General features: G+C 42.6%; 2 protein-coding genes across 4 annotated transcripts; one reads left to right on the top strand and one right to left on the bottom strand.

Moving 5' to 3' along the window:
- Positions 1 to 16,733: 16,733 nt before the first annotated feature.
- Positions 16,734 to 32,248, bottom strand: wdr3 (WD repeat domain 3). 2 transcript variants are annotated; one of them, XM_021579374.2, is made up of 24 exons: positions 32,168 to 32,248; positions 31,165 to 31,366; positions 30,675 to 30,884; positions 30,420 to 30,538; positions 29,189 to 29,267; positions 28,940 to 29,035; positions 28,702 to 28,800; positions 27,857 to 27,958; positions 27,627 to 27,724; positions 27,335 to 27,436; positions 27,022 to 27,252; positions 26,735 to 26,828; positions 26,531 to 26,632; positions 26,276 to 26,358; positions 25,905 to 26,100; positions 25,636 to 25,736; positions 19,136 to 19,247; positions 18,763 to 18,897; positions 18,594 to 18,644; positions 18,433 to 18,501; positions 18,171 to 18,314; positions 17,879 to 18,051; positions 17,165 to 17,258; positions 16,734 to 17,076 (listed from the first exon to the last, which is right to left on the bottom strand). In XM_021579374.2, the coding sequence occupies exons 2-24, from the start codon at positions 31,336 to 31,338 to the stop codon at positions 16,921 to 16,923; spliced, it is 2,820 nt and encodes a 939-aa protein (XP_021435049.2). In that variant the 5' UTR covers positions 31,339 to 31,366; positions 32,168 to 32,248; the 3' UTR covers positions 16,734 to 16,920. The 2 variants fall into 2 exon arrangements, with proteins under 2 accessions (XP_021435049.2, XP_036814914.1); XM_036959019.1 differs by lacking the exon at positions 32,168 to 32,248 and adding an exon at positions 31,816 to 31,957.
- A 1,670-nt stretch (positions 32,249 to 33,918) lies between these two features.
- Positions 33,919 to 71,428, top strand: LOC110501663 (ganglioside-induced differentiation-associated protein 2). 2 transcript variants are annotated; one of them, XM_021579372.2, is made up of 14 exons: positions 33,920 to 34,158; positions 35,445 to 35,648; positions 41,950 to 42,089; positions 42,479 to 42,632; positions 43,272 to 43,360; positions 43,764 to 43,840; positions 44,438 to 44,597; positions 46,776 to 46,926; positions 47,056 to 47,132; positions 47,495 to 47,571; positions 47,702 to 47,841; positions 50,621 to 50,675; positions 51,506 to 51,649; positions 70,803 to 71,428. In XM_021579372.2, the coding sequence occupies exons 2-14, from the start codon at positions 35,482 to 35,484 to the stop codon at positions 70,806 to 70,808; spliced, it is 1,437 nt and encodes a 478-aa protein (XP_021435047.2). In that variant the 5' UTR covers positions 33,920 to 34,158; positions 35,445 to 35,481; the 3' UTR covers positions 70,809 to 71,428. The 2 variants fall into 2 exon arrangements, with proteins under 2 accessions (XP_036814912.1, XP_021435047.2); XM_036959017.1 differs by lacking the exon at positions 70,803 to 71,428 and having other exon boundaries at positions 33,919 to 34,158; positions 51,506 to 52,082.
- The last annotated feature ends 661 nt before the right edge of the window (positions 71,429 to 72,089 follow it).

Here is a 72,089-nt window from a genome sequence, read left to right as displayed (position 1 = left end):
TGTGTCCTTTGTCCTGATCTTGTCCACATTCTGATTGTGCCCACGTATTTAGACAGCTGTAGACAAATAAAATATGCATTGTAATCTGACTGTGATCAGATATTATAAGTGTAATCAGACAAGAACAGGACAATATCATGATGAAGGATGCATGTTAGAACAAGGTATAAACAGGGCTATAGACACATTAGTAATGAGGACATCAGGTCACAGCACATTGTTTCACTAGATGAATCGGTATACGTGCGTCATGTCGGAGGGGTTAACTTTGATCTGCTGGAGGCATGTCCAATTAAAATGGCGAGAGCTCTGACTGTCAACAGCCAGGTGTCGTGCGTTAAGTGGAATTTAGCACATGACCGCGATGAAATTATACGCTCGTCTTACAAGGTATGAGACACCAGTCATTCAGCTAAATTCTGGACAAACTGTTTTGTCAGAGGAATACACTCCCATGAGTCTGTGCGTCCAGTATACGAATTTAAAAAGTTAATGGACCAGACAGCCTCACCATATTCAACAATAACAATCCTTATTTTCTTGCCTTTATTTACCGGGGCCCGGGGGTCTCTATTTACTTTGAATGTGTATTTATAAGGGTGTGTGTATGTGTGTGAGGGACCTGTTCTGCACAGGGGTTAAACTGTCCCAGCTGGTCCTACATGTCTGTCATCAGAGCTATTACAATCCCCCTGCAGGGGGAGGGGGAGAGACATGGGCCAGTGACCTTGAAACCAGTGCTGAACATTATCCCCCCCACACACACACATATATATATATATATATATATATATATATATATATATATATATATATATATATATATATATATATATATATATATATATATATATATATATATATACCAATATACCTCTCTCAGACTTAGTTTCTATGTGTCTATATAAATGTGTTCATTTGCTACATGCAGGCTGATTGGCTACGAAGTTTGGCTGATTGTCAGACAGCCAGGAACATATTTTTCACACAGCCTGGCCATTTCAGCCAAAGTAGCATTAGCACCCTGCCCTACATTACATTAAGAAACTCAGTGTGTTGCCGTGGAAATCTTTAACGGAGGACAAAGTGCTAATGCTACAATGGGACTCTAATGAGCGAGCGTCAGTGTTAATTTCTCTGTTCGACAAAGGGCCTCTGTGATCCGTCAGTGTGTCAGCGGTTAGCAGCTAAGGCCTGTGTGCTGTAGCAGGTGTGTCCTCCACACTTCCTCCGTGCTGAGACACACGCCATGTGTCAGCTCAAAGACAGCATGGGGGTCCGTGGCTGTGGAGGGGGCCGGGGGAGGACGGGGGGGTCAGCGGGCGGGAGGGGTCCTGCTGGGGGTTATTTGGATCATGCACAGAGTGGTCAGCCTGAACGACAGCTCATTTACATCTCCCTGCGTAACTCTGTAGCCGTGACATCAAAAGCTCCTTATTTTCCCACCAGGCCCCTCTCTGGGCTGAGGCCTGATGATGATTGTTACCTGTCAAGGGTTTGGCTGAGAAACCCAGTGGAAAGAAGAAGAGAGAAGAGAGAGGGATAGTGAGACAATAAAAGAGAAGATGCAACAGTGCGAAGGCTCAGAGAAGAGTGAGGAGAACAGGATAAGAAAAGAGAGAAGAAGGCTGGCTGACTGGGTGACTGGGAGGCTGGGTGAAAGTGAGTGTTTGAGGGGCTTTGTGTGCTCAGGAGAGTGTTGGGGAGTGTTGAGTTTCTCAGAGTGTTGCTGTGAGGCTAATGACTCAGCAGCCATCGTCTCATCAGAATTGATAAAGATAGAAGAGATTTAAACATTTGTTACATGTTACTAGTCATTTGTTACACGTCATTCACAATCTGTTACATGTTATTTCAATTATGAATTCCAAGTAAGCCCTGCCCATGCAGAGATGCTAATCGCCAGGACGGGACGGTAAACCTTTCCAACGCAGAGAACAGTAAGAACTGATCCAGCAGGGTACTCAAGATCTCTGGAGGAAACTTTGCCAGGGTCAAGTTCTGCTACCTCTGTTTCTCAAATTAGAGCCTCCAGTTGGTTTGGAACACCCCTAAAATATCTCTCTCAATCCACTTCCTCAATACACTTCCTGTAAAGGGCAGGAACCATTTGTTACTTAGGATGTATTTATTCTCACCAACAGCGCTGTTAGAGATCCACTGTCATAGGTACTATAAGGCTATTTTGGAGAATCAGGGTGTCACATTGTGATGTCATCATTCCTTCTTGCCAAAGGAAGGGTGATTTCACATTGTGATGTCATCATTCCTTCTTGCCAAAGGAAGGGTGATTTCACATTGTGATGTCATCATTCCTTCTTGCCAAAGGAAGGGTGATTTCACATTGTGATCTGGGCCTAGATTAGTTGGCATTCTGGTGTTGGGGCTCTGGATGGTTTAGCTTAGCGGTGGCTGCTGGGTTTTAAAAGTGGCTCAGTTGGGGATCCGGAGAGGAACACACCTCACCCAGTCTGGTGGCTTCTGGGTAGTAAAAAACGGCACAGGAATGATCCCATTTGTGACTTTTCATTGAGCCCGGTGCAGGGATCCAGCACGACCCCAGTTAGCCAGCCTCTGATCAGGGTCCTGCCATGAGCCCAGCGATGACTACCACATCATTAAAGTGACCCAAAACACCAACTGAAACAGAAACACAGCCGCAGTGAACCCCCTGAGGCCTACGCATGCCACTTCACCCTTCTTTAAAGACCAACGGTCAAATCAAATGAAAGTTTACAGAAATACATATATTCCAGCATTGTGGTTCTGGGTGTGAAAACATTGTGCTGTTGTAACACACAAGTTGCGGTAAGAAAATTGATTAAAATGTATGTTAAATGATTTGGCTCATTTTCACACTGCTATCGGATAGCCGAGTGTGATCTGTACCATATTACGGCTGGCATGGATTGGAGATTAGTCCGCAGCTGTCTCAGTGAACCTTATCGTGCCGAGAACTCCCGGTTTCCCGGAGAACAGGATAACCTTTTCGTCCCTTGAGGGCGAGCGGCTGGGACCACCTGACACCGGATCGCCTTCCTGGAATTTGGGGAACGGCGGTGTCCGTTCATAGAGCCCACCCCACGAGGGACGTGGCATCCCTGAATTGTGTTTATTTGTTGGCACCCTGTCGTGAAAACCTTCCCATCAACTGCATATTAATCTTGTCAGCGAATTTCCAAGGCTTTTTTTCTCCCCTCTCTTCAAAACCACTCCACCACACCACGACCTCTTGATTAATTTATGACCCTCTCCTCACTTCTCCAGTCCTCCCTGTCCTCCTCCCTCTCTCACTCTCCCCTCTTCTCTCCTCCATGTTCCTCTCTCCTGCCCTACTTATTTCTCAGTGTTCCTTTGCCCTCGTTACACACAAACACACACACACCTTACATACACACACATAAACACGTAGTAGCCCTGTCCTTTGCTGACACATCGGCCTGGCAGGCTGGTCAGGGCACACCAACATAAATTTATGGGCTCAGGACTGGGCACCTAGGGGACTGCCCTTTCACCCTCAGAGGAATGAAGGGATGAAGAGAAGCAGAGAGAGGAGGAAGAGTCATGGCAGAAGGTAGTCTCCTTGAACCTTTTTACCTCAGTGTACCTCTCTTGGCCTGCCGACACAGCAGTAGCGACAGGCTCTTGTAAAGTGGTGTGTATAAACAAGACAAGGCCTTCGATGCGCATTCCTATGCTTTTCCCTCACTTTTCTCTGAATTATCAGGTGCTTAATATGTGTGTTTTATAGGCTTGGGCCAAACATGTGTGCTGGGATTCGGGTTGCTGGGGTCTGGGAGTTTAGAGGCCCTGAGGGACCTATCCACACCATGAGACCACAGCACAGGCAGCACTGTGGGTCCCCCAGCACCACACACACACAAGCACGCACACACATTTGGCACACATAGCAACTGCAAAATACTACACACACTACACTGGGAGATTGGACTCACGTTGAGGATCTGAGCAACCAAGAATAATACTGCAGACAGTAGTCAACAACATATCATGACATCACTGAGCTTATTTACTTGGGTGGGGAGATCAGCATTTCTGTCTAAATTTGGAAGGCTGTTGAGTTCCAAGCCACGTTGACAGGTTGACAACTAATGGAAAATGTCTCTGAAACAAAATGTCTGACACTGAGGCTTGTGACTGTGGGTGACAAAAACAAGTCCAAAAAGACACACGGGCAAGTAATTAGTCAAAGCTGAAATTACTGACTATTCAGCTCCTCACGTCAACTGAAATGCAGAAACTCACACCTGGTGACAAGATCAGGAGTCAGAGGGTTGTCTGCCACTCAAAACCCAAAGGTCAGCCAAAGGCCACCCGTGGTCACCCCGTCACCACTCTCCCCCTGTCCTCCCACCCTCACCTCGTCTGCACTCTCCCCCTGTCCTCCCACCCTCACCTCGTCACCACTCTCCCCCTTTCCTCCCACCCTCACCTCGTCACCACTCTCCCCCTGTCCTCCCACCCTCACCTCGTCTGCACTCTCCCCCTGTCCTCCCACCCTCACCTCGTCACCACTCTCCCCCTGTCCTCCCACCCTCATCTCGTCTGCACTCTCCCCCTGTCCTCCCACCCTCACCTCGTCTGCACTCTCCCCCTGTCCTCCCACCCTCACCTCGTCTCCATTCTCCCCTGTCCTACCACCCTCACCTCATCTCCACTCTCCCCCTGTCCTCCCACCCTCACCTCGTCTCCACTCTCCCCCTGTCCTCCCACCCTCACCTCGTCTGCACTCTCCCCCTGTCCTCCCACCCTCACCTCGTCACCACTCTCCCCTTGTCCTCCCACCCTCACCTCGTCTCCATTCTCCCCTGTCCTACCACCCTCACCTCATCTCCACTCTCCCCCAGTCCTCCCACCCTCACCTTGTCTGCACTCTCCCCCTGTCCTCCCACCCTCACCTCGTCTCCACTCTCCCCCTGTCCTCCCACCCTCACCTCGTCACCACTCTCCCCCTGTCCTCCCACCCTCACCTCGTCACCACTCTCCCCCTGTCCTCCCACCCTCACCTCGTCTCCATTCTCCCCTGTCCTACCACCCTCACCTCCTCTCCACTCTCCCCCTGTCCTCCCACCCTCATCTCGTCTCCACTCTCCCCCTGTCCTCCCACCCTCACCTCGTCTGCACTCTCCCCCTGTCCTCCCACCCTCACCTCGTCACCACTCTCCCCCTGTCCTCCCACCCTCACCTCGTCTCCATTCTCCCCTGTCCTACCACCCTCACCTCATCTCCACTCTCCCCCAGTCCTCCCACCCTCACCTTGTCTGCACTCTCCCCCTGTCCTCCCACCCTCACCTCGTCTCCACTCTCCCCCTGTCCTCCCACCCTCACCTCGTCACCACTCTCCCCCTGTCCTCCCACCCTCACCTCGTCACCACTCTCCCCCTGTCCTCCCACCCTCACCTCGTCACCACTCTCCCCCTGTCCTCCCACCCTCACCTTGTCTGCACTCTCCCCAGTCCTACCACCCTCACCTCGATTACCCCTCCATATATCCTACCACCTTCACCTCGTTTCCCCCTCCATATATCCTACCACCCTCACCTCGTTTCCACCTCCATATATCCTACCACCCTTACACCATCTCCATTCTCCCCCTGTCCTCCCACTCTGGCAACTATGGCTCCAGCCTGCCAGCCTTCCAGATTTACCGCCACGCTGAAACATGGCGAAAGGGATCTGGCACTTTCAGAGTACACCATGCGAGAGACGGCTGCAAAGGCAGACGAGTGTCAGGGCGGAGAGTTCAGAGGGCAAAAATAACAGAGACAATGATCGCGGTTATAAATTCTGGCGCAGACGCATCAAGCTGTCCACGCGCTCCTTAGGTAGGGTGTCAGGCCATTGGAAGTGAAAACATTAACCCCATCCTGACTAAAAAGGTCATAACTCACAGCCCAGCTCTGACATGAGTTACTGTCGCTCATTACGGCTGGACAACCTGTCTTTTACTCCCTCTCTCTTTCTATCTCTCTCTATGTCTCTCTCCCTACTATCATTGATGTGATGGTGGGTGGATGTATCCATTGCTAGAGTCTCTGGAGTGTTAAAAGATACTCTTACCCCCTAAAAAATGTGAATGCCCCAAGTGTGCAGCGAGAGGAACCGAAAGCAGCGGTGGTGTCACCCACACTTCATTTTTACAATTCGAACACAACGCTCTCATATGATATGGGCTGTTATTCGCCTCGGGTGTAATTTATATTCTACTCAGGCAGTGTGTGAGGCAGCTTCAGAATGAGGCCCCCCCACTGCTTAGTGGCACTCTGCCCAGGCCAGACCTCTCTGCCCTCACTTCACCAACACTCTGAAAACCTCACCAGAGAGAGGGAGAGAGAGAGAGAGCAGTCCTTAACACCCCAGACCAACTCTATTCAAGACCTGTCTTATCTACGATCACCTCATTTCCAACCTTTGATTTAACCTTTGCTAAATAGAAGGGAAACTCATTTATTTGTAAAGAAATATATACAAAAAGGATAGAAGGGACAAACATAGCATTCAAAGGGGTGGTTATGTGTTAATAATTCTTCTTAACTACTTGGCTAAACCCAGATGAAATACGAAGAGCTTAAATCAACATAGACTTTGAATGGACTATAACAGTAGTAGTGCATGATAAATGAAGGATTTATTTCGTTTTACAGATTTTTTTGTCACAGTAATTTGGGTTTGAAATAAAAAGTGCTGCCAAAGCGGTGTAATCGAAGCGTGGGAGTCACTGTGTGCTTTAGATAGATTTATGGCCCTGCCGCAAGTTAGCCAGATAAAATGTTACTTGAGAGCAGCTGAAAATGTTAGTAAAATGAACAGAGGAATAGAGAGGAGAAGAAGGGAAAAGCCTAAAGAAAGCTTAGAGACCAGGATAACACATATCTAATGATCTCACACATGGCACTTATCTTCCGAACAGCTGAAAACACCATTTTTTGCTCCACCATCGATAAAACATCCAAAGGGAGAGTACTTTCAAAGAGATTTAATCTGTTTTCCTTCCTTCCCTCCCCTCCATCCATCCCTCCATCCCTCTACAGCTAGCACCAACCTCTGGAGATCAGGCCTGACTCTGTTTAGCCGGCTGGTGCTAAAAAGGTTATCTGCAATGTATGAAGGTGCTAAGCAGAGATCTGTCAGTGTGAGCACGCCTGGGGGCTAGTCAGGGATGGAGTGCGAGGTTAGAGAGGAGGGGAGGGAGAGAGGGAGGGAGGGAGTGAACCGCTTAATGGTTTTATTGAATTAATCACGAGTGAGAGATCAGCCATGGCCAGAGGCAACCACAAGGCCCTAGCTGTATAGCTGGAGCTACACGGCGGGGCGGACGGCAGGGCGGTGATCCCAGCCCATTGGAATGCCTGCTCAGAGCCATGAAAGAATAGACGACTTCAATTGGGTTATTGGTCTGTGGAGAGACTAGTGCAGCAGAGAAAGGAGAGGTCTTTTAACTTAATTAAACACTAATATGAAGCAGTCAGTGACTCTCCCTCTTTGTTCTGGGGGGGGCTTTGGAAAGAGGGGGGCTGAAATCTCGACCTTTGTGAATCGTTGGTGTCCAGCATGAGGTGAGGTGGGGGGGGGGGATTAGACGAGGATTAGACTGCGTGTTTTGGTGGTGTGTGTGTGCTTGTGTGTGTGCGTGTGCCCAAGCTGGTGTAGGCTGCCTGGTCCGGTCAGAGGTCTGACCACTGACACCAGGATTACCCTGAGCTCAGAGCCCAAACCTTCCTGCTGACAGATGACTGGGTCCAACACACACACAGGGGACACACACTTTGCACCCTCATCTGACCTCTGGATACGAGTGTGTCTGTGTGCTTGTGTGCATTATGTGTGTGTTTGTTTGGATCAGTGATCGTAGTGAGCGGGCAATAATCCAACAGGCTGGCAGCCAGTCTAACCTTACAGGAGGATAAATATTAGCTACTCAACTCTGAAATATGGAAAGAGTGAATATACTAGCTTTATTGTCCCTGCAATCTGCCTACATTTACCTATACCTGACAGTAGAGCTGCTAGAGAGTCTGAATCTACCCATTGTATAACATAGCAAAGATGTAAAACAACTAGATTCCAATGGTTTGGAATAGCTCATGAAAATATCTGTTAACTTTGCCCCATATTAAACTAATGCATCGGCATTCCCAGATAATTACTATATTGTATTTATCAGTTTCACGGTGGTAATAAAAGACTAAAGAGCATGTTTGTTTCTGGTTGACTGACAGTTGGACCCTGTTTCTGGGTGGTCTGGGGGGTGGGGGATCTTTGACAGGCCATCCTTACCCTCCTTTCAGGCATTTATTTTATTTTCCTCTCTCTTTTAAAAAAAAAGAGCTTTAAAGGGAATAGCCGTGCCCACGTCAGGCTTCAATTTCTCATCCCTAAAGGCTATCCTGACATGTTAGACACAGATTCCACATGTTCCCCTTTAAATGAGCCACTCTTTCCCTTTAAAGATTCAACCCCTTCTCCCTCTTGGGCTATTTTGACACACTTTGACATGGTTCACTCTGCACTCATTACTCACAGGCATTTTTGGAATAGCTTCTGATTCCGTCGGATTATTCCATGTTTCCTCAACTTTGTAGCTGGTTTTGACACCTTGATTCAATGGTAGGTCAAACCGAGACATGCTCACTGGAATAGAGCATCCATGCCATCTCTCTCGCTACACTACAGGATGTTTGGGTAGTTAGACTTCCTCAATGTGTGTTAATTGTTTGTGTGTCGAGGGGTAGATCACCAATTATCTCTCCAGTCCTCATATGCTGCTGAAATGAACTGATATGGGTAGTTATCTTCTCCTAGTCCATACAATATGTTCAACACACCTGCAGTTAGGCCTTACAGTATATATATTTTTTTATTTAACTAGGCAAGTCAGTTAAGAACAAATCCTTATTTACAATGACGGCCTACCCTGGCCAAACCCTAACCAGGATGACGCTGGGCCAAATGTGCGCTGCCCTATGGGACTCCCAATCACGGCCGGTTGTGATACAGCCTGGAATCAAACCAGGGTCTGTAGTGACGCATCTAGCACTGAGATGTAGTGCCTTAGACCGATGCGCCACTCGGGACCAATTGGTCAAATTAAGGTAAGGGAAGAACTACGTTCATGTACTATAGAGAAACATTCCAGTATTCAGGCTGACTCAATCATGCAACTCAAAATGAAACTTTTGACCTACGAGGTAAGGACAGCAGGGTGCACAAAGCCCTACAGTGTGTTTGTGAGTGTGAGTCTGTACAGTGCAATATTTATGATGTGGGTACAGGTTTTTGGGATTCTTTGATGTAAACTCTATATAAACCTGCATGTCATCGTTGCTATGTGTTTGTGGTTTGGTCCTATACGTACTGGTTCCTGTGTTCCCGGATCGCTGCGTTTATAGATCTATGCAGCCAGGCTTTTCTGACACAGGAAATTGGCTGTCTGTCTGGGGGATTGTGGGCCCTCTGTCCAGCCTCCTATGAGATTCACTCCCAACGTGACGGTAGGAACAACTTCATCACAATGACAGACACACTGCACTCTACACTCCCCAGGAAAACATCCCACAAATTAGTTTCAGCCTTTTTAGAGCTTAGATTGATTATTTGTTTGGACATTGTAATTTCTAGCACAGATGTTTGCATTACTTTGTACATAGTTCTATGTAGAAAATGCATAGTTTGTTGAGACCATTTACATTTAAATTAGTATAATTTCTGTGAAATACAGTGCTTTGAGAATGTATTCAGACCCCTTGACTTTTTCCACATTTTGTTACGTTACAGTCATATTCTAAAATGGATAACATTTTTTTAAATACTCAGCAATCTACACACTATACCAGATAATGACAAAGTGAACGTAGGTTTTTAGTCATTTCTGCAATAGAAATAGCTGATTTACATAAGTATTCAGAACCTTTGCTATGTGACTCTAAATTGAGCTCAGGTGCATCCTATTTCCATTGATCATCCTTGAGATGCTTCTACAACTTGATTGTAGTCCACCTGTTGACTGGCAAATGACAGTCTTTGCCAAAAGGCACCTAAAGACTCTCAGACCATGAGAAACAAGATTTTCTGGTCTGATGAAACCAAGATTAAACCCTTTGGCATGAATGCCACGCGTCACATCTGGAGGAAACTTGGCACCATCCCTACGGTGAAGCATGGTGGTGGCAGCATCATGCGGTGAGGATGTTTTTCAACGGTAGGGACTGGAAGACTAGTCCGGATCGAGGCAAAGACGAACAGAGAAAAGTACAGAGAGATCCTTGATGAATACCTGCTCCAGAGCGCTCATGACCTCAGATTGGGACGAAAGTTCACCTTCCAACAGGACAACGACCCTAAGCACACAGCCAAGACAACGCAGGAGTGACTTCGGGAGAAGTCTCTGAATGTCCTTGAGTGGCCTGGCCAGAGCCCAGACCTGATTGAATATCTCTGGAGAGACCTGAAAATAGATGTGCAGCAACGCTCCCAATCCAACCTGACAGAGCTTGAGAGGATCTTAAGAGAAGAATAAAAGAAACTCCCCAAATATAGGTGTGCCAGGCTTGTCGTCATAACCAATAAGATTTGAGGCTGCCAAAGGTTCTTCAACAAAGTACTGAGTAAAGGGTCTGAATAATTATCACATTTACATATTTAAGTTTTGTTTAGTAAATTAGCAAACATTTCTAAAATCCTGTTTTTTCTTTGTCGTTATGGGGTATTGTGTGTAGATTGAAAAATTGAAAAAAACATTTAATCAATTTTAGAATAAGGCTGTAATCTACCAAAATGTGGAAAAAGTCAAGGTGTCTGAATACCTTCCGAAGGCATTGTATTCCCCCTCCTAATGTTAGCTTTAATGATGCTCATTGCAATAAATGCTTTGTGTATTTAGGCTACTTCATGGTTTGTAGCATAATACGGTCTACTATATCCATTTATCCATTTGACAAAGATATTGTGCTCAGTAGCTACTTTGTGAAAGTGTATGTATTCCATTAGTTTCCACAGTGTTTTTCCTTTCACAAACTAAGTCCCCACCACTTGTGTGTAATCCAGATTTATGTCAAAGTATATTTAGATAATAACTGATTAAACCTTTGACAAACATCTCATTCCATGTCATTTCATCCATCAGCCCTGCTGCTTTAAAACCTACTCCATAAAACCTCAGGCAGAGTGCCGTTGTTCAAGTGTTTTTGGAACAAATCGGAGCAGAGCTAGTCTAATGGGTTTGTATTTATTTTCTGTGTTTAATTGGACAAATTAATTGCATTCCAGCAGTGGAGTATAGTGGCATTATTGTTCTAGAGAATAAACACGGAGAGGTCCAGCGTGGACTATAAAACTGTAGGATAAACATGGCTCTCAAAGGAAAGTATTGAATGTCTGTTTATGGGTAGTAATATGAAGTGCAGGGCTCTAAAATGACTAATTACATCAGCTATGTGGATTTCTGGGGAGAGCTCTTGAAAGGTGAAAGTGTGTGTGCGTTTGTATGTCTGTTTTCAGATAATGGGATGGATGTGTGTCTGTTTCTGTATTTGTTTGTGTGTGCGTGTCCATGTCCGTGTGCGTGTCCGTGTGGGGGGCTTCATAAGGGCCCAGGGAGGGTTGACCTCGGTGCGGGGCAGGGGGAGAAATGGTTTCCTCTCCCCTGATCTCTCCAGACTATTAAACCATGTTCCTCTCTTCCGCCCAGATGAGTGGAGGCGTGCTGCTGACCCACTCGACATGTGTGACTGCCTGACGCTGTGGAGGGAGCGCCACCACTTTCACCTCCTCGGGCTGCAGTAAAACAGCCATGACTCTCTATGGAACACTGCTGGAATGGATCATGAGGAAATGGGAATCCTATTATACAATATTTCCATCCACTTTTTCAAATGTTGAAAGTGGAGATAGCCTACAAATAATTAGATGGAAATCATAGTTCATCCACATGACCGCTGTAGCTTTATGAATGTGGTGGGAGATAGAACAGAAAGAATGCAAGACACACTAACCATACGGGGTTATTCAGAAAAATAACACCACAGTGAATAAAAAATTCTAATAGAAACTAAAGAAAAAGAAGAGGTAAATAAAGAGAGTAAAAGGGCGGAGGCAGATAAATGGAGCGTTCATATGGTAACTACCCCAGAGAGAGGTGGTCAGAGCTGGGCATGACTGAGCGTTCTGCCACCTCATCACTTAGACCCTGACTGGATGACCACCAAAACCTCGCCTTCTCCTGCCGCGCTCCCATAGCAACCAGGTTATGACTCAGGGTCTCCTCGGACCGATCCGCCACCCCATATCTTAGTCAGGTAGCTGCAGGCTTATTCAGCTAGAGTGCTGGATGCTCACTATTGGAATGACTTGTGAAATGATTCACTCACTAACTGACTAATTGTTAACTTACTGTTCACTGTTTCACTCTGTTCGAAAAGCTGAACACGTCCTCCAGTTCAGCAGGTGTTGCTCATAGCTCATCTGAACAACTTCTCAGACTTGTTTGCGGTTGCTAAGCAAAAGCATCCAAACAGAGGCCAAAGAAATGCCACACTGACACTGTAATACTAGAAGACATATAAATCTATGTGAAAGATACGGGTCATGTTCTGTTTGAACTTGAACACTATAGATAATGGATTATTTGGGGTCTGTCACCTCCATGCTGTGGTATGCAACTAATATGATGACGATGCTGTATTGATGTGGAGTTTGGATCAGTGGTCAGTCAGTGTTGGACCCTGTCCTAACCTTAACCATTATGAGCTGAACAGCAGAACAGGTGCTAGGGCTGTAATCTACACTTGGATAGGGGCCTTTAGATTCACATGGACGCCATATGTGGCTACCGCCAAGTGTTTTGGGAAAGGTAAGCCTTCCACCCAGTGGTCAAGTTCAGTAGTGTAGCCTACTGTCTCAGCTAGGTCACCTGTGATACAAGTCAGTATTAGACTTTGGGAGATGTCGTAGAAACCAGCCACTAGGACCAACAGTGAGTGTCTGCCTCACCATACGGTGTGCAAAAGGTTGCATGTTCAAATCCAATGATAGAATGTTGTTTTGAGATTTTTGTATTAAGCCTATCCCAAACCTCAACTCTTCGGCGTTAATGCCTACATTTTACCATAACCTTAAAAATGTGGATTTAATGCCTCTGGTGCATTAGAGGCCTGTTAGAAACCAGTGATAGAAAGTTGTTTTTGAGATTTTTGTTTTAAGCCTATCCCAAACCTTAACCCTTCGGAGTTAATGCCTAACCTTAAGATTTCAGCATTAATGCCAAAACTTAACCTTAAAACTATTTGAAATTTGGAACACCTTCGAAATTTGAGAAACATGAATGAACGTTTAATTCTGACGTGAGACTGCGGGAGCTTGTGACTGTCTAAGCCAATACACTACTGAAGAAAAAAAACGACTGTTTTCTCTCTCGCTCCAATCCAACAGTGTGCCACGGCTGACTATTTTGGAAAACATTGTACTTGGCACACCTGATACAGCATGTCATCATATTATCTGTACAGCCTCTTAACACTTTTGTACACATAGGAGGGGTCCTCTGCATGAACGCAGCAATTACGATACATATCTGCTTTCGACCTGACCTGTGCTTATAGCTTACTTTTTCATATTTATTCCATTCTCTTATAAACACTGATCTTGAAACTGGATTTGTCAATCCATATTCATTTATCCAGGAACACCTTTGAAATAAGACTACTAGAGGTAAGCGCTTATTCTAAATTTCTCTCTGACAGTTTACTCATCTGAAGAGCCAAGAGTCTGTCATTTTCAAGAACAGTCACAGCTATGGAACCTACTGCCATTTCTCCCAGGTACACTGGCCTGTTGTCTGTGAAAAGCTATGAAGCTGAAATGAATAATAAACTCGGGGGTTCATGAGTATCTGTAGCCACAGTGCAGATGACTGAGATGGAGGGAGGAAACATCATAAACATTTCACTCACTGTGTGCTATAGCTGTTATGGGTGTTCGGTTAACAGCCAGAATATGACATGTTGACGAAAACACCAGGGAAATATTGCTATGAAATCCCTCACTTTTAGATATTGTTTGAGGCAGAGAAAGAGATTACACACAATAAACTGGAAAAGTGCGCTGGAGGCTGTCCTGAATAAGGCACGGTTAAATTGAATTCAGAGGTTTTACTGAAAAGTAATTTGGGGTAATTTTGGGGTCAAACTTTAAGTTTGCTAAATAAAAGTTTCTTATCTAAAAGTTTTCATTCTGTTTTGATAATAAATGATGCATTCGAATGCCATTTAGATTAGTTTTTGTAATCTATTGCTGTTGGGTTGTAACAGTGTGTGTGTGTGTCTGAGTCAGGTTTTTTCTGAAGAATTTTTAATTTTGGTAGGTGTGACATTTATGGCTTAAAGAGCCAAATCCAGCCTCGTAAAGAGCTGCCGTCCCTTTTTTACAGCCTTATAAATACAGAGTAAATTTGTTTTTTTGTCTGACGCGAGATTAAAAAGTGAACAGAGGTGTTTTAAGGTGTCCATTTCATTCATTCCCGGCACCCTGCGGTCAGGATATAAACAGGATATAAACGTGTTTGATGTAGGTGTGAAACACTGCTGTTGCAGGATTAACATTCAGGGTTGGGTGGGAAACACTGCTGTTGCAGGATTAACATTCAGGGTTGGGTGGGAAACACTGCTGTTGCAGGATTAACATTCAGGGTTGGGTGGGAAACACTGCTGTTGCAGGATTAACATTCAGGGTTGTGTGGGAAACACTGCTGTTGCAGGATTAACGTTCAGGGTTGGGTGGGAAACACTGCTGTTGCAGGATTAACATTCAGGGTTGGGTGTGAAACACTGCTGTTGCAGGATTAACGTTCAGGGTTGGGTGGGAAACACTGCTGTTGCAGGATTAACATTCAGGGTTGGGTGGGAAACACTGCTGTTGCAGGATTAACATTCAGGGTTGGGTGGGAAACACTGCTGTTGCAGGATTAACATTTAGGATTGGGTGGGAAACACTGCTGTTGCAGGATTAACATTCAGGGTTGGGTGGGAAACACTGCTGTTGCAGGATTAACATTCAGGGTTGGGTGGGAAACACTGCTGTTGCAGGATTAACATTTAGGATTGGGTGGGAAACACTGCTGTTGCAGGATTAACATTCAGGGTTGGGTGGGAAACACTGCTGTTGCAGGATTAACATTCAGGGTTGTGTGGGAAACACTGCTGTTGCAGGATTAACGTTCAGGATTGGGTGGGAAACACTGCTGTTGCAGGATTAACATTCAGGGTTGGGTGTGAAACACTGCTGTTGCAGGATTAACATTCAGGGTTGGGTGGGAAACACTACTGTTGCAGGATTAACATTCAGGGTTGTGTGGGAAACACTGCTGTTGCAGGATTAACATTCAGGGTTGGGTGGGAAACACTGCTGTTGCAGGATTAACATTCAGGGTTGGGTGTGAAACACTGCTGTTGCAGGATTAACATTCAGGGTTGGGTGTGAAACACTGCTGTTGCAGGATTAACATTCAGGGTTGTGTGGGAAACACTGCTGTTGCAGGATTAACGTTCAGGGTTGTGTGGGAAACACTGCTGTTGTAGGATTAACGTTCAGGGTTGGGTGGGAAACACTGCTGTTGCAGGATTAACATTCAGGGTTGGGTGGGAAACACTGCTGTTGCAGGATTAACATTCAGGGTTGGGTGGGAAACACTGCTGTTGTAGGATTAACGTTCAGGGTTGGGTGGGAAACACTGCTGTTGCAGGATTAACGTTCAGGGTTGGGTGGGAAACACTGCTGTTGCAGGATTAACATTCAGGGTTGGGTGGGAAACACTACTGTTGCAGGATTAACATTCAGGGTTGGGTGGGAAACACTGCTGTTGCAGGATTAACATTCAGGGTTGGGTGGGAAACACTGCTGTTGCAGGATTAACATTCAGGGTTGGGTGGGAAACACTGCTGTTGCAGGATTAACATTCAGGGTTGGGTGGGAAACACTGCTGTTGTAGGATTAACGTTCAGGGTTGGGTGGGAAACACTGCTGTTGCAGGATTAACATTCAGGGTTGGGTGGGAAAACGTAAGCAGTCCATCTTTCAGCAAACTTTGGCGCTGAAAACTGAGATGGCAGATGTGGGTACTATACTCTAGTCTTGCTAGTCTTCTTGAAACATGTAGTCTACGTACACAAGGTATAGACCCCCTAAATTCAGCCTGGGTTACAAGAGCAGTGAAGTAAAGCTGAATCTGCCTTTCTCCCACTGATGGCAGTATAAAATAACTGGAGAGAAGAGGGAGGAGGGGTTCCCAGTAGCTGACTGAATCTAGTTCTGTCCTGTGTGCTCTTTGGGAGCAGTAGTCTTGGTGGTCTGAGACTCTGGTGGCCTGTGACTGATCTGACACCCACCCCCCCGAAGCCCACTTGGGTCCGGTTTGGCCCTGATCCAGCCATGAATCACTCCCCTAGGCTGTGTTACAGGAAGACCCAGAGAAACAGGCCTAAATCATACCTGTCCAAAACCCATGTGACAGGAAGCTAAGACCAACCAGAGAGGGAAAAGTCCAACTCGAAATGTAACTATTAAAGAAGGAGTTTTATATGAATGTTTTATACGAGCCTGTGGTTGCAGAGGGATCTGCTGTGTATACATACAGTACGTCCTTTGGACTTGAGTTAGGGAGCAGTGGATTTATTCATTCACAGGCCTTCTGTAAAACCTGAGGGAGTGAGGCTCAACATGAGTAACTCAGACACAGTTTATTTGGGAAATGAAGCATGTCATTGAATAACACAGTGTTATGTCCTATCAGGATCCTATAACAGTTCAGATATAAAACTAACAGTGTAAATCTCTCTGCTTAAGGCCACCCCTGCAGTAGCCTACTGGTCATGATGTGGGGTATATATATATATAAAATCCTGTGGTGATTCAGGCAATAGTGAGAATAGCTCTCTCTCTCTTCTTCCTCTTCCTCCTCTTCTCTTTAAGGAGACCGGTGGCGTCCGCGAAAAACATGATCTCCTCTTTGCTCTCAACCTCCCTCTGGAGGAACTGGAGACCAGCACTGTTGAAACCCAGAACATCCTGGAGCAGAAGAAGAGGTATAGTTTTATATGACTTGAGGATCATTAGCCTTTAGAGTACATTTTCTATATTTTCTGATTAAACTCACCCTGATCTCTCGGACTTTAGAAATGGTGTTGATTCTCAGCTCGTCTATGACGGTCAGCAGCATCTGGTTACTGGAGATCTGGCCAAAGTGGACTCTGGAGAGACAAGGACAAGCACAGTGAAGACTGACCCTGATAGTACTTTAGGCTCATCTACTCACACTTCAGGTACCTTAGAGACACCAGACACACACTTGTGTGAGGTTGTTTGCATATGTGAGAAACACACAAACTGAGTAACAAACACTTATGATTGGTGCGAGGTTGTTTGTTAGCATAACCGTAGTCTCAAGGAGTCATCCTTCCAAATCTCGTTGTGTTGACTCAACTATTGTAAGTCCGGAGAACTAAGAATTGGATTTTGCGATTGAAAGGAAGCGCTGGCTGTTAACGCTCACATTTTGTTGGCTCGGAGTAGAAATTATGTTTCCCTTCAGGAGAGGCATTTCCTTGTTTTCCCTATTTTCCTACCGTGTGTCAGACAAAGATTTATTAGCCTATGCAGTGTCATTTGTTTTATCTTATGGTAGCTAGCTTGTTGCAAGCCAGACAATTATTCAGAAACAGCACATCTTTTTGGAGCTGCACAAAATAGTTGATTGGCTTGATAAGTGGCAATGCGTCACTTGTTTAAATCTAAACTCCACCTCTTCCTGAGGAGAACTTCTCCAGGTTTTCACACTACTTGAGAAGCCTGGCATAAGAGGCTAGCATACCTGAGCAGGAAGAAGAGACAACGGCACACTAGCTCCACCTCCAGGCCGTCCTGGACATAGCAGTTGAAGAGAGACAGCAGGTCTGGAATGTAGGGGAATGGCAGGACCAGCAAAGACACCTCCAGCTCACTGGACCGGACCTTCTTTATTACGTCCAAGACGTAGCGAGACGGCTGCAAGAGAGGGAGGAGGATGTGGTTACGAAGTTAACGTGATAGTTCTGTTCCTCACTAATCTAGTACCCTGGGCTATGTATGTATTATGATCATTTCAGAAGGAATTAAAAACTTACAGAAACGTTTCCAAAGGCCACAAGGATAGGATTGGCCTTAGGTGGAGGCAACTGTTTTCCGGCTGACTGGCAGGCTATCTGATGCTCCTCCATTTTCCTGCTCTCTGATCTATACAGCTCCAGAGCCTCCATGACACGCTCAGCCTGAAGAGACACACACACCGGCCATTACAAACTACACACACACATACCTATCTGAACGCGCACACACACACACAACCTCTCCATCTCTGCAGTCTAGTTACTTGACATGGAGACTCACAGCTTTGACTGTCTCTATGGTTTTCTTCGCCGCTGGTGCTGCCTCTGCATCCTTGATCTCTCCTGGAACCTGTGAGACACACAAGACATCAGCGAGACTGAACGACACTGAGAAAATAAACATTTTCATTTCCACTGGTTTGAAATAAAGTCAGCACTTACCACAGGCTCATCCCCTTTGGCCATGCCCTCCTCAAACTCAGCCTCTCTCTCCTAAAGAAAAACATTTGAGAGAGGGTGAAAAAGTTCAAGATAAAACCTGATTGGTGTCCACTATCTCCCTTCCCTTTTACCCACAGACAGAGCATGTTTCTGGGGCACCACTACCCACCATCTCCCTCTCTTCCTCCAGGATGATGGGTTCTCTGGTCCTCTCCCAGAGCCTCAGGGACTTGTCGTGAGACGAGGACACAATGTGGTCCCCGTTAGGACTGATGGCCAGACACCAAACCTCCCGATGGTGACCCTGAGGATAGCACGTCACACACATGGGTCAGCGGTTAAAGGTCAACACTAGGGGTGGGGTCAAATCCATTTTCAATTTAGTCAATTAAGGAAGGGAAATGTAATTCCTCCAATGGGAAAGAAAGAGCATTTAGGTAATTGGTTATGTCACTTATCAATTTTCCCCAAAATTTTATCATGAACTCTAGGCCTCATCTCCATATGGGAAATGTAGCCAACAGCATGGGAGTGAATGTCACCTCTAAGGTCTGGATGTGCTCAAACTTGTCTGCGTCCCACTGTTTGATCTTCTTGTCCTTCCCCGCTGTGAAGAACAGATGGGTTTTGGGGACAAACTGAAGGAACATGACGCTGAGAAAAGAGAGAGAAAAAAGCAGACGAGAAATGGAGAAAAAAAAACAGCGACATGAAAGAGCAGATGGGGTGATGTCATCGGTCAGAGGCAGCTAACAAGGACAGTGTTTCTGAAACTGGAGATTAAATTAAATATTTTACTGGAAATGGGGAGAATGAAGCCAACATCTATTAAATTATATCATTCAAGACCGTTGGTCAAGCTTCCACACTGAGCCATTTACACTGACCATATGGCTGACAGCTTAGGATGAGGTGTTCTTGCAGTATATTCTATATTCATATTAATATATAAACTCAACAAAAAAAGAAAACGTACCCTTTTCAGAACCCTTTCTTTCAAAGATAATTTGTTAAAATCCAAATAACTTCACAGATCTTCATTGTAAAAGGGTTTAAACACTGTTTCCTGTTCAATGAACCATAAACAATTAATGAACATACATGTGGAACGGTCGTTAAGGCACTAACAGCTTACAGACAGTAGGCAATTAAGGTCACAGTTATAAAAACTTAGGACACGAAAGAGGCCTTTCTACAGACTCTGAAAAACACCAAAAGAAAGATGCCCAGGGTCCCTGCTCATCTGCGTGAATGTGCCTTAGGCATGCTTCAAGGAGGCATGAGGACTGCAGATGTGGCCAGGGCAATAAATTGCAACGTCCGTACTGTGAGACGCCTAAGACAGAGCTACAGGGAGACCGGACGGACAGCCGATCGTCCTCGCAGTGGCAGACCACGTGTAACACCGGCACAGGATCGGTACATCTGAGCATCACACCTGCGGGACAGGTACAGAATGGCAACAACAACTGCCCGAGTTACACCAGGAACGCACAATCCCTCCACCTGTGCTCAGACTGTCCCCAATAGGCTGAGAGAGGCTGGACTGAGGGTTTGTAGGCATGTTGTAGGGCAGGTCCTCACTAGACATCACCGGCAACAACGTCGCCGAAGGGCAAAAAAAACACAGTCGCTGGACCAGACAGGACTGGCAAAAAGTGCTCTTCACTGACGCAAGACAGGAATGTCAGTGTTCTGCCATGGCTAGCGAAGAGCCCGGATCTCAATCCCATTGAGCACGTCTGGGACCTTTTGGATCGGAGGGTGAGGGCTAGGGCCATTCCCTAACTGAAATATCCGGGAACTTGAAGGTGCCTTGGTGATAGAGTGGGGTAACATCTCACAGCAAGAACTGGCAAATCTGGTGCAGTCCATGAGGAGGAGTTGCACTGCAGTACTTAATGCAGCTGGTGGCCACAACAGATACTGACAGTTACTTTTGATTTTGATCCCCCCCCTTTGTTCAGGGAGACATTATTCCATTTATGTTAATCACATGTCTGTGGAACTTGTTCAGTTTATGTCTCAGTTGTTGAATTTTGTGATGTTCATACAAATATTTAAACATATTAAGTTTGCTGAAAATAAACAAAGTTGACAGTGAGAGGATGTTTCTTTTTACAGTGTCTTGCGAAAGTATTCGGCCCCCTTGAACTTTGCGACCTTTTGCCACATTTCAGGCTTCAAACAAAGATATAAAACTGTATTTTTTTGTGAAGAATCAACAACAAGTGGGACACAATCATGAAGTGGAACGACATTTATTGGATATTTCAAACTTTTTTAACAAATCAAAAACTGAAAAATTGGACGTGCAAAATTATTCAGCCCCTTTACTTTCAGTGCAGCAAACTCTCTCCAGAAGTTCAGTGAGGATCTCTGAATGATCCAATGTTGACCTAAATGACTAATGATGATAAATACAATCCACCTGTGTGTAATCAAGTCTCCGTATAAATGCACCTGCACTGTGATAGTCTCAGAGGTCCGTTAAAAGAGCAGAGAGCATCATGAAGAACAAGGAACACACCAGGCAGGTCCGAGATACTGTTGTGAAGAAGTTTAAAGCCGGATTTGGATACAAAAATATTTCCCAAGCTTTAAACATCCCAAGGAGCACTGCGCAAGCGATAATATTGAAATGGAAGGAGTATCAGACCACTGCAAATCTACCAAGACCTGGCCGTCCCTCTAAACTTTCAGCTCATACAAGGAGAAGACTGATCAGAGATGCAGCCAAGAGGCTCATGATCACTCTGGATGAACTGCAGAGATCTACAGCTGAGGTGGGAGACTCTGTCCATAGGACAACAATCAGTCGTATATTGCACAAATCTGGCCTTTATGGAAGAGTGGCAAGAAGAAAGCCATTTCTTAAAGATATCCATAAAAAGTGTTGTTTAAAGTTTGCCACAAGCCACCTGGGAGACACACCAAACATGTGGAAGAAGGTGCTCTGGTCAGATGAAACCAAAATTGAACTTTTTGGCAACAATGCAAAACGTTATGTTTGGCGTAAAAGCAACACAGCTGAACACACCATCCCCACTGTCAAACATGGTGGTGGCAGCATCATGGTTTGGGCCTGCTTTTCTTCAGCAGGGACAGGGAAGATGGTTAAAATTGATGGGAAGATGGATGGAGCCAAATACAGGACCATTCTGGAAGAAAACCTGATGGAGTCTGCAAAAGACCTGAGACTGGGACGGAGATTTGTCTTCCAACAAGACAATGATCCAAAACATAAAGCAAAATCTACAATGGAATGGTTCAGAAATAAACATATCCAGGTGTTAGAATGGCCAAGTCAAAGTCCAGACCTGAATCCAATCGAGAATCTGTGGAAAGAACTGAAAACTGCTGTTCACAAATGCTCTCCATCCAACCTCACTGAGCTCGAGCTATTTTGCAAGGAGGAATGGGAAAAAATTTCAGTCTCTCGATGTGCAAAACTGATAGAGACATACCCCAAGCAACTTACAGCTGTAATCGAAGCAAAAGGTGGCGCTACAAAGTATTAACTTAAGGGGGCTGAATAATTTTGCACGCCCAATTTTTCAGTTTTTGATTTGTTAAAAAAGTTTTAAATATCCAATAAATGTCGTTCCACTTCATGATTGTGTCCCACTTGTTGTTGATTCTTCACAAAAAAAATACAGTTTTATATCTTTATGTTTGAAGCCTGAAATGTGGCAAAAGGTCGCAAAGTTCAAGGGGGCCGAATACTTTCGCAAGGCACTGTACCTGGGTTTAATACATACACATATACAGTTGAAGTCGGGAGTTATTAAAACAAATTTTTCAACCACTCCACGAATTTATTGTTCACAAACTATAGTTTTGGCAAGTCCGTTAGGACAAGTGCATGACAAGTCATTTTTACAACAGTTGTTTACAGACAGATTATTTCATTGTATGACAATTCCAGTGGGTCGGAAGCTTACATACACGAAGTTGACTGTGCCTTTAAACAGCTTGGAAAGTTCCAGAAATTATGTAATGGCTTTAGAAGCTTCTGATAGGCTAATTGACATAATTTGAGTCAATTGGAGGTGTACCTGTGGATGTATTTCAAGGCCTACCTTCAAACTCAGTGCCTCTCTGCTTGACATCATGGGAAAACCAAAAGAAATCAGCCTAGACCTCAGAAAAAACATTGTAGACCACCACAAGTCTGGTTCATCCTTGGGAGCAATTTCCAAATGCCCGAAGGTACCACGTTCATCTGTACAAACAATAGTAGGCAAGTATAAACACTATGGGACCACTCAGCCATCATACTGCTCAGGAAGGAGACGTGTTCTGCCTCCTAGAGATGAACGTTCTTTGGTGCGAAAAGTGCAAATCAATCCCAGAACAACAGCAAAGGACCATGTGAAGATGCTGGAGGAAACAAGTACAAAAGTATCTATAGTATCCACAGTAAAACAAGTCCTATATCGACATAACTTGAAAGACCACTGAGCAAGGAAGAAGCCACTGCTCAAAAACCGCCATAAAAAAGCCAGACTATGGTTTGCAACTGTACATGGGGACAAAGATCGTACTTTTTGGAGAAATGTCCTCTGGTCTGATGAAACAAAAACAGAACTGTTCAGGCATAATGACCATCGTTATGTTTGGAGGAAAAAGGGAGAGGATTGCAAGCAGAAGAAAACCATCCCAACTGTGAAGCACGGGGGTGGCAGCATCATGTTGTGGGGTCCTTTGCTGCAGGAGGGACTGGTGCACTTCACAAAATATATGGCATCATGAGGATGGAAAATCACGTGGATATATTGAAGCAACATCTCAAGACATCAGTCAGGAAGTTAAAGCTTGGTCGCAAATGGGTCTTCCAAATGGACAATGACCCCAAGCATACTTTCAAAGTTGTGACAAAATGGCTTAAGGACAACAAAGTCAAGGTATTGGAGTGGCCATCACAAAGCCCTGCCCTCAATCCTATATAACATTTCTGGGGAGAACTGAAAAAGCGTGTGTGAGCAAGGAGGCCTACAAACCTGACTCAGTTACACCAGCTCTGTCAGGAGGAATGGGCCAAAAATCACCCAACTTATTGTGGGAAGCTTGAGGAAGGCTACCCAAAACATTTGACCCAAATTCAACAATTTAAAGGCAATGCTACCAAATACTAATTGAGTGTATGTAAACTTCTGACTCACTGGGGATGTGATAAAAGAAATAAAATCTGAAATAAATCATTCGCTACTATTATTCTGATATTTCACATTCTTAAAATATAGTGGTGATCCTAACTGACCTAAGACAGGGAATTTTTACTACGATTAAATGTCAGGAATTGTGAAAAACTGAGTTTAAAAGTATTTGGCTAAGGTGTATGTAATCTTCCGACTTCAACTGTGTGTGTGTGTGTGTGTGTGTGTATAATATATATATATACACACATACATAACATACATATACACACACACACACACACACACACAGGCAAGAAAAAGTATGTGAACCCTTTGGAATTACCTGGATTTCTGCATAAATTGTTCCTAAAATTTGACCTGATCATCTAAATCACAACAATAGACAAACACAGTCTGCTTAAACTAATAACACACAAACAATACGTTTTCATGTTTTTATTGACCACACCGCGTAAACATTCTTAGTGCAGGGTGGGAAAAATATGTGAACCCTTGGATTTAATAACTGGTGTGCCCTCCTTTTACAGCAATAACCTCAACCAAACATTTTCTGTAGTTGCGTATCAGATCTGCACAATGGTCAGGAGGACCATTCTACTTTACAAAATTGTTTCAGTTCAGCAATATTCTTGGGATGTCTGGTGTGAACCGCTCGAGGTCATGCCACAGCATTCAATCGGGTTGAGGTCAGAACTTTGACTGGGCAACTCCAGAAGGTGTATTTTCTTCTGTTGAAGCCATTCTGTTGTTGATTTACTTCTGTGTTTTGGGTCGGTGTCCTGTTGCATCACCCAACTTCTGTTGAGCTTCAATTGGCAGACAGATCGCCTTACATTCTCCGGCAAAATGTCTTGATAAACATGGGAATTCACTTTTCCGTCAATGATACCAAGCTGTTCAGGCCCTGAGGCATCAAAGCAGCCCCAAACCATGATGCTCCCTCCACCATATTTTACAGTTGGGATGAGGTTTGGATGTTGGTGTGCTGAGCCTTTTTTTCTCCACACAGTGTTGTGTGTTCCTTCCAAACAATTCAACTGTAGATTCATCCTTCAACAGAATATTTTGCCAGTAGTGCTGTGGAACATCCAGGTGCTCTTTTGCGAACTTCAGATGTGCAGCAATGTTTTTTTGGACAGCAGTGGCTTCTTCTATGGTGTTCTCCCATGAACACCCTTCATGTTTAGTGTTTTACGTATCGTAGACTGGTCAACAAAGATGTTAGCATGTTCTAGAGATTTCTGTAAATCTTTAGCTGACACTCTAGGATTCTTCTTAACCTCATTGAGCATTCTGCGCTGTGCTCTTGCAGTCATCTTTGCAGGATGGCCACTCCTAGGGAGAGTAGCAACAGTGCTGAACTTTCTCAATGTATCTTACCGTGGACTGATGAACATCAAGGGTTTTAGAGATACTTTTGTAACCCTTTCCAGCTTTATGCAAGTCAACAATTCTTTATCTTAGGTCTTCTGAGATCTCTTTTGTTCAAGACATGGTTCACATCAGGCAATGCTTCACGTGAATAGCAAACTCAGATTTTATATTGCAGGGCAGCTCTAACCAACATCTCAAATCTCATCTCACTGATTTGACTCCAGGTTAGTTGACTCCTGACTCTAATTAGCTTTTGAAGAAGTCATTAGCCTAGAGGTTCACATACTTTTCCCAACCTACACTGAGAATGTTTAAATGATGTATTCAATATAGACAAGAAAAATACAATCATTGGTGTGGTGTTTGTTGAAGCACACTGTGTTTGTCTATTGTTGTGACTTAAATTTTTAACAAATTTATGTAGAAATCCAGGTAACTCCAAAGGGTTCACATACTTTTTCTTGCAACTGTGTGTATATATAATATATGTTGTATTTTTTCTGTACCTGTCATCGTGGGCAAACATAGATCTGTGACAGTCCCCAAAGTCCAGACCCCAGATCTTGACGTTTCTGTCTGCAGAGCCAGTTGCTATCAAGGCACTGTCCTGGGAGATGGACAAGTAACATTCAGAGTCAAGACAGATTGAAAACATACACGCAGCAACTTTAACCAACACACACTCAAGTATGCACATTCCATTTTCATCTACTGTCACTCATTACATTCGTTTTTCGTTTAGTTTGGGGTTGCTAGGATGAGTACCGGTACTCACATGAGAGATGTCCAGGCAGAGCACAGGCAGCTTGTGTCCATACAGAGATAAGAAGAACTTGAGTGTGTCTGTGTAGAAGACCTTGACGGTGCAGTCCAGCAGGGAGACAGCCAACAGTCTCTGGTCAGGAGAATATTTCACACACAACACATCCTCATCCAGCTGCAGTGTACGCACGTGTTTCACCGTCAGCCTCCTGCAACACACACACACACACAATTAGAGCAGAGTAAACAGAAACTCCAGTCAAGTGCTCACTTGATAAAAGCTCACTTGAATAACTGGGCATAAAACTAGTTGCCTCTAGTATGAAACTGCATTCTAAGTGTTATTGACACTATGTGAAACACAAGGAATAAAGCTTGGCTTACTTCTGTGCAGCGTCTTCGTCCTTAATTAGCTCAAACTCCCAGAACTTCACCGTCTTGTCAGCCCCGCCAGTCACTATCCCCCTCTGAGGAAATCACATAATTACAGTCAGAGCAAATGGGAATGTTTTTTATTTTATTTTTTTAAATACTATTTTATGGGCTTTTGTCTACAGATAAGGGGCCTATGGAGTTGTACACTACATGTATTGTGGATGATGTTGAACATGGACAGAAAGAGGCAGATACAGACAGTACCTGATCAGGAGACAGACAGAGGGACCACAGAGCTCCGTTATGGGCGTCGACAGTCTCCAGGAGGGTACCTGATGCCAGGTCAAAGATCTGAATCTTACCACTCTGATAGAGAGAAGGTTAGCCTGGGTTACACACAATAGATTAATACTGGATAATACACTTATACAGTAGTTTGGTGTACGTTAGTGTGTGCATGCGTGTTACCTTGGTCCCTAGGATGATCTGCCTGTCTCCAGGGACAAACAGGGAGCAGAGGGCGTAGTCACACGCCATGGTGCGAATCACCTGCAGGGTAGACCTGTGACGGGGTAGAGACTTCCCGTTAGACACCCAATCAGAATGTAGAAAACTACTCATAATACAGTATGTGTCTAGGAGTCATAACATGTGTCACTTTAAAAGATGCTGGAAAGCCAGCTTAGTGAACTAGATTTAACTTGTACAGTGAAACCACACGGTCACATCAGTCCTGTGTGACCTGACTTTCCCACCTGTTCCAGACTTTGACGGTGTCCCCAGAGGCGGAGAGGACAGCGATGTTGTCTGAGCTGAAGGCCAGCGTGCGGGCATCGGTGCGGTGGCCTCCCAGGGTGAGCCGAGAGGTCTTAATGCCTGTGGGATTCTTGTCAGACGTCTTGAGGCTGTAGGTCTCCACGGTGTTGTTCTGGAGCAGCATGGCTACCTTCAACTCCCCACCCGCACACATCAGGCAGTCCACCCATCTGGGATATACATGACACTAAATGTTGGTTGGTTGATTGATTGAGTGTGTGAGAGAGTGCACGTGTGTGTGTTGCTGTGTACCTGATATTGGCGGAGGCCTTGATGTTGGTTAGTCTCACAATCTCATTTGCCAGTTTCCTCTCCACCACAGGCTCTGGGGCGTCCTCTGCATGCTGTGCATCCCTACACCAGAGGGCAGCAGCACCTCATCTTTACATTTCACCAATTTCATCAACATAACTGTATTTATAAACATGTTCTTATTTCAAATCATCTCTGAAGGCTTTGCAGTATCGGCCCAACTTGGGCTATCTGCAGACTGGTCCCTGCCGTGGCTGAGGTGACAGTGTGATCTCTACTGTGTGCAACATACCTGGCCTTCTTCTTGGCTCTCTTCAGCTTCTTGGCCATCACCCTCTCCACCTCGTCCTCCGGCAGCACACTGAACACCTCCAGCACTGTGTCTGAGCCCTGAGAGAGAAGGATGTGGAAAAGGAGGAAAGAATACACATTACATTAGTGATCTGAGAAATGTATGACAATAAATCAATATTACTGGAGGGTAAGTAAGACTGTACCAACATTAAAAAGGTCAATACTTACATGGCACGCCAGGACCTTGGCCTTGGCATCGGTAGTCATGGAGACTACCCTGTCCCTGGCCTCTCTCAGCAAAGAGCCAGCTTTCTTACAACTCAGGATCCTCTGTGTGAGAGAGAGAGCGAGAGAGAGAGGGGGCGAGGGAAAGAGGGCAAGAGGGAAAAGTATGAAACACATACAGATTTCAGATACACATGTATTAGACAGCAACGATAACTAACAAACTTCCGTACTTGACAGTGTTCCGTGCACGTGACCAAAAAATGTATATACTTACAGGTCAACTGTAATATGAATACCATTGTAAGGCACAATTTCTCCTCTTACCAGCCAAATCAATGACGCGACCTTCATGCTGCCCATCTCTGCATGATTGAAGAAGGCAATGGAGCTCCGTCAGATCTTTTTAAAAATGGCGGGTGGGGAAGTGAAGGCTACTGAGTAATAGTGAAAGGGGGAGATATGTCGTATGCGGAAATGGCGTTTTTCACCCGATTTGTCCAACTGACCACCTCTAAAATTGTTATAAAACACTATAAAGAGTTTATATAATGTGTCATCACATACCTATTTGAAGGTTTATGTCGAATTTGAGGGCTTTTAGGGCGACACTAAAGTTATCTTCAGATGAAAACAGCAGCTGTCACGGCTTTTGAGTCATGATGGCTTGCAGTGATGACGCAAACAATACTGCATTCAGTTGACTACAATTGACTAGGTATCCATTCCCCTTTGCTTGTCCCTTACACTTTCTTGTTTTGTTTTATCTGCGAGAGAAGTGCTCCCCCTGGTGGAAAGGCTGTACGGCACACGTGTTTTGCCCTGTAGTGGATCATGGTCTGTCCTACCTCCTCAGGGCTCTCGTCCACAACTTCCTCCTCCTCATCATCATCATCATCAAGTAGGCTTTTTCCTTTCTTCTCCTTTGGTTCACCAGCCTCTCTGCCCTGAACGACGGACAAACCAAGAGAGAGTGAAGGACTCAACTAGCCTTTTATTCAGATAAGATATTTTAGACCTTTTTATTATTGTCCAAAATATGTAGTTATGTGTGTAGAAGGCTTATTGTAGCTCCTCTGTGCTTACCTCTTGTAGGTAGTTGATGTCCCAGGCCCGGAGCTCACTGTCGGCTGAGCCTGTTATTAATCTACTCTCTTGGTTCAGCAGTGCCATGCCCCAGACCTGACAAACACACAACCAAGGTGATCCAATCAGATAAGTGTCTCTCAGAAATGACTAACTAATCAGACAAGAGATCCAATCACCTCTTAGTACACCATACAATGTCAACAACACATGTGACAATCAAATGTTAAGATAGGCAGGAGCACTCACCTCACTGCGATGTCCCAGCATGGTCTTAAAGCAGTGCTGAGTGTCCAGGTCCCACCACTTTACAAAGCTGTCCTTGGAGCTGGAGAAAACAACAGAAAGATCATTCAGACATCAGGGGGGGATGTAACTTTCCCTAGCTGGTATCCAACCTGCGCTCCTCGTCTTTCAACGCCAGAACACTAAAGGCGTCCGAATGCTTCCCAAAACACTTCAAGCATATATTCTGACATTTTGTGAAGTTGTTAGTTTTGGTCTCCGGCAAGGGTTTTTTCAGCTGTTTGTGCAAACAACATTTTTTCTAGATGCAAGACAAAGTCGGTAGCCGAAGGCTACGCCCTTTCGTTGGTAATTGGTCAACAGTAGGGATTCTTCAATAAAGTGTTCTCGTGCACATTTTTAAACTTGAGAAATACTGCACCAAACAAAACACCTTGGTTAGATGTACAATTAAGCGACTAAGATCTCCTCTGCAAAAACATGAATTAATGACAGATCTTCTTTGTTGAGGAAGTGTATACTGGCTACGGCATCTAAAAAAATAAAATTGAGCGGCGGTCTTTTAAAGGTCATGAACAGTCAAAATCTTTTTTTTCATTCAATTTGAAGATATTTGAAGGAGACCTAACCAAAGTATGAAACATGACTTGCTTCTACATTGATAAAGTTTGATCATAAAGTTACTGGTCCCCTCCCCCCATGTCCAAAACTTGGAATCATTATTAAGGGGACAAGGTGACATCACCTTAACTCTCATTTTAATACACCAATGGTAACATGATATTCAATCAGCATGGAACAAAAGGGGGGGGGGGTCATTCACAACTCTGAAGCAGTTGTCATGTCAACACATCCATCAGCGCTGCTATGAACCGTATTACAAGAGACACACCAAATGGGAGATGTATATAAAAAGTGATTATCATTGACACAATTTCAATGTTGTTTGAGTTGCTTTATGTATCACCAAATTAACTTGAGATGATTTTACTGCAACACTGCATCCAAGTTCCTCGACTTAGGCGTTTCAAAGAGCTGTCAGTCAAGGCGAGCTCATGAATATAAGCTCCCTGCCCAATCAGCCTGTATTTTCAAACTTCCTGGTAGTTAGCCATGGGAGAAAAAGTACTTTTCAGAATGACTGTTAAACACCTTTAAGGGAGTATGCCGACGCCTTAACAGTACCAAGGGCCAAGACAGAAAGTCAGAGCCCTACATATGAGTGATGTACTACCTGGTGACCAGAAGGTTCTTGTCTTTGAGGAACAGGGCCTGTGTGACAGCGTCTTTGTGTCCTTTCAGTCGGTACAGACCACACTCGTTGATCACATCCCACACAATCACATCCGTGTCCTGAAAGGAAGAGATAATAATAGGCATATTACTAACCATATTTTAAATGCAAACGCCTTAGCTTGACTATGACGTCAGGACAGTGGACATCCCTGGGGACCTTGCCATCTCTATGGCAGCATAGTTCTGTTCTTACCCTGGATCCGGTCACCAGCCGAGAACCGAGAGTGTCGTAGCGGATCACAGTGACTGCGGACTTGTGCCCGTTGAAGGACACGTTGCTCTCGCCGTTCAATAGGCTGAAGATGCGCACAGCCCCGTCCTCGTAACCCACGGCAACATAGATGCCATCAGGGGAGGGGCAGAGGTAAGTCACCTCGTGCTTGTTCCCCTTGAGAATAAGAACCTGGGACAGAGGAGAGGACAGTTTCAAAGGAAGACATCTGACCTAATATGTCATCTCTCACTATGATGAAATACTGGTGATATATACAGTTACAACTTGGTATCACTAGCCAAGTCATCTTATTTGAGTTATCGACAGCCATGGGTTAGGACATTTCAGACCCAATTATAAGAGCACAGTCAGCAATGATGACCCTGATTTCGGCTATGACAGCAGCAGTAGCCTACTGACAAACCCACTGAGTCAACCCTACATGAATAGATCATCCCAAGTCTCTCACCTTCTCTGCTTTACGCACGTCCCATATGAAGACATGCTCGCAGGCAGCCACAGCCACAAAGCGTCCTCTCTCCCCTCCTCGCATGGTGACAAAGGCGATGTTGGCCTTCTGGCTCCCAATTACTCCGAACACGGCGCTGGCAGCATAGCGCAGGTACTGCTTGGTCAACCCCATGGTCGCAAGATCAGGGCAATATCACAGGCTAGGGAGGATGAGACAGTGATGATGAATATCATATGATGACGGATTGGAGAACAGACAAGGAATGACAACTGGAGCATCAGCTAGCCCTTCTGACTTCAATGCATTACAGAAGGGCAAGTGCATCAGCATTATGTAGGCTAAACGGTGAAACAAGTGTACAATGTGCATTATAGCAAGCCTGGGTGCCAATCTGTTTCTGGCCCTTGCTAAAAACTCCTTATGGAATTGTCCTGCTTGGCTTGACAAGTAGTAACGTTAGGCAAGAGCACAAACAGATCTGGGACCAGGCTACATTATAGCTACAAAACAATGTATACAACAGTTACTAGTAGTACTGTAATAGCTAGCTAGCTAAGTCAATTCTGACAACTACATTTGTTAGAAGACTTGGTGAGATCCAGTGACCATGTGAGACCATAGCCAAGGACAGAAAAGGAGTAACGTTACCGTTAGGCAAGAGCACACACAGATCTGGGACCGGGCTACGTTATAGCTACATCATACAAAACAATGTATACAACAGTTACTTGTACTACTGTAATAACTAGCTAAGTCAATTCTGAGAACTGCATTTGTTCGAAGACTTAGTGAGATCCAGTGACCATAGCCAAGTTCCGCTGCACTAGCTGGCTAGCTATGTCGCTAGCTTTAACGTTAGGCCCACGTGGTGTTCCACAGCATCGCAAATAAACCAACTAAATTACACAGTAAAACAAGCAAAACATGTTTTGAGACTGATTTGATAACCGTTTCGTTTACACATTTATGATGTATACTTTTTCCCAATTGTTTATCTTACTTGAATAATGTTACTAATTCCCAGATAGAGACATCCAGTCAGTGATGTTTTCTGACTTCTTGGCACACGAGGAAGACCCTACTAATCAAACACAGTTGGTCGAACACAAACACATAAGCACACATGGATGTCTCTCAAATTTCAGAAAGGCAGATACGACAATGCGTATATTAAAAACATGTGTTACCTGAGTATTGTACTTATGGTTGTTTTGCAATATATGAAACTAACGATCAATCACATGGACTTTTATATGTATCCATTACTTTAGTCTGTATAATGGGTATTGTGTTGTTGATTTACAGAAAATATCTCCTCAGCCATATATTTGACCATATCTAAATGCCCAAATTTACCGACAATATATAAAACTCTCGAGGATTTACATACAATTCCAACCGCTCCTCTGAGTGGCGTTGGCCTATGCGTATTACACAAATGTTGTGATTTATCGTGACCCTAACCATTATTCCGTAATATTTTTGTTGTGTGTGTGTCTTCTACGGAGGGATAGGTGTGTTATTTGTCGTGATCAAAGATTTAATTTCATATTGACAAGATAGTCGAGTGACCACTCTAACAATGGAAATACATGTCCTCAAATATGGAAGACAGGCGGGAGGAGGCGAGATCAGGTGGGACCATTCTAGCAAGACAGTACAGTATGAAGCAATATTTGGTTTGGGGTCCTCTCACCTCGAGGTAAAACATTTCAGTGGCCCCCCTCGTGACGGTGGTGAGAAAAGTTTTAAAGTAAATTTCCTAAAATTCTACACATTTTGCCTTGGGGCATAGAGAAAATGTTGCAGTTTTAAAGGCCCAGTGTAATCAGAAACGTGATGTTCCTGTTTTTATATTTCCACACTATGAGGTTGGAATAAAACTATGAAATTGTGAATATTATGTTTAGTGTAAGAGCTGTTTGAAATTTCAGCCTGTTGGTGGGATGGATTATTGGGCTTCCATAGAGTTCATAGCACGTTTTCTACAATTCTACACATTTTGCCATGGGGCGGAGAAAAAAAATAGCAGGTACAGATAATTTCCTACAACATCTGTAGCCATGAAATGCTTTGAACACATCAACACCATCATCCCAGACACCCTGGGCCCACTCCTACTCACATCCTGCCTCAACAGACCCACAGATGACACCATCTCTATTGCACTCCACACTGCCCTTTCCCACCTGGACAAGAGGAACACCTATGTGAGAATGCTGTTCATTGACTACAGCTCAGTGTTCAACACCATGGTGTGAAACATGATCAAAAGCTTTTAAAAAAACAACGTTATTTAACTAGGCAAGAACAAATTATTAGTTACAATGACGGCCTACCCTGTGCACTGCCCTATGGGACTCCCAATCACAGCTGGTTGTGATAAACCTGGAATTCAACCTGTAGTCTGTAGTGACTCCTCTTGCACTGAGATTCAGTGCCTTAGACTGCTGCGCCACTCAGGAGCCCACACTGCATTGGTGTTGGGATAAATGCTCTGACTCTGTAGTTAATATATACATTTTTAAAATGTAACTTTTATTTAACTAGGCAGGTCAATTAAGAACAAATTCTTATTTACAATGACAGCCCTACATTGGCCAATTGTGCACCATCCTATGGAACTCCCAATCATGGCCGGTTGTAATACAGCCTGCATTCGAACCAGGGTGTCTGTATTGACGCCTCTAGCACTGAGATGCAGTGCCTTAGACCGCTGCGACGTGCATCAATCACTACTTCGCGGTCTTGTTTGAGTAGACAGATTTTGGGCAGAGTGAACCCTCTCGCTTCGCGTCTTCCTCTCTGTCGCGAATCAGCTGATCAGGAACTCACCAAACTGTAGTAAACGTGACAGTACGATGGGAATTGGCTATATCAAATCGAGTTTTGCCATGTTTGGGATGTTAAGAACATCTGTATTCTTCGCTTTTTGTAATTCAGTCATGCTCGGAGTCGACAACTAATAGATTCGTGGACAAAAGAAAACGGGTAGGTGTAACATTTTCTCCTGTAGCTTCCTGATATATAGATACATCTTTAAATTATTTTCCATTTTCGGCATGCTACTATTTTCTGCCGTGCTAGCAGATACATTTGCGAATCAAAGTAAAAAAGAAGGCAAATGCTACACTGGGAGTGTGATGGTCAGCTGAGCTCGAGCTCCATGGTTGGTGATTATGACATATTTAGTTTTTTCATAATTAGATGTTTTCCCATATTTATCCATTAAAATTGAAATACCTTAATATGAGTAGTCGCACAAGCAAAAACACTGTGGGAAATGTGAGAGGAATACCATTGTTCGTCAAGTGTATTTGACCCATGCTGCAGTCAACAAAAATATATATCAACTAGCTATGTTTATCTTCATTCTGCATTTCAATACGTCCTTATGGTGCTTTTGAATTCCCTGTCTGTTTAGGTTCACTTCATGGTAATGCCCTCCCCTCTCGTGCCATAAGCTCCAAAACAGAACTGTTCCTAGAACGCGGCCAGTCTAATGTTAGACAGAGGCCCTCAGTCATAGGTGTTGACATGGTATGTAGTTAGCTGATAGTCTCGAAAACACAATCTTAAATAGCTGCAGGTTCTGGGAAAAAAAGGAGCCAGACCTTCCTTGCCTGTTTCACCCAATTTTCTTTAACTGCCACCTAACCTCACACAAGTGCATTCATTATGTGAGGCTTCATTTTCAGGCTGTATACTAGAGGTTAGAAGTACTGAAGACGGGATGGTTTGTTACTGTCTTGACTCTAGACACTGGAAGCTATTTTACAACTGTCAGTCAAAGCCTTTCTTTGATTGTGCAAAAATGCTTTTGCTTTACAAAATGTTTTTTTTATATTGCCAAGCTTACTTAATTATGAACACTGAAACACCCATGTAATCACCAATTGTGACTGTCTGTTTTTCCTTGTCATAGATGCTTATTTTGAGGTTTTTTTTCAGTTAAAAACAAACTCTTATTTACAACGACGGCCTACACCGGCCAAACCCGGGCCAATTGTGTGCCGCCCTATATGACTCGAAGTCACGGCCGGTTGTGATACTGCCTGGATTCGAACCAGGGTGTCTATAGTGACGCATCTAGCACTGTGATGCAGTGCCCTAGACTGCTGTGCCACTCAGGAGAGTGGTTGGGTTAAATGCGGAAGACACATTTCCGTTGAATGCATTCACTTGTACAACTGACTAGGTATCCCCCTTTCCCTTCCTTCCTATTTGGTTCCTGGATGTGGACACTGAAAATACACTTTCTCTGGCTTTGTTTGAAGTGTCGAGCATTGAGGTGCCGGCCAGCGCAGTGCAGGAATGGATCCTCTGGGAGCACGCTCTCAGTTTGTGGAGGTCCAGACTCTGTCCACCTGGGAGTGGCAGCCAGACCCTGAGGGAGAGGAGAAGGAGTACAACTTCAGCCAGCAGGCCTTCCTATCCCCCTTCCCCTACAGAGAGGACATCAACAGGAAAATAGTGCTCTAGTGAGTCGCACACATACACACTGGACCTCTGTCTCTAGTACCACTTCTATCTCTTGGTCTCTCTCTTTTGTTCTCTTGCTTTCTCTTTTTTTCCCCTCCATCTCAGGGGTTCTCTCCTTTTCTCTCACAATCGTTATTGTCAAACTCATATCAAATGCGTTTGTTGATGGCTATAAGGTCTCAAAGTGTAGCCCTGGCTCATTGCACCACTGTGGATCATTGCACCACTGTGGATCACCCCCCTCAATAAACACACTCTCTTTCTCTCTCCCACTCCCATCATTCTAGCCTCTACCTTATAAATCCGCTTTGTTGTGGAGGCTGAGCACATGATGTGTTCAGAGGTTCCACTGGTAGGAGTCTCTCAGTAAGACATTTGTACCCAGGCTGCCCCAATCCCTCCTCACATTCCTGCTGCAGTTAAAGGAACAGATCTCTGGGCTGAACTTGGGCCTATTTACACAGATCTTAGGAAAAGCACTTTTCTGCTCCTGTTTTGACTTAATTTCCAGGAGTTGACACAGTGTCTTGATTGACTTGCACTCCCTTTGAGCAAGGATCACCACAAGTGTCACTTGCTTAAAACGTTAAAGGTCAACTGCCCTTGAAAACCAATTTCTTTTGAAAATGGCCTATGTGGCATCAATATAAGTCAGAAACATGTATTATAGTATCTCAATTGACTACAAAGTGTAAATATAATAATTTTGGTCATAAAGTCACTTGTCCAAAACAGAGTTTGGTAAGTGACTGCATCATTACTTGAGGGATTGGATTACAATAATGTAAAAAATTAATGCCCCCTCTTGCCTATTAACACTTGGTGGCACTGTTTTCACGGGAAAGAATGGGTGAGAGAGTTGTGGCCCAGTGCCCTGGGTGGGTGGAGACATCTCCTTAGGATGACTAATTGAATAGTCGAAAATGAGCAAACCCCGCCCAAAACAAATTTCCCAGAAGACACTGTAGCTTGATGTGCACTGCAAATATTGATTGGGAAATAGCTCCTCTAGTGAAAATGGGCTTCTGTGTAACAATCAGATGGGTTTGTCAAATGTGAGACTGTGCCTGGTGTTGTTGCTGAGAGTTGGTTACACTAGCTATTCGCTAGCATGATCAAATAATGTAGCTAGCAAGGCGTTATAGAACAAGTGTCACATGAAACACATTCCAGACACTGGTTCTTGCTGTCTCGGCATAACTGTGATTTGACAGAGAGTATTGATGAAAAACGAGGCTGTGCACTTCTCCTTTAACCACAAGTGTGTACAAGGCCTAAGATACTTTGCTCATTCAAGTAGCACTGCATTGAAGTAGCACTGCAGTAATTTGCCAAGGAAGTGAGGACGCAATTATGATTTTTCCATAGCTTGTTTTGCTACCTCAAGCATTTTAGTGAAGTGAAACAGCCGTGTTTCACCGTAAACTTGATTGTGTGCTTTGCTTGTGAATACAAAAACCTAAGTAGCACAGTTGCCTTCTGATTTGATGTCCAAAGTAAAGGTTTTTGAAGTTTCATTCTTTTTCATAGTAATTGAGATGAGTCTCTCCAACCTGGTTCCTGGAGAGCTACAGGCTTGTAGGTTTTTGCTTCAGCCCAATTTTAACTAACCTGATTCAGCTTATCAACAAGCTAATCATTAGAATCAGGTGTGCTAGATTAGGGTTGGAGTGAACCTACAGGACTAGCTCTTCAGGAACAGGGTTGGCTAGCCCTGCCTTAGGATGTCATATGACCCAGTACCGTCACGCTGCTTGAGTAGTTACCCTTATGCAGCTGGACAAAGCCCTATGGGCAGGATTCTCACTTTAAACACACATGTAGGCTAACTTAAACTGTTGTGTTATATAGGCTGCATTTACACAGGCAGACCAAATCTGATATTTTTTTTAGTAATTTGTCTTTTTACCAATCAGATCAGCTCTGGAAAAATATCTGTGAAAAGATCTGATGTGATTGGTGAAAATATTAATTATTGGGAAAAAATATCAGAATTGGGCTGCCTGTGTAAATGCAGCCATTGATGTATTTATTGGGATCCCTGTTAGCTGCTGCCATGGGAGCGGCTACTCTTCCTGGTGTCCAAACAGGAATAAATCAATACATCATTGTAAAATAATAGCCTACATCCTAAATAAAACAATACATCATACAATATTAGTGTGTGTAGAGTTTGTTGGAATGTGTGTGTGTGTCTCGTCACAGTCCATGTTCCGTGAGGTGTTTTTTAAAATCAGATTTTACTGCTAGCATGTTCAGTGCTTCAACATGTCTATACCTCTCTCAAAGACAAGAAGTGATGCAGTCAATTTCTTGATACGAAACACTTAGGGCTGTGGCGGTCATGACATTTTGTCAGCCGGTGATTTTCAAGCGAATAACTGCCGGTCTCATGGTAATTGACCGTTAATTGGCATGAACACATTTAGCATCTCCTGGCTTCCACGCATGGCCTACAAGCCATTGATGCAGACCTTTGGAACATCTATGTTTTAAAAAGTGTAATAAATCCATGTAATATAGCCTACACTTTCACAATAAATCCATTATTTATTTTAGACAGTCGCACACTCCATATATAAACTCCCAGTAATTTATTTACCCAATAAATTACTGGGAGTTTATATATGGAGTGTGCAACTCTCTATATCTTAGTTTATTTGCCGTTAGTCAACACCTCCAAACAAAATAATTTTTCTGGGTTTGCGCCAGCTCATGTTTTTTATTAGACCGTTATGAAGAAAATGTAGTCTATTTCAGAAGAACAGAAAAGCATACTCTATTGTCCTTATGTTAATATGGCTATGGGCAACACTAGTTCATTTAGTAGACAAGATTTGCTTAGAATTCTGTGGCATTTTATAGTATGAAATAGAGGCCGACCGATTATGATTTTTCAACGCCGATACCGATTTATTGGAGGACCAAAAAAAGCCGATATCGGCCAATTTATTTTTATTTATTTGTAATAATGACAATTACAACAAAATAAGTGTTCATTCAGTATTAACTTAATATAATACATAAATAAAATCAATTTAGCCTCAAATAAATAATGAAACATGTTCAATTTGGTTTAAATAATGCAAAAACAAAGTGTTGGAGAAGAAAGTAAAAGTGCAATATGTGCCATGTAAGAAAGCTAACATTTAAGTTCCTTGCTCAGAACATGAGAACATATGAAAGCTGGTGGTTCCTTTTAACATGTCTTCAATATTCCCAGGAAAGAAGTTTTAGGTTGTAGTTATTATAGGACTATTTCTCTCTATACTGTTTGTATTTCATATACCTTTTGACTATTGGATGTTCTTATAGGCACTATAGTATTGCCAGTGTAACAGTATAGCTTCCGTCCCTCTTCTCGCCCCTACCTGCGACAACAGCCACCCTCGAAGCATCGTTACCCATCGCTCCACAAAAGCGATGGGTAATGGCCCTTGCAGAGCAAGTGGAACAACTACTTCAAAGTCTCAGAGCGAGTGACGTCACGGATTGAAACGCTATTAGCGGTCACCCCGCTAACTAGCTGGCCATTTCACATCGGTTACACCAGCCTAATCTCGGGAGTTGATAGGCTTGAAGTCATAAACGGCTCAATGCTTGAAGCACAGCAAAAAGCTGCTGGCAAATGCAGGAAAGTGCTGTTTGAATGAATACTTACGAGCCTGCTGCTGCCTACCACCGCACAGTCAGACTGCTATATCAAATCATAGACTTAGAATTAACATAATAACACACAAATACAAGCCGTAGGTCATTAATATGGTAAAATCCGGAAACTATCATTTTGAAAAGAAAATGTTTATTCTTTCAGTGAAATATGGAACCGTTCTGTATTTTATCTAACGGGTGGCATCCCTAACTCTAAATAGTGCTGTTACATTGCACAACCTTCAATGTTATGTCATGTCATAATTATGTACAATTCTGGAAAATTAATTACGGTCTTTGATAGGAAGAAATGGTCTTCACACAGTTCGAAACGAGCCAGGTGGCCCAAACTGCGGCATATACCCTGACTCTGCTTGCACGGAACCCAAGAGAAGTGACACAATTTCCCTAGTTAAAATAAATTAATGTTAGCAGGCAGGTACACAAGTAGTTCTTATTTGAAAAAATCTTTGATACACATTACCTATAAAGAAATGTAATGTATACATTATACTGAATTGACTGCCAATATACTCAGCATACTACTTCAGTGCGTCTTTGTGTACGGACAGGTAGACCAGATGGCAACATCAATGAGGCTGCCACACTCCCCTTGAAGAAGAGTGGCGGTAGACTAGAGTGAGGGGACAATGGACCATAACTTGGACTATGGGGAACCACAAGAGGTGGTGTTCTTTGAGAACTACAAGCCTCCCTCTCGGGACGCTATCACCCTACCCAACTATCTTATAACATAATATTAACTAAATATGCAGGTTTTAAAAATATATACTTGTGTATTGATTTTAAGAAAGGCATTGATGTTTATGGTTAGGTACACATTGGTGCAACGACAGTGATTTTTTTTCGCGAATGTGCTTGTTAAATCACCCGTTTGGCGAAGTAGGCTGTGATTCAATGATAAATGAACAGGCACCGCATCGATTATATGCAACGCAGGACGAGCTAGATAAACTAGTAATATCATCAACCATGTGTAGTTAACTAGCGATTATGTTAAGATTGTTTTTATAAGTTTAATGCTAGCTAGCAACTTACCTTGGCTTCTTGCTACACTCGCGTAACAGGCAGTCATCCTGCCACACAGTCTCCTTGTGGAGTGCAATGTAATCGGCCACAATCGGTGCCCAAAAATGCCAATTACCGATTGTTATATGAACTTGAACTCGGCCCTGATTTATCGGTTGACCTCTAGTATGAAGAATACAATTGAACATAGCTAAATAGTAAGGACATTTTCCCTAAATGATTTGAAGGAGTGCTTAACAAAGAAACAGGTACTCCTATATGCTTAATTTAGAGCTATTTATGTAGCTTTAGGGCTATATGTTTAATTTTGAATACATTCAAGGGCTGCATGATGCGACTCTAATGATGATTTGAAAGAAGTTGCATGAAAGGTATGAGCTCTGCTTTGTTTTCTTTGTGCAGGCTGTACACACTTGCACAATATTTGACAAGCACTTGATAATGCCTCTTTTTCCTGGCGGCATCCCATTTGTGTGGTAGTAATGCCGCCTAAAAAAAACCCACATGCCTTTTGCAGCCAGTGGCCGTTGTGCCCTTAGGCTGAATATAATCATTAAAATTCCCTTCTCCCAGCTGCATGCTCCGATGCACCTCACTCGCATGGCTCTCCGTCACATGATCGGGTCTTTCTCACAGGCTACAAGTGAAGACCAACATATCGGGGACGCAACTGCGCACGTCCTTAACCAATTCCGAGGCGCATATTAAAGATATTGGAAGAACTGTCCAATTTCACTTTGTCAGCCAACAAGATGAGTAGGCCTAATGAACAGCAAAAGCACTAGAATATGTCGGTCTACTATCCCCTATAGTACAAAAGTTGTCCTATTCTATCTAGAAAGAAATATTCCAAACATGTTGTGGGATGAGATGAAGCCCAAATTAATACAACCACTAGCATCAAAAAAAAAAAAAAAAAAAATAATTATCTTCCCCAAACTTAACTCAAGCGCTGCTAATGTATGGCAGTTAGGCTCTGCACCCGTTGTAAAACAGATTCATGTGCTTAATTTTAAGAAGTTATTTGGCCACTTTAACAAACCTTAACAAAACAGATACGCCTATGGGCTAGGCTACATGAGGTGTGCGACTATGAGTTGAATTCTACAATGTAGAAAATAATAAAATAAAGAAAAACCCTTGAATGAGTAGGTGTGTCCAAACTTTTGACTGGTACTGTATGTTTTTCCAGCAGTTTCGATAATGTCAAAAGCTGCACTTAAGTCTAACAAAACGGCTCCCACAATCACCTTCTTAATTTCTATGCATTTTGCAATGGCTAATGCTGTGTTCTTTTGCCCAAACATATTATTATTTTTGGGATTATTATTGTTGTAGGCATGACGTGCCAACAACAATCTTGTCAATGAAAAAGTAATACAAGTAGTTGGCAATATCAGCGGGAATATGGGTCAAAGTTAGCCTTTTTGCCCAAAATTGTATTGAAGGTAATCCAAAGCTTTCATTGTTTATATAACTTTGTTTCATAGTACAGTTTCTTCTTCTTTTTGATGTCAAAGGGAGATATGAGATGGAGCTTGAGCATGGCCAATACAGTTAAGACATCTGACCCTCTTTCATTCTGCTGTCATCTCTCAGTAATGGCAATGTTGCCCTGCTGAACTGCACAGCGATCGTAAACACGAGTAATGAGACTCTGACGGACAAGAACCCTATCTCTGAGAGCATCCACGCTTACGCTGGGCCTGAACTTCGAGACGAGATGCTCAAACTGAAAGGTAGGGGGCACCACTAACTCATCAGGTTAATGACAACATGCCTGGTTTGCGCTCAGTGTGCACGAAACTGATCAATCAGAATGCTTATTTTTGTTGTCCAATTAACTTCTGTTGGTTTGTCTCTACTGATCATGACCTTGTGTTAAGCTGGGAAAGTGAATGTCATGTGTTAACATAATGTGAGCACTGTGGAGACAACACATTACAGACAGGTTTTTATACAAATGCATATTTTAGAAAAGGAAAAAGTGTTGGTTTGTGTCCATTGTGTATTGTTGCTATGTAAATCCCCTTCTAGGCTGTGTTGAAGGTGAAGAATGTTCTCTTGGTGTGTTCTTTGTGGGATCTTGATATACTTGTATTACCGGTATGTATGTGTTTATCCACAGGATGTCGGACAGGCGAGGCAAAGATGACCAAAGGCTTTAACCTGGCGGCGCGCTTTATCATCCACACGGTGGGCCCCAAGTACAAAACCAAGTACAGGACAGCTGCTGAGAACTCTCTGTACAACTGCTATAGGAACGTCATGCAGCTCGCCAAGTAAGACATTAAAGATGCACTATGCAGAAATCGTTCTGCCATTTCCTGGTTGCAGAAATTCGAATAGTTTGCCTAATTTCAGTTTGTTACAAAACAAGCAAGTATAGTGTAGATAATCATTGTACCATCTAAACCACTGTGCAAGTTGATTAGGGATGTTGATTAGATCACAGCTTGTTTACATACGAGAGAAGTATTCTCTCCCCACAATACCACACAGGTGTGTGTGTAACGTGAGGTGCTCCCTTACAGCCTCATGCCTCTATACACAGGGCCTGAGTAGTCACTGAATGGTTTGATGAGCATGAAAACGATGTAAACCATATGCCATGGCCATCTCGGGCACCATGTTTCTCAAATCACTTTTTTGTCACATGCACTGAATACAGCAGGTGAAATGCTTACTTAACCAACAATGCATTTTTTTTTAAAGAAAATATTTGATATTATGTTATTTATTATTTTAAATGCAGAAGTTACACACAATAACATAACACCGCTATATACAGGGGGTACCAGTACTGAGTCATTGTGCAGGGGTACACGTGAGGTAATATGTGTGGTGTGTACTGCACTGTCAATTGAATGGGGTTTGTGGTGTGGCTACTGTTAGTATGTTTGAGCTGTTTGTGTCTGCAGAGAGCAGGCTATGGCATCTGTGGCCGTCTGTGTGGTCAGCACAACTAAGAGAGGATACCCACTGGAGGACGCCACACACATTGCCCTCAGTAAGACACGCACAGCACACACTCACACGCACAGCATACATTCACTAAGTTAATGATCTCTTATACATTAGCGGATAGTACACTGTCACAATTTCATGCAGTTAACTTGTGGCTGTCAACTATTGACACTGGCATGATGTTCAATAACTCATCCATGACCCCTGACCTATATGAAACATATGAAGGTGTGTGCAATAATAATTTATTGCATTTATATAGCACCTTTACAAATGCAGTAGGTGCTCAAAGTGCTTTACATTGTAAGGGGGAAACTCACCTATCCCACCACCAATGTTTAGCACCCACTTGGGTGATACAAAGCAACCGTTTTCTGCCAGTGCTCACTACACATCAGCTAGCATATCTGTTGTCTGTTACGGTGTGTATAACTGTGTGTTTGCAGGAACGGTCCGCAGGTTTCTGGAGAACTATGGAGAGAGCATAGAGACAGTGGTGTTCGCTGTGACAGACACAGAAGAGGTGTGTTCTTTTTTTCTTGCTTTACATGCTTGGTTTTACATGCTTAGGTTTGACATGCTTAGGTTTTACATGCTTAGGTTTGACATGCTTAGGTTTTACATGCTTAGGTTTTACATGCTTAGGTTTGACATGCTTAGGTTTGACATGCTTAGGTTTTACATGCTTAGGTTTTACATGCTTAGGTTTTACATGCTTAGGTTTGACATGCTTGGTTTGACATGCTTAGGTTTTACATGCATATAATTGCACTGGCTTAATTTTTTTTCTGGTGTGAAATTCAACTTAAGGGAATGTTTGGAGCATGAAATATTTAAGCTGTGTTTCGAAGGCGAAGTTTTCTTGTGATTACTCACTAATTTGTTTTTCATAGAGAACATTAAATATATCAAATATAACATGAATGTTTCAGTTTGAGGTAATTATTCATGTCGAAGATGGCAAACACACAAAAAGACAGTGTATTTCACCGATAAGAGGGAAAATGCACATAGTGATTAGAAACTGAGGATGTGTGTGTGAAGGTTTTTGTGTTAGAAAGCATGTGTGAGTGTGTGGCATCTAATATCTGTGTGGTTAACATCATTTTGTGTGTCACAGCCCACATACAGGAAACTGCTGCCTCTCTACTACCCTCGTTCTGAGGAAGAGGAGCGTGCCAGCCTGCCCCTAATCCCGACTGACATCGGGAACTCTGAAGGTGAGCCTGTAGTCCCAGAGAGACAGATCCGCATCGCCGAGAAACCAGGCTGTCTGGAAGGTAAGACTACATTTCCCACAACCCCCTAGATGTGACTCATCTCTGAGCTGTTGTGCATAGTGGTTTCAATAGGGTTACCCTAGCAACAACATCAGGGCCTGAAACAAACTTTTTGATCCACCAGCCACTGTGGCAGGTTGATAAAAAATGTTTTTTAAATCTACCAGCCAATCAGATTTTTTACCAGCCAAAATATTTTTTCAGACACAATTATACCATAAACAAAAAAACGGATGAGCATGCTTTGTAATGTTTCTAAAGCAACATATGTATTACTAGCAAGAAGTGATCTGGTATATTGCAACATTTTTACCCCAAAGATGTGACAAATGTTCAGCTGCTGTTTTAAGGGCAGGAGGTGACGGCACTTGGAGCGGCTGGAGTTGTCAGTGACAGTGTGACTTTGACATATGAGAATCTGACTGCTTCAGTAAAGACATGCTACTGTACTCAAACATTAAAAAACAATCTAGCTTGTGAACAAAACATTGTAAATAGCTAAGAAACACAAAGAAAAAACGCTCACTTTAGTAGACTTGAAAAAAATGAATCTTCACTTCAACCACAGTGCGCACAGCTCCCCAGCCAGGCAGTGTTTATGCACAATGCGCGAGGTAGGAGATATAGATAGAGATATATATATATATGATTAGGTACCAGCTATGAAACAAAAAGACAAACACTTCAAAAACAGCTACTGTAGAATTATTATTATTATTTTTGTTTTTAAAGCTCTAAATGTGCTCATGCTTGACTTCTAACTCTATTTTTATCTGCAAATACAAGTGAAATGCTCTCACTGTGGAGCCCTGACCACCTGCCAACGTAGCTGGTGAAATAAACATCTTATCCGCCAATTGCAAAATCTAGCCGCATTTGGCGGGTGTTGAGTTTAGGCCCTGAACACCACCCATTCCATGTAGGGGATGCATTGTATAAATACATGGTGATAATAGACCTGCCGCCACCGGCAGTTCTTCTCTAAGCAGCAGCTGTGTTTCCTGGAGTCTGAACAGCACAGTCCTGGCCAGTACTACCTGGTTTAAAACCAGGTCATTTGTATCCATGGAAACGCACTCAGTGGACATGGGAGAAGAATGCAGGATGATCTTTCATAGTCGAGTTAGTGGAACATCTCAGTCATACCCTCGGCCAGTGGTGGAACACACACTACACACAGACAGAGTGATGGCTCTTACATCGGTGTGGAAGGCATTAGGAGCCTAATTGTTAAATTAAACATGTCTTTCTGTTGGTTCATCTTTTCCACTGAGCGCTGCCCTGACAGGTGCTCTGATGGCAGAGAGGAGGATGTACAGGTAACTGGAAAAATAATGAAAACACTTGAGTAAATGAGGGATACAAAGTATATTGAAAGCAGGTGCTTCCACACAGGTGTGGTTCTGGAGCAATTAACATCCCATCATATTTAGGGTATGAAAATGCTAGGCAAGACATTATTTTGGCTACCATGGCTATGCCCCCATACACAGGGCATGAATGGTTTGATGAGCATGAAAACAATGTAAACCATATGTCATGGCCATCTCAGTCACCAGATGTCAACCAAATTGAACACTTATGGGATATTCTGGAGTGGCGCCTGAGACAGCGTTTTCCACCACCAACAAAACACCAAATGATGGAATATCTCATGGAAAAATGGTGTCACATCCCTCTAATATAGTTCCAGATGCTTGTAGAATCTATGCCAAGGTGCGTTGAAGCTGTTCTGGCTCGTAGTGGCCCAATGCCCTGTTAAGACACTTTATGTTGGTGTTTCCTTCATTTTGGCAGTTACCGGTATGTCTTCAATAAAGGAATGCAGAATCCCTCTTGTGTTCAGATATTTTCTTGAATGTTGAAAAGGTTTCTCATCCCGTAAGGTTGTTTTAGTTGTCTAGATGTGTGTATGCTTTTATGCCTTAATATTGCCTCTCCTTGGATGACTGTTGTCCATATGGGGCTCAGCCCTAGATTAAAAACTCCAGACCTAGAGGTGTGAGTCAGTCCCAACGACAACAAACACTGGAATAAACACACACACACACACAGACTTTTCAGAGCAATGGTTTCAAAATATGATATTTGTTGATATAACAATTAGGGAGAGTGTATTTTCTTTTAGAGTTGAGTCACTTTCATAGATTGTTGTATCTGTGTGTGTGTGCTGTGTAGTTGACTCTGAGGCGGAGACTCTAGACTCAGACCTGGGCCAGGTGGGGACTCATGCGTTTTCCCGGATGGAGGGAGACGTGGACAAACAGCGCAAACTAATCCTGCAGGGCCAGCTGTCTGATGCAACCATGCAGAAACAGCACCAGAGAAAGTGTGTTACACAACTTGTACACTACATCCCTACCATGCATCCTATACCCTAGTTTTACCAACATTTACAGTACACCCTAAGCCAGTACAGTGTTTCTGTAATGTGTTATAACCTCTCCTATCGTTGCAGTTATAACCGCTGGTTATGTCGAGCCAGAGCAGAGGACTTGTCTGACATAGCAGCACTGAAAGCCTTATATCAAACTGGTGAGTTCAGTGTGTGTCTGTATGTGAAATCCTTTTTCCAGCTCATTGAACACAGCATCCGGGGGTGAAATAATCTGTTTTATAATTTCTTTCTCAGGATAAAAAATGACCAGTAATGAAACAGCCTCTGTTGTCATGGCAGGACATCTTTCACTCCTTCTCTTGCTTTCTCTTTCCTCAAACTCGTTAATTTAGTTAGTTGGATTGCTTTTTATACTTTTTCAGCCATAGATATAATATAGTGAGGCTCATGACACCCTCCTTTTTCACTGAATGTAATTGTTCCATGTCTCCTCTAGGAGGCAGTGTAGTAATACTGGCAGGCTGCTGGGCTTATCTTTTAGTGGTGTGTGTTTCCACAGGTGTTGACATGTGTGGCAGGACAGTGATGGTTCTTGTGGGCAGAAATATTCCTGTCACCCTCATCGCCATGGAAAAGGTACCAGGCTTCATTTGGAGGCAACATCATGAACATCACCGTTTTAGTTGCACAATAGAAAATACATCAATATTGTTGCTCTGTGAACAAACCTTGACCTCTCCACCATGTGTGTATTACTTCACTACAGGCCCTGCTGTACTTCATCCATGTCATGGACCACATCACAGTGAAGGAGTATGTGATGGTTTACTTTCACACTCTGACCGGAGAACACAACCATCTGGACTCTGAATTCCTTAAGAAGCTTCATGAGATTGTAGACACCAAGTAAGAGGCACACCACATATTTTACTGATTTAGTGAAGAGAGAGAGAACTGAAGTCTAGAGACAATTGCAGACTGTTGGTTACCAGATACGACAAGTGAATCAAATCTGAATGCGTAAGATGAAACCGTTCTCCCTGTGAATGGGGATTTACTGTGAAATTGTTCTGGGGTCTTTAACCCCTATGAACTATCAGCTGTAGTTCTTCAGAGCGTACAGTTGGCTCATCCTCCAGTAATAGTTGATTTTCACTGACCAGTTCTGGCTTATCACCTTTTTGTGTAGCATCTATTTGCATTGACGCCCCCCCTCCCTTTTGTTTTTACACGGCTGTTTCTCGCTGTTTATTATCTATACATAGTCACTTTAGCCCTACCTACATGTACAAATTACCACTTTCCGAGAACTGAAAGGGGATAGCTTTTGGGTACACATACGTTTTGGAAACCTGGAGTCTGTTATGGAACGGCTTCCCAACGCTCTGAGAAGATTCCCAGAAAATTACATATTGGCGGTGACACAGCCCAAATCAAAGACACCAACATTACGAAAATATTTGCTCTTCTGGCCAACTCTACAAACTTCACTGATCAAACAGCTCGTTGCTGACAACAATCGGCCATGAATGAATTTCATGTGCAATTGAAGAAAATGGCATCAGGTTCTACGTGACTTCTAATCTCCCCTCTTCTGTTTCAAGATGTCACAGCACCATACATTTTAAGTTGGCAGTGCCAATGTCAACACTATACACCATAACCATGCGTACCCTCTGCTTTAGTACGTCTAAGACGAGGTGGACTACTAAATACTTTTTTCCCTGTCTACGGACACATTCACACTGCACTAGAGCTGAAAACCAGAAGCCTTCTCACCTCAACCCCACAGCCATAGATAAGGCAGCACCACCCACAGTACTCCAACTTCTCAGCAGTGGTCGTACTACACAACTTCCTCTTTCGTGAACAATTTCAGATTAGTCTTTGAAGCTAGTTGTTATAGTCATTGAGAGATTCTACAATCGACTGTATTTAAAAAAAAAATCTGTCTCTAACCAGAATAGAAAGAGTGGGAGGTCCCAGAACACAACTGAGCAAGAGGACAAGTACATTAGTGTGTCTAGTTTGAGAAACGGAGGCCTCACAAGTCCTCAACTGGCAGCTTCATTAAATAGTACCCGCAAAACACCAGTCTCAACGTCAACAGTGAGGACTGAGTTCCTTTTTGGAAATTGATCGAGCCAGCTGCCCATCTCTGTTCTAGACCAATAAATGGACCTGCTACATTAGGAATCATCTTACCTATAGCTCTTTAGCTTTGGCTCTTGGAGCAGAGGTCCATTTTGGCAATACTATTCTTCCCCTAGGCCTAGACCAAGAAGAGAGAGACTCATGATCCTGTCTGGCTGGGGAGATGAGGGAGTGAGCGGCTGGTCCACCAAAGAGACAGATTTTGTTCCTTGAGGACTGGCCCAAACAAGGCTCTACTCCACCTCCCTGTGGTGTCTTTTAGGTCTCTCAGAACACCGATGAAACAATGGTTAAATGGTCATTTGTTTGGGGTGTTTTTTTTCCAAGTGTCCTGTAAAAGTGTCAGCATGCTTCAGTTCGGCTGAACCGAACGAGTGTGCTCGCATACTCCCTTAAAAGACCTACACTTGAAAAACGAGAAACTGCTACGTTTTAGCCGAGGAGGTCTTAGTCACGCAATTTTACATCTAAGATTTTTGGTGCAGTATTCCTCTAACTCGTAAAAAAATCATATTTCATTGAATGACAAGACTTTATTGAAGAATCTGTACTGTTGACCTGGCACTGACAAAGTGGCACTGACAAAGTGGCACTGACAAAGTGGCACTGACAAAGTGGCACTGACAAAGTGGCACTGACTTCGGCTTGCCTCAAGAAAAAATTACGTGTGCCCAAACAACAGCCTTACTGAAGTCCAAAACGTCACAAAATGTTGTCATAATATATGCACAAACTCTTCCGAATTGTTTTGACTGGGAAGCAGGCAGACCCCTGTACTGGCCACGGGTGGTTACTGTCTACACAATGTGCCTCCGAGAGATGATGGGTTGGTTCCACATTTGGGGACTAAAACCATGTAATTGCATGTTAGTTACATAGGCAGGTGTAGCCTATTGATGCTGCATGTCCATGTCAGAGAGGCATGGGAAAGGGTAGAGGGTTGTGTGTGTGCATGCTGTTGGATGGCCTTGGGTGATTTTCATTTTTTTCTAGTTTGTGTTCTTTTGACAGTACCTTGGCCTGAGGACACCGCAACAATTGGAGCACTTTTATGGACATTTTGGTCGTTCTGTAAAAAATCTCTGGTTTGTTCAAAGGACCCAATTGTCTGCAAAAATAAGAATAACCAGCAAACTGTTCTGGAAATACTTGAGTAAACCTAAGCCGTTTGAAGAACTTGATGGCAGTTAAAATGGGTGATCCATCACTGGAAATGAAACAGGAATTGCTATGTAGTTGAATGTTAAAGCTACAATGTAACTTTTTGGGCGACCCAACCAAATTCACCTAGAAATGTGACGTATAGATCTGTCATTCTCATTGCTAGCAAGTCTAAGAAGCAGTAGATCTGTTCTATGTGCGCTATTTCTATGCTTCTTGTGCTTAAGTCTTCTTTCCATGCATATTTTTGATATTGCGTTTTTTTTTCTCTCAAGGGCAATAATAAATCATTATAATAATTATAACTATTTAACATGCTAGCCAATAGTGACATGTCAATAAATGGCTTTTGCTTTGTTTTGTATTCCAGGTTTAAGAATAACTTGAGGGCTTTCTACTTTGTACACCCCTCTTTTCGCTCTAAGGTAAAGTCAACAGTACCCCTGTTTTACTGCTTCTCAAACACTTGTTAGGTGTATTTCTACTACTAGGCATTATTAGGATATGTACAGTATATACCAGGGTTGGGGTCAATTCCAGTGAGTTCAGGTACACTGAAATAAAAATGATTTTCAATGAGGAAAATTTGGACTTGGAATATGGTTTACTTTCTGAATTGACTGTTTTATGCCCTCTGTTAAGTTTACAATCTTTTCTGACCAAGATCAGCAGGGCTCTTTTCACACGCACACACAGCACCCCACTACTGTTCTGTAGTTTCACCAAGACTTCTTTTGGCTGTGAGCCTCCCTGACACATTACCCTGTTCAAGCTTCAACCTCTGGTCTCATCTGCTTTGTTACTGAGTTGAATCAGCCCTTTAGATGGGAGAAGGCTCACAGTTTAGCAATCTACTAATTGGTCAATTTAAAGGATCCAGGAACTCCGAGGTAACTTGACTTTGAGGTGTGTATGAGAGACGGGCCAGGCATTGTGCTGGGGTCATTAGAATGCATGCTGAAAATGGGTTTAAATGGTTTGGAATGGGAAGCAAAGCACACACTTGCGTACTAAAGAGGAGAGTGAAGTCTATTGGCCTTATTCAATCAAACCTAATAAGTGGATTTTAGGGAGAAGTACATTCGTCTCAATAGATTACCACTTAAATACAGTGGAAGGCTTCAGCCAAAACACATCTGTGTTATAAACAAGTATTACAATTGAACCTTCAGGGCAAGTCCAATTGTAAATACCCCCCCATTTTCACCAGTTTTTTTCAATGTTTCTTATCTTATGTTAATTTCTCTTGTGTCAGGTGTCCACCTGGTTCTTCACTACGTTCAGTGTGTCAGGGATGAAGCAGAAGGTCCATCATGTAGAGACCCTCCAGCAGCTGTTCACCTGTATCCTGCCTGAACAGATAGACATCCCTCCCTTTGTCCTGGAGTACGATGCACGGGTGAGGCCCTACACACACCATTCTCTCTGTCTAGCTTACCAACCGTACTGACCTACATCTACAGGACTACACACACACACACACTCATGCATTGAGTTGTGGGTATATTCCCACATTGTATCAGATTCTAAGTGTTGCACTTTGTGTGTGTGTGTTACGATTTTAAAATGTAACATGTACCTTATCTTCAGGCTATTTTTGTTGGTTTGTTCAAAGGACTGAATTGTCTGCAAAAATAAAAATAACCAGCAAACTGTTCAGCAATACTTTTGATTAAACCCAAGACATTTGCTAAAATGGATGATCCATCACTGGAAATTAAACCAGAATTGTTATGTAGTAGAATGTTAAAGCTACAATATGTCACTTTTTGCGTGACTTATAGATCTGTCATTCTCATTGAAAGCAAGTCTAAGAAGCAGTAGATATGTTCTATGTGCGCTATTTCTATGCTTCCCGTGTTTAAGTTTCATTTTTTCTTCTTCTACTTTCGGTTTTGTACACCAGCTGAAAATACAATATTTTCGGTTTTGGAAAATACAGTACCAGTCAAAAGTTTGGACTCATTCAATGACTTTTCTTTATTTTTTTTACTATTTTCTACATTGTAGAATAATAGTGAAGACCTCAAAACTATGAAATAACACATGGAATCATGTAGTAACCATAAGTGTTAAAGAAATATATTTGAGATTCTTCAAATAGCCATCCGTTGACAGCTTTGCACACTCTTGGCATTCTCGTAACCAGCTTCACCTGGAATGCTTTTTCAACAGTCTTGAAGGAGTCTTGGTGAGCACTTGCAGCAGTCTTGCTGAGCACTTGTTGGCTGCTTTTCCTTCACTCTGCAGTCCAAACCATCTCAACTGGGTTGAGGTCTGGTGATTGTGGAGGCCAGGGCATCTGATGCAGCACTCTATCACTCTCCTTATTGGTCAAATAGCCCTAACACAGCCTGGAGGTGTGTTGGGTCATTGTTCTGTTGAAAAACAAATGATGGTCCCACTAAGCACAAACCAGATGGGATGGTGTATCACTGCAGAATGCTGTGATAGCCATGCTGGTTAAGTGTGCCTTATTCTAAGTAAATCACAGACAGTGTCACCAGCAAAGCACCCCCACACCTTCACACATCCATGCTTCACGGTGGGAACCACACATGTGGAGATCATCCGTTCAGCTACTCTGCGTCTCACAAAGACACGGCGGTTGGAACCAAAAATCTCACGTTTGAACTCATCAGACCAAAGGACTGATTCTCCTTTCTGGTTCTCCTTTCCTGTGGCGTTCCTCATGAGAGCCAGTTTCATCATAGCGCTTGAAGGTTTTTGCGACTGCACTTGAAGAAGCTTTCAAAGTTCTTGAAATTTTCCAGATTGACTGACCATGTCTAAAAGTAATGATGGACTGTCATGTCTCTTTGCTTATTTGAGCTGTTCTTGCCATAATATGGACATAGTCTTTTACCAAAGAGTGTGCAAAGCTGACCACAAAGCGAAGGGTGGCTACTTTGAAGAATCTCAAATATATTTTGATTCGTTTAACACTTATTTGATTACTACTTGATTCCATATGTTCTTTCATAATTTTGATGTCTTCACTATTATTCTACAATGTAGAAAATAGTAAAAATAATGAAAAACTGTTGAATGAGTAGGTGTGTCCAAACTTTTGACTGGTGCTGTATATTTCACAGCGGTTTAGATGATTCTCTACACTATACTTGCTTCTTTGTCACAAACTGAAATTAGGCAATCTATTCATTTTAGCAACCAGGAAATGGTGAAGCGATTTCTGCATAGTGCATATTTATTTTTGTTATTTATTCTGGGTTATTTCAAAGTTACTGGTCAGTCGCTAAAATACCTCCACTGATGTAAACACTTGATATGCCTGTTTTAGTATACTTACACAGGTCTGTGTGTTCTACTTAAAACTCAATTTGTCAGCTGGAGTTATCACCCTAAATCAGATGGAAAGGAAAAGCAGAACTGAAAATGAATGAGCGTTACACAATAGCTCTTTCAATAAATCTTTTTTTGATCTTGTATTGAGATGAAGCAGAGAGAGGGGAAACGATGCAATGACTCCTTACTGGCTCTGGGTGACTTGTTAGTTTGTGGAGTTGGTTCATTTGTAAGCTTATGCACTGATAGTGGTGCCTGGAGAAGTGGGTATACGCTAATTATGCTAAAACATTTCCAAAACGCCCGCCCAGTGAAGGAAAGGTGCCCTATGGGAAAACTTCTATGAGACACGGTGACTTTTACACTCTGAATGACCTAAAATCATAAATTCCATATTGGTCTTTCACAGTCAGGCCAACCCAAGCTGTACTGGGCAAGTAGGCTAATATTAGTCCTCCTATTGAAACCGATAAATGAGACTGTCAACTGAGTCAGAAATTTACAGGTTTCAGATTTTGCTCTCAGTAACTTTTTTTTTTTTTTTTTTTTTTTTTTACATAAATACAACACAATTGTATGTTCTAATGCCATAACAATGCTTAAACCACATCAGGATACCTACATTTGAGGTCTGGTAAAAATCTAATGTTGATTTGAGTGTAGTTGCCTTTTAACTCGATGTGTGCAGGCACGTAGCACTGTTTGGTTAGCAGTATTTCTGTTGTACATGAGATGGAGTTTGCAAAAGAAATGGCCACTGGATTGATGCTAATTATCATTATATTCTGGCAGATAACTAGCTCCAAAGTAGACAATGCCTAACATTTTAATAGAGTTTTTGGGAAAGCCTTTCCATCTACCAGAAGATATTTAGGCCTATTATTAGCATCCCTGTACTTTTCCTGTTGCTTCATTGTTTGACACCTGGACATTTTACTTCATATTATGAGGCATTTCTTTGCTTCAAAGTAGCATTTTTATTTTTAGACTTACTCATGCGTTCTATTGGTTTTCTTTAAACTTTCATTGTCTCGCAGCCGAAGGCATTATCCTAGTCATATTAGCGGCCCATGAAAGTTGTTGCATCTTTAAATCCCCCTTCTTTCAAAATTTCTTACCGATATTTCCATCTCTGGCCATGAGCTCGCATGTGTATTTTAGAATGGTGTTTTCCCGCAATTGAATTTTGGATCATTCATGTGTAAGCCTACTGCTATGTGTACATTGCTGTGCCTAAAATGTGAAGAAATAGTAGTTTAGCAACATTTTAAGCTAAACATTATAATCTGTTCCATCAGCCTTATTAATTGATATGGCATATACATTCGGAAAGTATTCAAATCCCTTGACTCACATTTTGTTACATAACAGCCTTATTTTAAAATTAATTAAATATTTGTTTTCCCTCACTAATCTACACACACTACCCAATAATGACGACACAAAAATAGATTTCTATACATTTTAGAAAATGTGTGTTATTTTACTAAAATATTACATTTACATAAGTATCCAGACCCTTTACTCAGTACTTTGGCAGCGAGTTTAGCCTTGAGCTTCTTGTGTATGACGCTACAAGCTTGGGACACCTGTATTTGGAGTTTCTTTCATTTATTCTCTCCCAGGTTGGATGGGGAGCATCTCCGCACACACATTTTCAGGTCTGTCCAGAGATGTTCAAACAGGTTCAAGTCTGGGCTCTGGCTGGGCCACTCAAGGACATTCAGAAACTTGTACCAAAGCCACTCGTGCCTTGTTTTGACTGTGTGCTTAGGTTTGTTGTCCTGTTGGAATGTGTACCTTCGACCCAGTCTGATGTCCTGAGCGCTCTGGAGCAGGTTTTCATCAAGGATCTCTGTGTACTTTGCTCCTTTCATCTTTCCTTCGATCCTGACTAGTCTCCCAGTCCCGCAGCTGAAAAATATCCCCACAGCATGATGCTGCCACCCATGGTTCACCGTAGGGATGGTGCAAGGTTTCCTCCAGACGTGACACTTTGCATTCAGGCCAAAGCGTTCAATACTGGTTTCTAGAGACTAGAGAATAATTTTCTCATGGTCTGAGTCCTTTAGGTGCCTTTTGGCAAACTCGAAGCGGGAGGTCATGTGCTTTTTACTGAGGAGTGGCTTCCATTTGGTTGGTAGAGTGCTGCAGAGATGGTTGTCCTTCTGGATGATTCCCCCATCTCCACAGCGGAACTCTGGAGCTCTGTCAGAGTGACCGTCTGGTTCTTGGTCACCTTCCTGACCAAGGCCCTTCTTCCCCGATTGCTCAGTTTTGCCGGGTAGCCAGCTCTAGGAAGAGCCTTGGTGGTTCCAAACTTCCTCCATTTTAAGAATGATGGAGGCAGGACTCACGTGGGACCGCCAAAAAAGAAGGCAGCACATTAGAGAGCTCCTAATACCCGCATGTAAATACTGAAATTTAACGGCAGACATTCATTTGTCTTAATATATTGACTTGTAGTGCAGTTTAATATAAAGATAATTCACATTTTGAAACGTCTCGCTAAGGTGGCGTTATTGGAATGTCAATACACACTAAAAACTTCAAGCCTATTCACAGAAGGCCACATTGACTAGCAAACAAACAGCAAGTCCTCCTGAATCCCCCCCACCAAGACATGGATAAAAACTTCAGAGCTAAAGGAAAAAGTTGATGCGATACAAGAGAGGATGGATGGGGCAGAGGGATGGATTTTGACAGTGGAGGATGCCATCTCCCGTCTGGACAATGGTAGTGAGAATCACGAGAAAATGCTGGATATTTTTTGGAATTGTGTCGAACTTGAACAGAAGTAGGAGAAATACGGTGATGTTGGTTAATCTGAAAGAGGGGAAAGAGTGAGATTGGCGGTGGACTGATCTTTGTGTGTGTGTGTGTGCAGAAAATCACCGCAGAAGGATTTGGATTTGATGACTTGAACGAACCCATCGCAGTTTAACCATGCCTGACGAGAATAGGCCCTTGAACGGTTCTCATCCACTTCCTCCGATTTACAGCCTGGGACAAGGTACTTTAAAGCGGCAAAAGAAAAGGGTGGTGTTCAGTGTGTAGGCCGCCAGCTGTCTTATTTACCCGGACTTGTCCAAGGAACTGGCAATAAAGAGGAAGACGTTTGCAATGGTAAAGGAACATTCCTGAGAAGAGCATCAGGCACACACTGGCATTCCCAGCGACCCTGCTCTTTTCTTGGAAGGGAAAGATAATTATTTTCAAGGCCAACATGGAGGCAGAGATTTTTGCTAGAGTAAGGTGTTTAGCCTAGATAAAGAAGATGAGACGAAGTAAAATACAAGTTGAATTGTATGCTGTTTACTATACAAATGAAGGTAGCTTATGTGTTTGCGGGACACAGGGGAGTGTTGCTAATTTAGCCTAGGCTTTCAAGTGCCTCACAGACCATAAGGAATTTTGAGTTGAGACTGCAGGTTATCTATCATCAAGAAGCAACGTTACATTCCTAGTTGCTATGTTTTATTTTGGGATTGGTTTTCTACGTTTATTTACACTGTTTTATTGTACAGCTGGAGCATATATTGTGAAATGTTATATACGTGTGTTAAATGGGACACTTCACACTCACAGGCTATAACTAATCAACACAAATATTGCTAATGGTTATGTAAACATCATCTATTGGAATATAAATGGTTGTGGTAACCAAGGAAAAAGATTGACATTTTAAAATCAAAACAGGCAAATATTGTGTTCACCCAGGAATCACATTTAACAGATAGATGCACTGAAATTTAGTGGAGGCTGGGTTTCAGAAGTTTATCATAGCTCATTTAATTCCAAACAAAATGGGGTGATTATTCTGATAAACAAAATACTTAATTTTGAAGCAACACTGACGAGTTTGGCAGGCTTATCTGCATTGAGGCTCTTATAAATGGGATTAATGTAGTGTTATGCAGCATATATGCTCCCTGCAATGAGGACACTTATTTATATACAGTGCCTTGCGAAAGTATTCGGCCCCCTTGAACTTTGCGACCTTTTGCCACATTTCAGGCTTCAAACATAAAGATATAAAACTGTATTTTTATGTGAAGAATCAACAACAAGTGGGACACAATCATGAAGTGGAACGACATTTATTAGATATTTCAAAATTTTTTAACAAATCAAAAACTGAAATTGGGCGTGCAAAATTATTCAGCCCCCTTAAGTTAATACTTTGTAGCGCCACCTTTTGCTGCGATTACAGCTGTAAGTCGCTTGGGGTATGTCTCTATCAGTTTTGCACATCGAGAGACTGAAATGTTTTCCCATTCCTCCTTGCAAAACAGCTCGAGCTCAGTGAGGTTGGATGGAGAGCATTTGTGAACAGCAGTTTTCAGTTCTTTCCACAGATTCTCGATTGGATTCAGGTCTGGACTTTGACTAGGCCATTCTAACACCTGGATATGTTTATTTTTGAACCATTCCATTGTAGATTTTGCTTTATGTTTTGGATCATTGTCTTGTTGGAAGACAAATCTCCGTCCCAGTCTCAGGTCTTTTGCAGACTCCATCAGGTTTTCTTCCAGAATGGTCCTGTATTTGGCTCCATCCATCTTCACATCAATTTTAACCATCTTCCCTGTCCCTGCTGAAGAAAAGCAGGCCCAAACCATGATGCTGCCACCACCATGTTTGACAGTGGGGATGGTGTGTTCAGCTGTGTTGCTTTTACGCCAAACATAACGTTTTGCATTGTTGCCAAAAAGTTCAATTTTGGTTTCATCTGACCAGAGCACCTTCTTCCACATGTTTGGTGTGTCTCCCAGGTGGCTTGTGGCAAACTTTAAACAACACTTTTATGGATATCTTTAAGAAATGGCTTTCTTCTTGCCACTCTTCCATAAAGGCCAGATTTGTGCAATATACGACTGATTGTTGTCCTATGGACAGAGTCTCCCACCTCAGCTGTAGATCTCTGCAGTTCATCCAGAGTGATCATGGGCCTCTTGGCTGCATCTCTGATCAGTCTTCTCCTTGTATGAGCTGAAAGTTTAGAGGGACGGCCAGGTCTTGGTAGATTTGCAGTGGTTTGATACTCCTTCCATTTCAATATTATCGCTTGCACAGTGCTCCTTGGGATGTTTAAAGCTTGGGAAATCTTTTTGTATCCAAATCCGGCTTTAAACTTCTTCACAACAGTATCTCGGACCTGCCTGGTGTGTTCCTTGTTCTTCATGATGCTCTCTGCGCTTTTAACGGACCTCTGAGACTATCACAGTGCAGGTGCATTTATACGGAGACTTGATTACACACAGGTGGATTGTATTTATCATCATTAGTCATTTAGGTCAACATTGGATCATTCAGAGATCCTCACTGAACTTCTGGAGAGAGTTTGCTGCACTGAAAGTAAAGGGGCTGAATAATTTTGCACGCCCAATTTGTCAGTTTTTGATTTGTTAAAAAAGTTTGACATATCCAATAAATGTCGTTCCACTTCATGATTGTGTCCCACTTGTTGTTGATTCTTCACAAAAAAAATACAGTTTTATATCTTTATGTTTGAAGCCTGAAATGTGGCAAAAGGTTGCAAAATATTTTCGCAAGGCACTATATATATATATATATAATGAGGTAAACGTTATACTGGGAATTATGGAGGGGCAGATTGTCCTTGCTGGAGACTTTAACCTAGTGATGATTGATAGAAGTACATTTACAAGTAACTCCACGCCAAAGGATAGACTTGCAATACATATGCTAGCAGAGGATATGGGCCTTACAGACATGGAGATGCGTCCATCCTAATGATAGAGAATATACCTATTTTCTCCCACTTTCATAAGACACACACTAGAATAGATTTCTTCTTGATATCTAATTTCATGGTTAATAACGTGATTCATTTCAAGATTGGGCCCATTGCCCTCACAGATCATGCTATAGTAGAGTTACATATTGATATAGACCATGCTATTACAAGATGAGATATTTAGCCAATCGCTAGCAGATGATCTTACATCCTTTTTTGAGATCAACATAGGCTCAACCGGAAAAGAGTTTCACGGTATGGGAAACCTATAAAGCATATATTCAATGGAAATAATGGCACATGTGTCCAAAAAGAAGAGCGAAAGGGTTGAAGCAGGAAAAATATTAGACACCCAGTATGTGGTTTGGAAGGGATTTGACAAGACATTTTACAGATGGCACATTTCAAACTGCCTGCAAATTGCCATTTCAGTTACATGAAATGAATAACAAAAAGGCAGAATATGTACTGTTTTTATACTTTTTAAACCAGTTTTTATGAGGGAGGTGAGACGATAGGCAGGCTACTAGTAAGACAACTAAAAATGCTGAACACTTCTAACATAATTCCAGCAATTAAGAAGGGCAATAAGATGGTGACTTCAATCAAAGAGAAAGTGTGTTTCAATGTTTTTATGAAGATTTTTATTAGAGATGCATGATTATATAGGTGAACATATCGGAATCTGACAATATAACAAAAAATGCCAACATTGGTATCGGCCGATGTCTATTTTAACGCCAATGTCAAAGCTGACGTGCATACCTATATAACGTAGGTACATGATGTAATGATGCGCTACACGTGCAACACAGCGTTCCTAACTTAGCCCACAATGTCTGCTGTGTGGGTCGAGCAGTCAACAAGTCGAGCAGTCATTTGAAAGAGTAAGAAAATTAATTAAAGCCAAGATAATGGAATTCATTGCCCTTGACAATCAACCGTTCTCTGTTGTGGGTGATGTTGGCTTTCGCCGACTGGTCGAGCGCCGGTACACACTACCAAGTCCGCTATTTTTCAGATGTTTCCCTACCGGATAGTGCCACTGCTATTAGCGTCACGCCATTTGGGTCTTTGCGTGTCAAAAGATACAGTACCACTGTCAAAGCTGTATAAACGTCTGCAAACACCGGCCATGAACGATGTGTTTTCAATACCGCTTTGTAATAAAGCATAATTTGTTCGACCGCAACTTTGGGGGGAAGCTAGCTTTACCTTTGTACCTACAGTTGAAGTCAGACGTTAACATACACCTTAGCCAAATACAAACTCAGTTTTTCCCAATTCCTAACATTCAATCCTAGTAAAAATTCCCTATTTTAGGTAATTTAGGATCACCACTTTATTTTAAGAATGTGAAATGTCAGAATAATAGTGATTTATTTCAGCTTTTATTTCTTTCATCACATTCCCAGTGGGTCAGAAATGTACATGCACTCAATTAGTATTTGGTAGCATTGCCTATAAAATGTTTAGCTTGGGCCAAATGTTTTGTGTAGCCTTCCTAAAGCTTCCCACAATAAGTTGGGTGAATTTTGGCCCATTACTCCTGACAGAGCTGGTGTAACTGAGTCAGGTTTGTAGGCCTCCTTGCTCACACACTTTTTCAGTTCTGCCCAGAAATGTTCTATAGGATTGAGGTCAGGGCTTTGTGATGGCCACTCCAATACTGTGACTTTGATGTCCTTAAGCCATTTTTTAAATGTAATTTTATTTATTTTTTTACCCCATTTTCTCCCCAATTTCGTGGTATCCAATTGTTTTAGTAGCTACTATCTTGTCTCATCGCTACAACTCCCGTACGGGCTCCGGAGAGACGAAGATTGAAAGTCATGCGTCCTCCAATACACAACCCAACCAAGCCGCACTGCTTCTTAACACAGCGCACATCCAACCCGGAAGCCAGCCGTACCAATGTGTCGGAGGAAACACAGTGCACCTGGCAACCTTGGTTAGCACGCACTGCGCCCGGCCTGCCACGGGAGTCGCTGGTGCGCGATGAGACAAGGACATCCCTACCGGCCAAGCCCTCCCTAACCCGGACGACGCTAGGCCAATTGTGCGTCGCCCCACGGACCTCCCGGTCGTGGCTGGTTACAACAGCGCCCTTAACCACTGCGCCACCCGGGAGGCCGTCTTAAGCCATTTTGCCACAACTTTAGAAGTCTGCTTGGGGTCATTGTCCATTTGGAAGACCAATTTGCGACCAAGCTTTAACTTCCTGACTGATGTCTTGAAACGTTGCTTCAATATATCCACATAATTTTCCATCCTCATGATGCCATCTAATTTGTGAAGTGCACCAGTCCCTCCAGCAGCAAAGCACCCCCACAACATGATGCTGCTACCCCCTTGCTTCACGGTTGGGATGGTGTTCTTCTGCTTGCAAGCCTCTCCCTTTTTCCTCCAAACATAACGATGGTCATTATGGCCAAACAGTTCAATTTTTGCTTCATCAGACCAGAGGACATTTCTCCAAAAAGTACAATCTTTGTTCCCATGTGCAGTTGCAAACCATAGTCTAGCTTTTTTTATGGCGGTTTTTGAGCAGTTGCCTCTTCCTTGCTGAGTGGCCTTTCAGGTTATGTTGATATAGGACTCGTTTTACTGTGGATATAGATACTTTTGTACCTGTTTCCTCCAGCATCTTCACAGGGTCCTTTGCTGTTGTTCTGGGATTGATTTGCACTTTTCGCATCCGAAGGACATTTATCTCTAAGAGACAGAATGCGTCTCCTTCCTGAGCGGTATGACAGCTGCGTGGTCCCATGGTGTTTATACTTACGTACTATTGTTTGTACAGATGAACATTGTACCTTCAGGCATTTGGAAATTGCTCCCAAGGATGAACCAGACTTGTGGTGGTCTACAATTTTCTTTCTGAGGTCTTGGCTGATTTCTGATTTTCTATGATGTTAAGCAAAGAGGCACTGATTTTGAGGGTGGGCCTTGAAATACATCCACAGGTACACCTCAAATTGACTCAATTGATGTCAATTAGCCTATCAGAAGCTTCTAAAGCTATGACATAATTTTCTGGAATTATCCAAGCTGTTTAAAGGCAAAGTCAATTTCGTGTTTGTAAACTTCCGAAATAATGTCTGTAAACAATTGTTAGAAAAATTACTTGTCATGCACACAGTAGATGTCCTAACCCACTTGCCAAAACTATAGTTTAAGAAAAAATTTGTGGAGTGGTTAAAAAAACAAGTTTTAATTACTCCAACCTAAGTGTATGTGAACTTCCAACTTCAACTGTAGCCAGCACCAATACAACCAGCCTGAAAACCGAAACTGCAGAGTTGCAAAGGAAAAGCCATATCTCTGTCCAGTGTTTGTTGTGCCCATCTTTTTATTTGCCAGTGTGAGATGTTTTTTTCTTTGCAACTCTGCCTAGAAGGCCAACTTCCCGGAGTCGCCTCTTCAATGTTGACTGGTGTTTTGCGGGTACTATTTAATGAAGCTGCCAGTTGAGGACTTGTGAGGCCTCTGTTTCTCAAACTAGACACTCTAATGTACTTGTCCTCTTGCTCAGTTGTGCACCAGGGTCTCCCACTCTTTCTATTCTGGTTAGAGACAGTTTGCGCTGTTCTGTGAAGGGAGTAGTACACAGTGTTGTATGAGATCTTCAGTTTTTTGTTAATTTCTCGCATGGAATAGCCTTCATTTCTCAGAACAAGAATAGGTTGACGAGTTTCAGAAGAAACGTAGTTTGTTTCTGGCCATTTTGAGCCTGTAATCGAACCCACAAATGCTGATGCTCCAGATACGCAACTAGTCTAAAGAAGGCCAGTTTTTTTTATTGCTTTTTAAAATCAGAACAGTTTTCAGCTGTGCTAACATAATTGCAAAAGGGTTTTCTAATGATTATTTAGCCTTTTTTGTAAATGATAAATGTGGATTGGCTAACACAACGTAGCATTGGAACACAGGAGTGATGGTTGGTGGTAATGGGCCTCTGTACGCCTATGTAGATATTACACAAATAAATTAGCAGTTTTCAGCTACAATAGTCATTTACAACATTAACAATGTCTACACTGTATTTTAATGGACAAAAAAGTTGCCTTTTTAAAAAAGGTCATTTCTAAGTGAACCCAAACCTTTGAACGGTAGTGTATGTAAATGCCAACAAAATAACTTTTGTGTGTGTGCAACCTTTTATTTAACATGGCAAGTCATGTAAGAACAAATTCTTATTTACAATGTAAGACTACCCCAGATGACGCTGGGACAATTGTGTCCCGCCCACCCAATCATGGCCGGATGTGATACCGCCTGGATTTGAACCAGGGACTGTAGTGACTCCTCTTGCACTGAGATGCAGTGCCTTAGACCGCTGCATCCATGTGTGTTTCAACTATTTAACTCTACTAGAATGCTTAAAAGGCTTCTAAAATGTTAAATATCTATCGTTTTTTTTGGCAAGGAAATAATTGGATATCTGTACCTGCCAAAAAAGTAATATCGGTGCATCACTAATTTATACACATCCTCCTTTTCAGCGAGCCCTATAGATATGAGTACAGAATTACCTAGATTATCAGATAGCCAGGTAGAGGACATGGACTGTACTATAACAGAAGAGGATGTTAGAGCTGCCATTTTATCTATGAAAGCAGGGAAATCCCTGGGTCTGGACAGCTTTCCTGTAGAATATTATAAAAATTATATTGACATTAAACCTGTATTGACAGTGGTTTTTCCCGGAGGCATTTAAAAATGGGTCCCTTCTGGACACCTTTAATGAGGCTTTGATATGGCTGATTCCTAAAAAGGATAGAGATACTACAGAACCTGGGAATTTTAGAGCGATCAGCCTCGATGTGGATAGTAAGATTTTTACGAAGACCCTAGCAATACGCTTAGAGAAGGCACTACCTAATATTATACATAGTGACCAAGTAGGATTTATTAAGAACCAGACTTCAACTGATATGAGGCTCTTACATCTCATTTAGTTAAACCGATCAAATATAGTTCTTATCGCTGCTTTCTCCTTAGATTCTGAGAAGGAATTTGATAGGGTAGAGTGGGCTTTTCTCTTAAGAACCCTAGAAAAATGGTGGTTCTGGACCTGACTTGTAAATGGATAGGGTCCTGTATTCTAATCCTAAAGCATCAGTACAAATGGAATTATGTCTCCTTTTTTAGTCTTTCTAGAGGCACAAGGCAGTGTTGCGTGCTCTTCCCTCTCCTGTTCACCATAGTTTTAGAGCCCTTGCGACAATGATAAGAACAGATCCAGAAATAAGGGGTGTACATTGAGGAGGAAAATAATTCAAGCTGCTTATGTATGCAGATGAAATTCTACTGCTGGTCTCTCCTCTTCAGTCTGTACCACGATTACTTACTTTTATTGAATCATATTCTACTATGGCAGGCTACAAAGTCAATTGGAATAAATCAAATAGTTTTATCGACCACATACACATGGTTAGCAGAGGTTAATGCGAGTGTAGCGAAATGCTTGTGCTTCTAGTTCCAACAGTGCAGTAATATCTAACAATTTCCCAACAACTACCTAATACACACATCTAAAGGGGTGAATGCGAATATGTACGTAGAAATATATGGATGAGCGAAGTGCAATAGACGGTATAAAATACAGTGTATATACATAGGCTATGAGTAAGATAAGATATGTAAACATCATTATTAAAGTGGCATTGTTTAAAGTGATTAGTGATCCATTTATTACATTGGCCACTGATTGGGTCTCAATGTAGAGGGAGCAGCCTCTCTGAGTTAGTGATGGCTGTTTAACGGTCTGATGACCATGAGATAGAAGCTGTTTTTCAGTCCCTCGGTCCCAGCTTTGATGCACCTGTACTGAACTCGCCTTCTGGATGGTAGCGGTGTGAACAGGCATTGGCTCGGGTGGTTGTCTTTGATGATCTTTTTGGCCTTCTTGTGACATCGGGTGCTGTAGGTGTCATTTGAGGACAGGTAGTTTGCCCCCGGTGATGCGTTGTGCAGACCGCACCACCCTCTGGAGAGCCTTGCGGTTGAGGGCAGTGCCGTACCATGCTGTGATACAGCCCAACAGGATGTTCTCGATTGTGCATCTGTAAAAGTTTTGGGTGACAAGCCACATTTCTTCAGCCTCCTGAGGTTGAAGAGATGCTGTTGCTCAGTTTGTCTGTATGTAGTAATAATACTTAATATTTCCTAGGGTAACAATGTAAGAAATAAAACATGACAAAAAACAATGCTGTATAGTTTCCTAAGGACTCGAAGCAAGGCGACCATCTCTGTCAGCGCCATCTTGCAATTAGTCAGAAGCAATGCCAATTAATGCCATATGTTACTATGGAACCGTTACCCTATTAAATATTTGGGCATTAATTTGGACCAAGTGAAGATATATTTTGAGCCACTACGATTAAAGATTAAGACCAATTTAGAAAAAAGGTAACTTTCTTTATGGGGAAAGAGCAACGTGATTAAAGTGGTTGTGGTCCCACAATTTTATTATATCTATGCAATGTTACCTATGAATATTTCAGACTGAACAACATGACAAATTAACTAAATACTTTGTAGGATAGGGAAAAACACAGGATTAATATGAAGAAAATGTGCTCACCAAGGGATGTTGGAGGCTTGGCTTTACCAGATGTTAAATTGTACAATTTATCATTTGAAATGGTTAAATTGGCAAAGCTTTGGGGCAAAGGGATGCTGGCTTGGATTGTATAACAATAGATAACAATAAAGTTATCCTTTCACTTCTGTTGATACTCTCACATAGTCTTATGTGGGAGTTTCAATAGACCTCTCCCAACTCAATTTTGTTACACTCAGAGGTGTAGGAACAGTACACAAGATGTGGAATTTCACATCTAAAACAAGGATACTCATCATTGTAGCACAATCCTAGGCTATGGATAGGAAAGAAGGCTGTGTACTGGAAACAGCGGCTAATGAAAGGAATTCATACTATAGGTGATCTGTACAATGACGATGTTTTAATGTCCTACTCCGATTTGGTACGAAAATAGGATGTTGGAGACGAGGGACATTTCTGGAAATATTTACAATTGAGAGAATGTTTGTTAACCGGCTATCAATGAAATCCAGGAAAGAACCCAATAGCTGAGTATTTGGAATTACCCAAACATAAAGCAGCCATTTTCTACTCAATATTTCGTCATCTGCAGAGTAAAGACTGTAAACACCTCAGAACAATATATCAAATTGACCTAAAGTGTGAAATAGAGGATGATACCTGTTTGAAGATCTTGTCCAGCTCAGGGAGGAACATAAGGGAAGCCAGGGGGAAATTTACTTAATATAAGATACCACATAGGTTTTATTAGACCCCAACAGGGGTCTAAGATGGGGCTGACCAACAATTCTCTGTGTTGGAAATGTCAAAAAGACACTGGGACATTTTTACACGCAATATGGGAATGAACATTAGTTATACCTTTCTGGGAGGATGTTTTGAAATATCTGGAGGAATGGTTGGGGTTAACAATTCCAGTTTCACCGAGAATGTCTCTTGGGCAATAGAACAGAGTTACATTACGTAACAAATTAGGAATTTGCACTGATCACTGTTGGTATCGTTACAGCAGCTAGAGTAATCCTTAGAATTTGGAAGGGTCATGCCTCCAATCAATGTTGGAGGTTGCATCTAATGAACAAATGCTTGCTAATATCACCGATAGAAATGACAATTCTAGAAGCTGGATGCATTTTATTTGTAATGTTTCTAAGACTGGGAGGTGATTGCTTGTATTCTGTATTGTAACTTGTGAGATGCTATGTTGGAGGATTTGTCTTGAAGTCATGATCAATGTTTTTATGCTGTACAATGTTTTTTATTTTTTTTATTTGTTTGTGGAAAAAGCAAAAATAAAAAGAATGATTGAGGCCACTGGGGACCTTCAGTGCTGCAGAAATGTTTTTGTACCCTTCCCCAGATCTGTGTCTCGACACAAACCTGTCTTGGAGCTCTACGCACAATTCCTTTGACCTCATGGCTTTGTTTTTGCTCTGATATGCATTGTCAACTGTGGGACCTTAAATCGACCGGTGTGTGTGTGTGCCTTTCCAAATCATGTCCAATCAATTTAATTCAATCCAATCAGCTGTAGAAACATCTCAAGGATGATCGATGGAAACAGGATGTACCTGAGCTCAGTTTTGAGTCTCATAGCAAAGTGTCTGAATACTTATGTAAATAAGGTATTTCTGTTAATTCATTTTAAATAATTGTATACATTTTAGAATAAGGCTGTAACGTGGAAAAAGTCAACGGTTCTGAATACACTGCACCTCCGCTAGACTACTTGAATGCGTATCAGTGTGGATGAAGAAGGGAGTATGCGCAATGCCCACTGAAAGTGTGTATGTGGTCTATATCTGCGTATATACACCACTGTGCTGATATCTCTCTTGTCCTTGTTTTGCCTTGCCTGTTTTGTGTTAGATTATGTTTTTGCGTGGGCCTGTGTAGGGGGGTTAGATTGGGTAGGGAAGGGAATTTCTTTGAAGTGGAGGCTCCATTATGGATCTATCTGTATGTAGATTAGTTGATGTTGCAAAGTGTTGCACTTTTAGCTCTTCATGCTAACTATGGTAACTACCTCAATCTCTCCCCTCACTATCCTGGCCTATGAGTGCATCAACAGCTGGACTGCAGAGCGGCTGGTGTTACCCCTAGCCCGTTAGCTTTCCCTGCAGTATGGCTGGTGTTAGCCCTAGCCTGTTAGCTTTCCCTGCAGAGCGGCTGGTGTTAGCCCTAGCCCGTTAGCTTTCCCTGCAGAGCGGCTGGTGTTAGCCCTAGCCCGTTAGCTTTCCCTGCAGAGCGGCTGGTGTTAGCCCTAGCCCGTTAGCTTTCCCTGCAGAGCGGCTGGTGTTAGCCCTAGCCCGTTAGCTTTCCCTGCAGAACATTAGTTTAAATGATCTTTCAATTTTCAGTCCAAGTGTTGGTACCATGAGGGTTTAGCCACAAGGCTGTGAACAGAGAGAAATTACCTCATGAGGAAATAGTCGACACAGCGAATTGAACTGCCCAGAGGAAGTAATGAGTATTACTGTACACTGGCCTGCTTACCACTTTCTATGTGGAAAATTCTAGAATAGTGAGATGTCCACTGTTGTGGATGCAACTCAGTACATTTCAATAATGTACCAGCAAACACTGCCATTTTAATGACTTCAGGGTTGTCTACTCAGTAGGCATTCCTATCCAGAGATATTTAGTTGAAATATGCCAGTTTGTGTACAGTTGAAGTCGGAAGTTTACCTACACTTAGGTTGGAGTCATTAAAACTCATTTTTCAACCACTCCACAAATTTCTTGTTAACACACTTTAGTTTTGGCAAGTCGGTTAGAACATCTACTTTGTTCATGACACAAGTCATTCTCTCCAATAATTGTTTACAGATTATTTCACTTACAAATCACTGTATTACAATTCCAGTGGGTCAGAAGTTTACATACACTAAGTTGACTGTGCATTTTTAAAACAGCTTGGAAAATTCCAGAAAATGATGTCATGGCTTTAGAAGCTTCTGATAGGCTAATTGACATCAATTGAGTCAATTGGAGGTGTACCTGTGGATGTATTTCAAGGCCTACCTTCAAACTCAGTGCCTCTTTGCGTGACATCATTGGGAAATCAGCCAAGACCTCAGAAAAAATTGTAGACCTCCAAGTCTGGTTCCTCCTTGGGAGCAATTTCCAAATGATTGAAGGTACCATGTTCATCTGTACAAACAATAGCACGCATGTATAAACACCATGGGACCACGCAGCTGTCATACCACTCAGGAAGTAGACACGTTCTGTCTCCTAGAGATGAATGTACTTTGGTGCGAAAAGTGCAAATCAATCCCAGAACAACAGCAAAGGACCTTGTGAAGATGCTGGAGGAAACCAGTACAAAAGTATCTATATCCACAGTAAAATGAGTCCTATATCAACATAACCTGAAAGGCCACTCAGCAAGGAAGAGGCAACTGCTCAAAAACCGCCATAAGAAAGCTAGACTATGGTTTGCAACTGCACATGGGAACAAAGATTGTACTTTTTGGAGAAATGTCCTCTGGTCTGATGAAGCAAAAATAGAACTGTTTGGCCATAATGACCATTGTTATGTTTGGAGGAAAAAGGGAGAGGCTTGCAAAAGAACACCATCCCCAACTGTGAAGCAAGGGGGTAGCAGCATCATGTTGTGGGGGTGCTTTGCTGCAGGAGGGACTGGTGCACTTCACAAAATAGATGGTATCATGAGGATGGAACATCGACATAACCTGAAGGCCTCTCAGCAAGGAAGAAGCCACTGCTCCAAAACCGCCATATAAAAGCAAGACTACGGTTTGCAACTGCACATGGGGACAAAGATCGTACTTTTTGGAGAAATTTCCTCTGGTCTGATGAAACAAAAATAATAGAACTGTTGACCATTATATTTGGAGGGAAAACGGGGAGGCTTGCAAACCAAAGAACACCATCCCAACTGTTAAGCTCGGGGAGTGGCAGCATCATGTTGTGGCGGTGCTTTGCTGCAGGAGGGACTGGTGCACTTTACAAAATAGATGGCATCATGATGTAGGAAAATTATGTGGATATATTGAACAACATCTCAAGACATCAGACAGGAAGTTAAGCTTGGTCGCAAATGGGTCTTCCAAATGGACCATGACCTCAAGCATACTTACAAAGTTGTGGCAAAATGGCTTAAGGACAACAAAGTCAAGGTATTGGATTGGCCATCACAAAGCCCTGACCTCAATCGTATAGAACATTTCAGGGCAGAACTGAAAAAGCATGTTTGAGCAAGGAGGCCTACAAACCTGACTCCGTTACCCCAACTCTGTCAGGAGGAATGGGCCAAAATTCACCCAACTTATTGTGGGAAGCTACCCAAAACACTTGACCCAAGTTCAGCAATTTATAGGCAATGCTACCAAATACTAATTGAGTGTATGTAAACTTTTGACCTACTGGGAATGTGATTAAATAAAAGCTGTATTAAAATGTGATGAAGTAAAAGCTGAAATAAATCGTTCTCACTACTATTATTCTGACATTTCACATTCTTAAAATAAAGTGGTGATCCTAACTGACCTACGACAGGGAATTGTTACTAGGATTAAATGTCAGGAATTGTGACAAACTGAGTTTTTAAATGTATTTGGCAAAGGGGTCTATGAACTTCCGACTTCAACTGTATATACACTCAGGTTTGTGTGCTCTACTCAACTCAAACTCAACTCAGACAGAGGCAAACCAGGCCTACAAATGAATGAGAGAATTATACAATCGCTCTTTAATATCTTTCATTTGATCTTTCACTTCTGCTTTCATTGCCTTTTTTGGTAACATCTTTTTCGCAGTAAAAATTTTCTCCGCCGACTACTACTATATATATACACACAGTGCAGTGTGTAACCTGATAGTAAAATGTCAAGCAATGTTTATAGCCTCATTGTAATGACACAACCTGTATGTATTTGTGTGTTTTAGGTGTGAACCAATCAGAACTCCGGCAGAGAGAGAGAAAAGCCAAGGACTCTGAGGGTGTTTCTCAAAATGCATACTTCCATATTCCACGCAAATAGGCGCAAGGGAGGGTTGAAGTATGAGTCCAAATCAAAGTATGCGAAACAGCACCGAAGGCACTTCTTGAATGCACACTCCGTTTTGTACATATTTTGAAGTATGCATTGATGCTAGCTTCAATGGAAAGTATTAAGGAAATATGACGCAACAACGTTAGAAATGATGGAGAATTTCCTGAAATCATTGGTGGCCATTATTTTAGCTGAAGCAGAGTAAATACACTCCGACATGTTGCCTATTCACATCTCAAATGTTTCCTGACTACAATACTTTATCATTATATGTTAATAAATACATGCTGTGTTAATTTTGGCATGTTTAACTGCCTACGGACCGTAGATAACCCTATTGACTTATGTGCTTGTTAACTGGCTAGCTACCACTCTTAGCCAGCCAGATAGCTACGAATAATTTACATATTGCAAAATATTAGTTTTAGGTCATTTTTGCCTGTTAATAAATTATCTGGTTAGCTACATTTACGATTCTCATATCTAGCTGATAATTATGAAGTAAAATGTTGCTTTGTGAATATCTTGTTTTGTCTTGTTGCCATTGTGGCTGGAAGAAGGTTCAGTGATGGGGGAGGTAAAGCGTGAGGTAATACAGTAGGGGGAGTGCGAGGGCTTCTCAGATGTGATGTTTTATGCATTCTCCACACTCTCGTCCTCATAAGAACGTACTCAATGAGAGTGAGAGTGTGGAGCACAGTAGTATGCATATTGAGAAACACCCTGAGACTCATTCTGCGTTCATATCCAAGTGGGAAGGAGGTTTCTACCACATACGACTGGGAAAAATCCACTTGAATGCCCCTCCAACTGGTAATTACTAGTGGGAACCTTGTCTATCACCCCTGCGCTCCAGCCACATAATTTTCAGCAGATAAATGCAACAACAAGGCAATATATATTCATATGGTTTGAACACTCATTTGTTTACAAGCATAATAGCTGTACTTTTAATTTATGGTTGAGGCAGCTGGTTTGCTATAAAAAATAGAGTTGCACACTCTATGAACTCCCAGTAATTTATTGGGTAAACCAACGTTTTGGCATCCCTGTGCCGCCTTGACCTGGTTCAAGCACATTACCCTTTATGTGGACAAACAGTGCACCCAATGACAACAGTGATGGGTGTGTCAGGGTTATTAGGTTGATTAGAATGAATTGAGTGACAGTTAAGACCATA

Source organism: Oncorhynchus mykiss, chromosome 22 (genome assembly GCF_013265735.2).
Source record: "Oncorhynchus mykiss isolate Arlee chromosome 22, USDA_OmykA_1.1, whole genome shotgun sequence".
NCBI classification, from domain to species: domain Eukaryota; kingdom Metazoa; phylum Chordata; class Actinopteri; order Salmoniformes; family Salmonidae; genus Oncorhynchus; species Oncorhynchus mykiss.
This window is presented reverse-complemented; position numbering and strand designations above follow the sequence as displayed.

Bases quoted from the DNA above. Each gene is read 5' to 3' on its own strand.
- LOC110501663 (XM_036959017.1), top strand. From the start codon at position 35,482: ATGGATCCTCTGGGAGCACGCTCTCAGTTTGTGGAGGTCCAGACTCTG. The intron at 46,927-47,055 runs GTGTGTTACACA...CTATCGTTGCAG, and splicing joins CAGAAACAGCACCAGAGAAA to TTATAACCGCTGGTTATGTC. The intron at 47,842-50,620 runs GTAAGAGGCACA...TTTGTATTCCAG, and splicing joins CATGAGATTGTAGACACCAA to GTTTAAGAATAACTTGAGGG.
- wdr3 (XM_021579374.2), bottom strand. From the start codon at position 31,338: ATGGGGTTGACCAAGCAGTACCTGCGCTATGCTGCCAGCGCCGTGTTC. The intron at 29,036-29,188 runs GTGAGTGCTCCT...TGTGTTTGTCAG, and splicing joins TGCTGGGACATCGCAGTGAG to GTCTGGGGCATGGCACTGCT. The intron at 26,101-26,275 runs GTAAGCCAAGCT...TGTGTGTTGCAG, and splicing joins GACGAAGACGCTGCACAGAA to GAGGCTGACGGTGAAACACG.